Source organism: Oreochromis aureus, linkage group 3, assembly GCF_013358895.1.
Source record: "Oreochromis aureus strain Israel breed Guangdong linkage group 3, ZZ_aureus, whole genome shotgun sequence".
Lineage (NCBI taxonomy): Eukaryota > Metazoa > Chordata > Actinopteri > Cichliformes > Cichlidae > Oreochromis > Oreochromis aureus.
In genome coordinates, this window is record NC_052944.1 from 101,958,050 (window position 1) to 102,018,997 (window position 60,948).

Consider the following 60,948-nt stretch of genomic DNA (forward strand, 5'->3'; position numbering starts at 1 on the left):
ACACACACACACACACACACGACAAAGGACTGAAAGGAAAAAGGAAACTCGTGACATCGACTGCTTTGCTCTGTGACAATGATCAACATGAGTTACAAAAAAAAAAAATCTGTTGTGTGTGAAGGGATTACAGTAGCATGGTGGTCTTGCTGGGCAGCAACAGCCTGTCAGGTCCAAACCCAAATGAAGTGAGGCTGAACGTGATAAACGCCACCTGCCATCCTGGATTCAACTCGTCGACTCGTGAGAACAACATTTGTCTTCTGAAGCTGTCGGCTCCTGTGAATTTCACAGACTATATTCAGCCAATCTGCTTAGCCTCAGAAAACAGCACTTTCAACAATGAGACCAGCAGCTGGGCTATCGGTTTTGGTGGCATTGGTAAAACATAAAATATTTATTTGATTTTACAGCATTGTGTTGGAGTCTTTAGAAAAGTCTGATGTTTAAATTCTCTCCAAATAGAGGTATTCAGCTTTAACCTGCAGGAGGCAAAAGTATCAATAGTGGGAAACAATGTGTGCAAAGCCAGATTTCCATGGATCCCAGACAGCATCATCTGTACTAGAGAGACAGATTCATGTTGGGTGAGCACAACTTTATTTATTATAATCTGTTGTTGACTGTCACTGAGATAATCTCACTTTTAGTCACACTTTGGTTTACTTGTTTTACTGTAGTTGTCTATAAATAATAATATTCATGTTTTATCAAAGGTTGTTTTTTTTTGGTTTTTTAAACCCTCTAATTTATTTGATGAAACTGATTCCTTTAAAAGAGCTGTCTGAAACTTTCTGTCTGTGGAATCGTCACTTTCATTTGTACCAAAGCAGCTGAAATGGATTCACAGTGGTTCATGTTTCCTAACTGGACAGACTGATATCCATGACGTTTTACTGACTGTGTTATACTGTGATGATCAACTGCTCCCTTAATTTATTTGAGCAGTTTGTAACAAAACTACCAACAAAGATGAAAAAGGTCGACCTCTAAGAGTTACACATCCGTCCTAATAACTTTCATCACTGTCTTTCCACAGGATAAACTTGGAGCGCCACTCATGACTCAGAGTAAATCAGTCTGGCTCCAGAGTGGAGTTTTCAGTGTGCCTGGATGCACTGCATCTCCTTCAGTCTACACTCCTGTGTCCCAGTACCAGAAATGGATCAGCGACACAGTTACAGGGACACCACCAGGCTTTGTTACCTTCACCTCCCCAGACGGTTCATTACAAACCACTGCTCCTCCCACCGCTCCTCCAACTGCTCCCCTCACTATCCCTCCCACCACTCTTACTGCCCCTCCCACTTCCCCGACATGTGTGGGTGTGTTTTGCAGTGATGAAAACCTGACCCACTTCACTCACTTCACCTCACTGTGTGTTCTCGTTGTGTTGCTCCATGTGTTTGCTGGAACTGTTGGAAAGTAGATCAACACATTTACTCAAGTACAAACATGAAGAACTTTACCTGACATGTTACTTTACAATTTTAAGAACCTTTTATTCAACCATATTTATGGACATCAGGGGGGTTTGTTTTTTTAGCATAGTTAGTATTTTTATTTGATTTTTTTTTCTCTATACATCTGTCTGTTTTTGCTTTACTGTAACAACAATAAGGCTCTCAGAATGTAAATGAATAAAAGGTTTAGAATTTGAACTATAAACCACTAAACAAATATTTGACCTTTGGCCCTAAAGTTTGTTTCTTGGGTTCTCTTTTTCCTAAAAGCGCGTGCTTCAGGAAAGTGAGCAGAAACAGAAATTTCAATGCATTTCACTGATTCTGGAGACTGGAAACTGCTTTGCAAACTGCAAAGCTAAGCCTAACTTTTATGCTGATTGTAGCTGTTAGCTAAAAAGCTCATTTAGCGTAGTTTGCCCTAGTTCAGCTTTGACAAAGTTGTCATCTTGTACCCTCTCAGAGCCCTGCATACTGGCAGAGACCCCTACAGTAGGGAAACATGCAAATGAATGTCCAAACCATTGTATTTTAGCCTTATTTATGTCTTACACAGCATCCCGACTCTTTAGCTAACTTAATAATGTTAGGTAAAGTGAATAGTGTTAGGGTTCAAATATTAAGGAGGGATACAGGAGGAATTCCAAATAACAACACTGGTCCGGCCGGGTTAAGTCAAACGATGATTTTAATGAACACGCGTGGGGAGATGTACACTGCAAAACATCAGCTGTGGATCTCCGCCCCAAAACTACACAGGAATGGTTTTATATCATCAGGGTATGTTTACTGACGCCCCCTCATACATCATCCGATACAATACATGCATACGTCAAATCAAAACCACAATGACTTTTAACACAGTTTGAAAAGAACATTTTCTCCATCTCCATCCCAGGTGTCTTCCTGTCGCCGCCGGACGCCCATTTATCTCAGAACATCAGGCACAGTTCTGCAACAAACTGTTCTTTTGCAGGCACAATTTTGCAGTTGCAAGCTTGTACAAAATATTATTTGAACCTTCACCTACCCTGAGTCTTACTGCTGTGTAAGTGTGTGTATGTGTGTTTGCCGACCTTAAATGCTCTCTGGTTAGTTTCACTTTCACAAGCACGCTCAAAAGCCTGCGCTTCCTGTCTACTTTGGCACAGATTGTACTCAGAGTTAGGCCTTTTCTCTTATACTGCAATGTAATCTGCATATAAACATTTAAGATTATAAAAAGCATTCAAAAGCATTTAAGATTATAAATTCAACTCAACATTTTAAAGTGGTTATCACTGCACCTGTAATAAAAGTTAATATGATGCCAGTATGTTTAAACATCTGAATGCAATATCAATACTGTAGATTATGTTATTAATGCAATGGTAATGATGATGATTATGAACAATAGCAGCAAAATATTTCCCTCCTATCCACACTCCCTCTCTTGGTGACTCTCTTTAGAGGGTCACCACACTTTACTTGTGTCATTGCTCTGACCCTCTCTAGCAGTCTTCTGGCAACAACCTCATATCATCTAGGTGGTCCAGTAATAAAATGCCAGCTCCCACTTGAGAACACTCATGCTTGAGTGGTTTGTGCTCCTCTTCTGGCTCCCTCTCTCGTGGAAATCTTCTCCTGTAAAGGATAGAAAACACCTTCTCCCTACTACGCTTCCCTAACTTATGTTCATCAATTTTTCTCTTTATTCAAACTTGGGTCAAGCTATCATGTTTGAGACTCCCTACTCAAAAGCATGAACCTAATTATGTTTTTGACTTATTGACTTTTATTCATATATATTCTTCAACGTTACTCATCTCAGTACACAGCATTTTAACACTCTTAAAGCGCTGCTTTCACGTCCCTGCATATGTTTCCTGTTGCTCGCTCTATTCTCCCTTATCTGATTATCAACATCCTGTACACAAAACTCTCGCTGCTGCAAGTAACTCTGACCTAAAGTCACCTTTCACAATAGATCACAAGAAAATCATTATAAGCGCCTATTCTACTAAAAGATCAAAGAGAAAACAACCATTTTAATCAATTAAGTTTAAGCATATAAGCAATTACTCATGCGTAAATTTTATCATAGCTAAAAGCTGCCTAGAAACAACTCCTGTGTGTTAACACTAACTTCAATTTAAAACTCACATTTCCTGTGTTATAACCTGTTCTTGATATAGCATTTTTGTTTCATTTTGCTCCTCTTAATGGTACATTCGAATTATACTTTATCAGACTTAACCAAAATATATATGCTTTCCTCCCTTTGCTCCTGCTTTAAAGCAAGAAACCTTGGTCACTTCGACAAGCGTTCGTTATTCTGTAACTGCATTTTATATGATAAGTCTAGCAACCTCCTATGTCACTCATAAGTATTACTGTTGTTTCAGTTATTGTCCTCTATAAACTTTAGTTAGCTGTTATTTCGGTATTTTACATGTCACACAGTTTCATTACAAGCGAAACTCCTATTCAGTTCCTCTTTTCTGTCACTTGCAACTAGACAGGCTCAAATTCAGTTAGAAGCTAAATGAATTTCAGGCCTTTGGCCTGGAATCAATACTGTCATGTGTGTTTATGGATTCTATATGTCTGTAAGCGTGTGCGGCCTTCTACGCTCTAAGTCTCCTTGCACAATAGATTGCCTGGACATACCGCCAGCCAAAGCTTCTGACCTTCAATTAATAAACTGAGCCACAATTCTTTTATAGGCACAAATGCAATGTGTATAAAAATCATTTCTATGTAGATAATCTTCAATGTTATTCATTTAGGTCAGCGACACTTTTAACATCCTCTTAAGAAACTCTCTGCCCTACCCTAGAAATAAATCTATGTAATATCTGGTTTTTGTAAGCCTTATTCTAGAAATCAAAAAGAAATAAAACATTTTCTACTCCTAAAATCTTCACTAGTTTAGTGTCCCGCAATTTCCCTTTAAGTTTGGTGTACAGCTTCTTATGAACACCGGCATTTTATCTTCTAAACAGGATTCAGTTCATTTTAATCCTTTAACTTAAACATGAAAATAACAATTTCTGCCTCATAAGTCATAAAATGATCCTAAAACTCATTTCAAATTAACCCTTAAATCCCCCCTTTTTTTTACACATCTCATGTGTCAAAACTCAAACTGCTTCACCCGAGCTTAGGAAATTAAAAGAAAAAGGTTAGTCATATCATCTCTCAAAACACCTCAGCAATCCTCCTCTCAGGTATATCTGCTCCGGGCCTGCAAACCTGTTTAAGGAATGAAATCAATTTAATCATCATGTCAAATCTTTTCGAACTCCTGGCTCCATCCAGAGCCTGCATCTGTAAAACAGACTGTTTTACAACACAAACTCGGGAACACAAACAGAGCACAGAGAGAAGACACAGGTAGGGATAATAAGACACGAGAACCCAACCTAAAGAATTAATACAAAATCAGAATGAACTAGAAAATAATAACAATAATAATAAACTCAAAGTGCTGGGTCACAGACCCAGGATCATGACAGTCTCAGCTTCTTTCTGACATTTCCAGCAGGTGTCATTGTCAGCTAGATTCAACCTGACTAGCTTTCTTGGGGTCCAGTAGCTTCTGTGGAGTAACTTGTTTTGGATAAGCTGAGATTGTGCTTCACATGAGCAAGCATACCACAAAGAAACCAGCATCATCCAACTATCCCCTGAAATCTGAATTCCTAGATCCTTCTCCCAGCACAACCTCAGTCCCTCCAAATGGGGCGAATGTACCTCTCTGAAGATCCCATAGAATTTGGACGCTCTGATTTTTTTATTGATACCAGGAGCTGCGAACAACTCCTGAATACTAGATGGAGGGTCTGGGTTAGTGTTCAGAATGGCTTTAATACAGTGTCTGACTTAAAAAAACCCCTCCAAAGTTCCCTTTGATCAAGATTCAATTCTTGTCTGATTTCAGCAAATGATTTCATGCCAGTTTGACCAAATAAATCCCCAAACTGGTTGATACCTGCCCTAACCCATATTTCCCACTTGAACGATTTCTTACCAATTAATAGTTTCTTATTGTACCAGATAGAGGCTCTAGAGGTAAGATAGGGCCTGGTGTTGATAAATTGGTGAACTCTAAGCCAGGTTTCGTGTATAAAAGCCAACACTGGATCTTTAAACGGTACTGGTCTACTCCTCTGAGTGAAAAAGGCCTCTAGAGGTGTAGGAGCCACTAGACTTTCCTCAATCGCCACCCATGTCGGCTTCTCCCGACATGGGTGAGAGTTATTTATCTTAACGGAGAAAGATAAAATGCATAATGATACCAGACCATCTTGGATAAAGACAACCCGCCACTATGTTTGGCAGCATATAATTTGGACTGATTAAAGGATGGCTTTTTGCCTACCCACACAAAACCCTCCACACGTGTATTATAAAGCTTTAGCAGGTTATGTGGGACTGCTATAGGTAACATACAAAGAAAGTACTGGAGCTTTGGAGCAATAATCATCTTCACCAGGTTAATTCTGCCCAAAAGGGACTGATTCATTTTGACCCATTTGTGCAAAAGAGGGCGAATGTTTTGGATCACTGGAGAGATATTTGTTTGCATTATCTTATCCAAACCAGGTGTCAATTTAATCCCCAAGTAGGTCAAACCCTCGGGCATCCACTTGAATTGCCATGAGCTCCTAATGGCTGGAGGACACATTTTAGAAATAGGCATAGCTTCGGACTTAGACCAATTTATGGTGTAGCCAGAGATTACAGAGAAGGAATCAATAATTGAGGAGATTGCAGGAACAGCCTGTTCTGGGTTACTTGCAATCGAAAGAATGTCATCTGCGTACAAAAATATTTTATGTTCTTTTTGACCCATATCCACCCCTTTGATGTGCTTACATTCAAGTAATGCAATAGCCAGAGGCTCCAGAAACAGGGCGAAAATGAGAGGTGATAAAGGTGAACCTTGTCTAGTGCCCTAACTTAGCGAGAAGGAGGGTGACATTATCCCATTGGTAGAAACTGTAGCCACTGGATCTGTGTACACTAACTGAATCCTGCCTGAAAATGGGACCAAAACCAAATCTCTTCAACGTATAAAACAGAAAGGCATACTCAACTTTATCAAAGGCCTTCTCTGCATCTAAGGAGAAGGCGACAACAGGATCAAAGGCTACGTTCACACCGCAGGCGAAAGCGCATCAAATCCGACTTTTTTGACCGTGTGCGGCCCATATCCGATCTTGGTATGACAGTGTGAACGGCACAAATCCGATATTTTCAAATCCGATCCAGGTCACTTTCGTATGTGGTACTGAATCTGATACATATCTGATGTTTTAGAAAGCAACTGCTGTGTGAATGGTCATGTCGCATTAAATCCGTCTTTTAATTCACTGACACAAGACAGACGTCAATTATCACACCGGAGAAGACAAACGAGCCTTGAACCGTTCACACTAGAGCACGTTTGCTGTCACATTTTATTTGTAGTGTGAACAACCACACCAAAAAAATCGGATTTGATGAAAAAAATCGGAATTGAGCATTAAGACCTGCAGTGTGAATGTAGCCCAAGTTATTCCTGCTCTTCCAGAATATATGCAATATTCTACGTAAATTATCTGCAGAACATCTATTTTTCACGAAACCAACCTGATTGCTGTGCACCAAGCTAGGAAGTACCTTCTCAAGCCTCGAAGCAAGTTTCTTGGAGATAGTCTTTTCATCCATGTTGATTAATGAGATTGGGCGACAGTTCCCACGATAGTGAGGGTCCTTCCCTTTTTTGTGTAATAACGTGATCACTGCTGATCGCATACTAGGTGGTAATCTCCCCTTCTGAATCGCATCTTGATACACCGACAGTAGTCTTGGAGCTAATTCATCCACAAACGCCTTGTAAAAATCTGAAGGAAACCCATCATTGCCTGGAGATGTGCCCAATCTAAGACCACCAAATGCCTGCTTAACTTCAGCTAATGTGACTTTTTCTTCTAATACAGTTCTTTGGTCTTCGGACAGACTAGGAGTTTTAATAGAAGAAAAGAATCAGAATCAGAAAGGGTTTTATTGCCAAATGTTGAGCAGGTTTACAACATTAGGAAATTGCTGCGGTACTTAGTGCAAAACATTCTGTCAGACAACGCTTAAATAAACATAAAAATAAGAATTAAAAGTGCTAAGTATATAGATATATACATGAATGCAGGTGGTGATCAGTGCAAAAATGGAACAGATGCAGAGAACACAGTGTAGGGTCATGTGTTAGTGGTGCGAACAGTCATATGGTTATTGTTCATGAGTCCAACAGCAGAGGGGAAGAAACTGTTCTTATGGCGAGAGGTTCTGGTGCGAATGAACCGCTCCTGCCTGAGGGGAGCAGGTCAAACAGACTGTGTCCAGGGTGAGAAGGGTCAGCTCTGATCCAAGCTGCATGCCCCAGTGTCCTGGAGGCATACAAGTCTTGCAGTCTGCAGCCAATCACCTTCTCAGCAGAGTGCACAACACGCTGCAGTCTCTGTTTGTCCCTGATGGTGGCTCCAGCGTACCACACGGTGATGGAGGAGGTGAAATCTGACAAGCTCTGTTCCTCTACTAATCCATTGGAGGTATATAGCTCTTGATAGAATTTAGTAAAAGCATTATTAAGTTCCTTTTTACTGGTGGTCAGCTTATTATTATTATTATCCAAAATAGATGGAATAAGGTTGCCAGATTTGAATCTTATTGAAGCTGCATTGTGCCCTCAAATTCTTACTTATTGAGCTAGCTTAAGCCTCCTCATCCTCCAAACGGGAGATTCTTGTCTCTGCTTCATCCACCCTAACACCTAGACCATTCACCGCTTCCTTAAGAGACTTAATTCCCCCTTTCACCGCATTCATGTCTTGCGCTACCTGCTCAAGAAGTCAAGAAGAGATCTTATAGAAGTCGTCGCGTGAAATAATGATTCTTCTGACTCATTCCACAGAATTTGCCAGGTCCAGACCCACAATAAATCAAACTAATGGCTCTAACTTATTTTTTAATGAGGTTTAGGGGGGCGTGCGCAGCTCCGACTTAAGCTGCCATCCTGGGCCGGCGTACCACGTGACTCCAGGTGGTATCAATATTAATGTTCTGTAAATATATGTAAAACCAACAGAAGAGCAAAAAATTTAGTGTTTCTAGAAAGATATTTGAGCTCATAGCTGCTCACAGACTGTATTTACAAGAGACAAACTGCAATACCTAACTGATAAGTACATCTACAGTATATATCAAATATATTATGTATTCAAATATATTCAGAGATGTTTGAAAGCCTTTCCAGGTGAGTTTGATCCAGGAGGGTCTGAAGCCAGAGTCAGACAGAGACTGTGCAGAGACTGTAGAAGGACAGAGCAGCAGCAGAGCAGTCCAGATACTCTGATGATCCTCTGTCAGTCACTGCTGGATGAAGCTCTCCTCTCCACCTCCCAGTAATATGGCCCAGTCAGAGCGTCTCTACACACAAGCTGCTGCTGGTTCAACCTCTCTGGGTCATCAGGACACAGCTCATCCTCTCTCAGCACGCACACCATGCTGTTTACCATCACTAGCTCCACCTGCAGAGAGAAGGAGGAAGAGCAGAGGAGATAAACAAGTGTTTCCAGAGACACATCCAGTATAAAGAGCAGCAGGGACTCCAGTGCTGGGACTGTACTAGGACTCATTGTTGGTTCACTTTTTCTAATCTTTGGATTTTTATTGAAGTTGATGAAAATGTTTTTCACTCCTAGTTTTAGTTTGGACTTTCATTCATTAGAAGAAGCTTGGTGTGTCCACTCTGAGCTCTGTAGGAACCCCAACAACAAGCCCAACAATCCAGATGGACGGTTCCAGCTGTTAACTGGAGGAATTCCATCCAAACATCTGCTCTCACTAAATTCTTCCTCACCTACAGATTGTGTTCTTCACTGCTTTAAACTTGGAAATGAATGCAGTCATTGGTCTGCATGCTGCTTTGTTCAGAGAGCTGATTGGCTGTTGACAGTGTTTGATCAGAGCGTGTCAGCTTTTACTATGGTATCTATAAAGGTCAGAAACAGGAAGTGTTTGTGTCCAATCCTGAAGCCTGTCACCATTCTCCTCTCACAGCTTCACTGAGAAGCTGCAGCTTTACAGGAAACACTGGATCTTTGTTTCATGCTGACTGTGTTTAGTACAATACTGCTGACAGCACCACCCACTCACTCCATCACTCTACTGACCTCAGAGTCTCCAGTCTGCAGTCTGGACTCTGCTGAAGATCAGACAGCTGCTTCACATCTGGATCCTTCAGGTAGTTTCTGCTCAGGTCCAGCTCTCTCAGATGGGAGGGGTTGGACTTCAGTGCTGCTGCCAGATAATCACAGCTGATCTTTGACAAACCACAGCTCATCAATCTGTATGAAGAATGAAAGATGTAAGTTTATTAGACAAAGTGTCTGCTTGAAATAATTCAGTGTTTCAAAATCTGTTCAGAGCTGAAAAAGGTTCATAATGGAATGTACAAGTTTAGAAAATGGAAACTTCAAACAGCTGAAGCCAACAGGAAGCAGCTTCAAACAGGAAACTGTGCAGTTTTCAGACTATATGCCCCGATGCAGTCAGTCTGAGTTTGGAGATTTGAATCTCTGTTCTGTGATAAGTCCTTGAATCATTTCTTCCATGTATTGGACATGTGTTGTGGCTCCATTAGGGGAGCTTCTAAATGTGATGTGATGGCCCCTCTGGGTCTGTCAGATCACAGCACTGAAGAGAGCTCAAACTGAACACACAGTTGTTCCAGTCTGGACCAAAGACTCTATACTGGAACTGAGGGACTGCTTTGACTGCACCCACTGGGACTTTTTAATGTACAAATTACACCCTTTAATAGAAACCTATTGGTCAGCATCTTATTAACCTGCTATTAGCCTCATTACACAGAAAACTGATAGAAACTAACAGAGTTCATAAAGAATAAAGAGAAATGTGCTGATTTAAAGCCTTTGAAGTGCTTCAGATGATCTCTGTCCACTTCTGTCCACTCATTCATTCATGTAAGCTTCTAATGCAGCTTTGATCTTCACAGTCTGCTTCATGAAACTCATTCTAACCCTGAACGTCAGAGTGTTCCTCCTTCTCTTTCCCATCATTCATGCTGGCAGTGGAGGAGATTTGGATGTTGGACTGTGTTTTGGATGATGTGTGTATGTTTGTGTTGGACTGCTGTCTGTAAAGCAAACGCACATTTTGGTTTGGATTTCAGTGTCACACAGACTTTAAGGTGGAATGAAGAGTTGGAGAGTTTCACAGTGAATTATCCAGTGGAGGATTTTTCTTCTTCTTTGAAGGTTTGAAATGTGAACATTGTTCTGCTACAGTCAATGGACTAAACCAGATCAGAAGAAAACAGACTTTACCATGAAGATCCTCAGTGTGGATCAGTATAATATCAGCCTGATGTCTGCAGTTTAGTGTCAGCACAACTTTTACATCATATTCATCTCAGCACAACTAAAACATGGTGACTGACCTCAGAGTTTCAAGTCTAAATCCTGGACTCTCCAGAAAACCACACAGCTGTTTCACTCCTGAATCCTGCAGCTTGTTGTTGTAGCTCAGGTCCAGCTCTCTCAGATGGGAGGGGTTGGACTTCAGCGCTGCTGCCAGATAATCACAGCTGATCTCTGACAAACCAAAGCTCCTCAATCTGTATAAAGAATGAAAGACGTAAGTTTATTAGACAAAGTGTGAGCTTGAAATCCTTCAGTGTTTCATCATCTGTTCAGAGCTGAAGAAGGTTCAGAATGTGATGTTTAGAAAATGGAAACTCCAAAAAGCTGAAGCCAACAGGAAGCAGCTTCAAACAAACACAACAAGAGAAAAAAAACTCTGAATCTTTCACATTAAAGTTGTACATTTATCATAAAAACATGAAAAACACTTGAAAAAGTTGTGTTTTTCATTCAAGGAACCACATGGCTTCACTTTTAAAGGTGAACTTGGAAAGAAATGGACATATTTGAAGTCCAACAACACTTTTTTTTCCACTCACATTATTAAAGCAGACAAACTACAAGCTCATTTTCATTCCAACAAGTCATCTTCTGACCTGGACTAACAACACTGGTCTCTATGTGCAGCTGGCTGTGAGACCAGTGCTCAGGGACCGTCTACAAGCTGCAACACTGAAAGAACATCCCACACAAATCTGCTTACAGCACTTTCACACAAACATCTACTGTCATTATTTTCACCAAACTCTGTGGATCCTTTATTGGGAATTCAAATGTGATTCAAATGGTCAGACAAAAGAGGGTTATGAGGAAATATGATGAAATGTTGTGCATTGGCCGGAAGTTGAATCATTTTCCTCAGAAACCAAACAAAATGATTGACAAACATGTTTTTACAAACTCAGTGTTGGACTTTGATCAGCAGGATAACCCTGATGTTTAAAGTCAGCCATATTTGGATATTTGCCACAATAATCAAACCAAGTGGTTATGAAGAAACTCCATCATATTATTGTTTAACATGTCCCAGGCTTCCTCTGGGATCATTTCAACTTGTAGAACTGCAGCATTTTCTAATGATTAGAATCTAAAGTCAGAATATGATCCACTCACTTCTACATCAACAAATATTTAAACATCAAACTGCATCAGATTATTGTTGATCATCAGAAATCCTTGGGCTCAGCTCCACAGTGATTTCCAGTTTCTTTACTGTAAATGCAACATGTACAGCAGGTCCTGAGAAACATTAGCAGCATGACAGCTGAATGTCAGCTTCTTCTTCTCATTCTTCATCATTAATCTTTGTTTTCATTCATGTCCTCATCACATTTACTTTTGAACACTATTACAGTTCAGTCACAGATTCACTCAAACACATGATCATGATTCATACAGATGTGACGAGCACACATCTGTTAGCTGTTCTTTCTTTCATGGTTCAGCTTGTACACTGATCTACAGTTTACACTGATTAGAAACACTAAAGCTTTCAAATGTCCGGGGAAGAGGACTATTGGACTTCAGTCTGATGGTTTTCCTCCTCCTGAGGTCAGCAAGAGCTTATACAAAAACTGGAATCCCAGTTTAACATTAGTGAGTATTACCCAGCATGCCATGCAGCAGTGTCAGTTTGTAAATGTACAATAATTCCTGCTCCAAACTGTTTCTGTTTCACAGATTGCTTTGTGCTGTGACCTTTGACCTGCTAAAGAGAGTCAGCTGTGGATTATTCATTGTTGTGTCTGATACTTAGAACTGTGAGGAAGAACGCTACACAGTTAATCAGGGTCCCCTCTCTCTGAATCAGGAAAGGTGGGCAGGCCACACGTTGAATATCACTGTTTGAAATGTGAACATTGTTCTGCTACAGTCACTGGACTAACCCAGAGAAGAAAACAGACTTTACCATGAAGATCCTCAGTGTGGATCAGTATAATATCAGCCTGATGTCTGCAGTTTAGTGTCAGCACAACTTTCACATCATATTCATCTCAGCACAACTAAAACATGCTGACTGACCTCAGAGTTTCAAGTCCACATGCTGGACTGTCCAGAAAACCACACAGATGCTTCACTCCTGAATCCTGCAGGTAGTTTCTGCTCAGGTCCAGCTGTCTCATACGGGAGGGGTTGGACTTAAGCGCTGCTGACAGGTAATCACAGCTGATCTCTGATAAACCACAGCTCACCAAACTGTATAAAGAATGAAAGATGTAAGTTTATTAGACAAAGTGTGTGTTTGAAATCCTTCAGTGTTTCATAATCTGTTCAGAGCTGAAGAAGGTTCAGAATGTGATGTTTAGAAAATGGAAACTCCAAAAAGCTGAAGCCAACAGGAAGCAGCTTCAAACAAACACAACAAGAGAAAAAACTCTGAAATTTCACATTAAAGTTGTACATTTATTATAAAAACATGAAAAACACTTGAAAAGGTTGTGTTTTTCATTCAAGGAACCACATGGCTTCACTTTTAAAGGTGAACTTGGAAAGAAATGGACATATTTGAAGTCCAACACCTTTTTCCACTCACATTATTAAAGCAGACAAACTACGAGCTCATTTTCATTCCAACAGGTCATCTTCTGACCTGGACTAACAACACTGGTCTCTATGTGAAGCTGGCTGTGAGACCAGTGCTCAGGGACCGTCTACAAAGTGCAACACTGAAAGAACATTTCAGCTGCACATAGAGACCAGTGTTGTTAGTCCATGTGGGATTAATCCAGTCACACAAGATGACAATAATCACAGAGGTACCCTGGGTAATGATGAAGTGAGTGAGTGTGTGAGTTCGTTCTTCAACAGTCAATGCCGCCTGAACAACGTGTGAACTTTGGACCCAGACTTGTAACACAATTCACCGATGCGTCACCCGCGCAGGCCTTGAGGACGCAGGGACTCGCTCCGTCTGGTCCAGCAGACTTGCCTGAGTGAAGTCTCCTCATTTGCCTCTGAACCTGGTCTTGAGTGAAAGTGATGGGTGGGGGACGGGTGTCAGGATTCTCACCGGAGGCAACAGTGCTATGTGGAGAGAGAGGCAGGCACTGTGGTGTGGCTCTGGGTTCCAGGCTAACTACAGGTGAGGTTGTAGGGGTGTGACCAGTCGCTGCCACGTCGAATCTTTGAAAAACAAATTCAACTCATTAGCTGTATCCTCACCTACTTCAGCTCCCCTGCTGTTGGTTGGCCTGAATCCAGTGATGGTCTTCATGCCACTCCACACCTCTCTCATGTTGTTCTGCTGTAGTTTCCACTCAGGCTTAACCTTAGCCTTTCTTATCTTGTCCTTTAGCAACACCTGGACCCTTCTCACCTAGGGATGGGTACCAGTATCTGGTGCCATTATGGCACCGGTTCTGACATAAACGGTAGTAACCAGACCGAAAAGCAGTGCACATTTCGGTGCTTTATTTCGGTGCTTTTTTTTTACTGAGATGTCATACACTTTGGATTCTAGCCAATCATTTTACCTTTCCAAGGATAGTAGGCGGGCCCAGGTACGTACGTTCTTTTAGAGCAGAGCTACAGATTAAAAATGCCCAAGGCGAAGCGGTCAAAAGTCTGGCTGTACTTCACAGCAAAAGATGCAAACTCAGCAGCCTGCAACAAGTGCTTTAAGCTGATACTGTGATACTGTGCAAAGGAGGTAACACCTCGAATCTGACGACGAACCTGGCGATGCATGGCATTTTTTTAAAAGCCAAGAAATGCACCGTATTTGATAGACCTCACACTGGCACATCTACTGCGGGTGTGGTACCTGTTATCGGACCCGGAGTTAGCAACATCCCCCAAGAACCCGAAGAGGAGAGTCCTGGCCCCTAGCCCTGTCAGCGTAGCAGAAATGATGATGGATGATGATGATGGCAGCAGCAGCCGTTCTCCTCTGGGTGAGCAGCTTAATGTCGTTCGTGTGTAATTTACGTTGAGTAGGCTAACCACGTTATTAAATTAATGCATGTAAGGAGAACTAGCAAACACCATCATAGTTACATGCGGCTGTCTTCTTCTTTGATGGCAGATACTCCCTTCACCCTGGCCTAACAAATGCATGTAATAGTAAGAAACGCACTGTCTTGGTGAAATAAAGCGTTTTTGTGCAACTTCATAAAGATGGCTGTAACTTTTGATAGGAGACTCAGACACACATATTTATGACTTTATCTTATAGAATTCAGCATCCCTGTGCTGGGCAAATAGGTTTTGCAGCTGTTTGAGCTAAGATTTTCTGAAAGCCCTCTTCTTGTCGTTGAGGAGGGCTTTGATGTCCTTAGTCACCCACGGCTTGTTATTTGGGAAACAATGGACAGTCTCAGCTGGAACAATGGAGTTGGTGCAGAAAGTTATGTAGTCTGTGATACACTCAGTAAGCCCGTTGATGTCCTCAGCGTGAGGCTCACAGAGTGTTTCCCAGTCGGTCACCTCGAAACAGTCCTGTAGTTCCGCTAAGGCCTCCTCTGACCACCTCCTAATGCTCCTCGTGGTCACAGGTTCCCTCCTCACAATTGGCACATAGCAGGGCGTGAGGTGAATCAGGTTATGATCTGACCTTCCAACTGGGGGGAGGGAAGAGGAGCTGTACGCACCCTTAGCATTAGCATACAGTAGGTCTAGGATTCTCTCACACCTGGTGGGACAGGCAACATACTGTGTGAATGTTGGTAGTGTATTGTCCAGTGTGACAAGGTTGAAGTCACCCGAGATCACAATGAAGGCACTCGGGTCCTGAGTCTGTAACCGGGCTATGGCCGAGTGGATAGTGTCACATACAGCTGTGGGGTTAACAGAGGGAGGGACGTAAACAGCCACCAAGATGACATGAGTAAATTCCCTGGGCAAATAATACGGCCTGAGTCCAACAGCACACAGTTCAATGTCCGGCAACAAATCCTTTCTTTAATTGTTATGTGGGCAGGGTTACACCAATGGTTGCTAACAAAAACAGCAAGCCCACCTCCTTTCCGCTTACTGCTAGCGATGCTGTCCCTGTCCGCCCAAACAGTGTGGAAGCCTTCCACTGATGCGTTATCGTCAGGAATGTCCTGGTGCATCCGTGATTCAGTGAAACACATCAAGCTACACTCCGGTATTCCCTCTGACTCCGTACCAGTGCTGAGAGCTTATCGATTTTATTTATTAACAATCGCACATTTCCAATTACGATAGACTGCAGACACTATACCTCCTCTTCACTTCGAGCCGCTGCTGTCTCACTGTCTCCTTCTTTCTTCTCTTCTGTCCTTGACCTCTGCATCTCCAATGTGTTTTTCTCCAAATTTCAGCTGGTACATCTGCGGGTCTGGCCGGCGAGCCGGCCGGCATCAGGGCGATCAGCTGATCTCGGGAGTAAACAGTCCGTGCAGTATGTAGGAGTTGTGCCGCAACCCTGCTCCTCGATAAAAGTAACAGTTCTGCGGCCACCAGCAGAACAAAAACGCTCTCAATCCACATGATTGAGGGAAAGATAATAAACGGATGAAAGTACAGTAAGGAAAAAAAGAATAAGTAATGAAAAAACAAGCTAAACTAACGAGAAAAAGCAGGAGCAACTGTAACAGGCTGCATGTTGGTCGGCGCATGCACACTAAAGACCTGCTTAGGGGTTTTGGGTTCCTTTTTTATACTTGTACATAACTACATTTCCAATAAGACTTATCATTTCCCTTTTCCCTGTCAGGGAAATGTTTTGTTGCAGCTATGGTAGTCATTTCTGTGAATACCAATGTGTCCAGTCTATGTGTCCTGTGTCCAGTCCTTGTACTAAGCTGGGCTTGTTCTATTTAATTGATGTCTCTCTCTCTCTCTCTCTATATATATATATATATATATATATATATATATATATATATATATATATATACATACATACATACATACATAAGGGTGCAACAATACTCGTATCGATATTGAACCGTTCGACACAGTGCTTTCGGTTCGGTACACATATGTATCGAACAATACAAAACGTTTAATTTATTTTATCAACTTTTCTTCTGACGATGCTGTCTGTGTTGAGCGCTCAGTGGATCTGCGTTCGACTACTCCGCCTAGGCTGCACTGTCGAGTGCAGATCCACTGAGCGCAGCACAAGCTAGCAAGACAGAAGCTAAGCTCGTTGCAACATGGCAATTGAGCCTCCCCCACCCTCATTCAGATCTGGCGTTTGGAACTATCTTGGTTTTCATGTGAAGCATGACCCTGAAGGTAAGCGCGTCATGGACAAAAGTAAAACAGTATGTCGGATGTGCCACGCAATGCTCAATTGGTGGGAACTAGTGCGTTAGCGCAGTTAGCTTGTTAACGTGTTGACACTGTCCAGCCCCACGCACGGGGCGATCCGTGGTAACGGAGATTTGCCGCGTTATGGCGTTAATGTCATTTTAACGAGATCAACGCTGACAGCACTAGTGGGAACACAACGAATATGACTGCACATTTACACCGACATCATCCTAGTGCAAAGACAAGTGGAAGCAGACAAAAACAACAAGCACACATGCTATAAACTTTACCCGAGTCATTTAGACAGCCGTTAGCACATGATTCTCCTTATGGGGACCTGATATGTTTAATATGCTGCTGAGAATATATCCAAGAAGAAGGGTATAGTATAGCTTTTATTTTGGAAAGAGCCATTTCTCTGTAATAAACTCTCTTTTCCAAAGATGAGTGATTTCTCGATCAGATAGATTTATTTTTTTAATTATTTTGTTGTTTCAGCAACATTAAATTTAAAAACTGTACTTTTGAGTTAAAATATATATTTATAATTTTAATAAATGACAAATTAAAAAGGCATGAACACTTTTTTGTATCAAAAAAATATTGAACCGTGACACCAAAGTATCGAACCGAACCGAACCGTGAATTTTGTGTATCGTTGCACTCCTAATATATATATGTACACACACATATACACAGAGGGTGGGCCATTTATATGGATACACCATAATAAAATGGGAATGGTTGGTGATATTAAAGTCCTGTTTGTGGCACATTAGTATATGTGAGGGGGAAAACTCCTCAAGATGGGTGGTGACCATGGTGGCCATTTAGAAGTCGGCCATCTTGGATACAACTTTTGTTTTTTCAATAGGAAGAGGGCCATGTGACACATCAAACTTATTGGTAATGTCACAAGAAAAACAATGGTGTGCTTGGTTTCAACGTAACTTTATTCTTTCATGAGTTATTTACAAGTTTCTCTTTGTTCACAGCCATTGACTTGTCGAAGAGGTTAACACGTGAGGAGCAGATCGAAATTGTGTTGATATCTGGTGAACGCAGTAACTGGGTCATTGCAGCAGATTTCAATGCAAGACACCCTACGAGACCACCCATCTCCCATGCTACAGTTAGCAAACTGCTTGCTAAGTTTCATGAAACTGGTTCAGTGTTGGATTTGCCAAAATGTGGATGCAAGAAAACTGTCACTAATGAAGAAACATTATGGTCAAAATGTGGTCATAAATATTTTGTAATTGTAAATCAGGATTTGTATGTGTAAAAAGATTTGTGTGTGTGTAAAAAAGATTTTTATGTGTAAAAAAAACCCTGCAAGTCACAAGTACGAATTTTGACCCTATTTTTCTTCCTTTCATCTGATTGGTCAATGTCATGTCAATCACAAATGTAACAATCCAATCAGAGAACAGATGGGTTTAGCTGTCGGAGGGGCGCTTTTTTTGAACTGCAGGTCTTTGAAGGGAATAAATGCCCTTTTACATGCCAACCCAGCGTTTTCCTTCATCACCACGAAGGACAACAGTCTGTAGTCGTCCGAGTTTGGTGATTTTTGTGTCACAGGTCTACTGTTTAATACAGCGCTGCGGACCGCGGGGGGGGGGTCAGTGTTTTGGAAATGACAGTCTTCATTACAAAGCTTTCTTCGTTATGAATTAGCATACACGTTTTTATTGAACATTTGAAGAACTAGCAAAAAAACCCAGAAACTCTTGTAGAGGACATAAAGTCAGAGACAGAAACGACAAGGAGCAGGTGCATCTAGTACAGGTAGAGCTGCTGCAAAAACCCACAGAGCTCAGCAGCCAGTGCAACAAATTCTGGATCCTTTGTTTTTATTAGCAGCACATCCTGCGTCCGATGTGAAAGGACCTTTATGCTGCGCACTGTGACTCACAGCAATGGTCCCGGGTCAGCCCTGACTTTGTGTTAAACTAATCCTAAAGTAATAATGGTATTTCTAACCACTGACATACCACAACTTTATCCTTTCAACAGCTGCGGACCTAGCTGCTATCGGACATTTATATAGAGATCCTCTAGCTTCAAACTGTATTACCCTTCAAGGACCTGCAGTTCAAAAAAGTGCCCCTCCGACAGCCAAACCCATCTGTTCTCTGATTGGATTATTACATTTGTGATTGACATGACATTGACCAATCAGATGACAGGAAGAAAAATAGGGTCAAAATTCGTACTTGTAACTTGCAGGGGGGGGGTTTGGCTAAGTCCACACACAAATCTTTTTTACACATACAAATCTTTTTTACGCACGCACAAATTCTTTTTACACATACAAATCTTTTTTACACACACACACACACACACACACACACACACACATCTTTTTTACACACACACAAATTCTTTTTACACATACAAATCCTGATTTACAAGTACAAAATATTTACGACCACATTTTGAGCCCATAAAACATCAGTGGCTGTCCTAGCTTCATTCAGCAAGAGCCCACAGCGTAGCACTTGCTGCATGTCACTGGAGAGTGGCATTAGTCGAACATCCCTTCGGCGGATATTAGCTACTCACAAATGGCACCCTTACAAACTCCAGCTACTGCAGTATCTCAACGAGGATGACCCAGATCGGCGCACAGAATTTGCAGAATGGGCAAAACAAAAATTGGAACAGGACCCTCAGTTCACGCAGAAGATTTTATTCAGTGATGAGGCAAACTTTTATGTGAATGGTGAAGTTAACAAACAAAACCACGGCTATTGGTATGACACTAACCCACATTGGATGGATCTCTCCAAGACTGTTGGAACAACAAAAGTGATGGTTTGGTGTGGTATATGGGGTACAACGATAGTGGGTCCATTCTTCATCAATGGAAACCTCAAGGCCACTGGATATTTGAAATTGCTACATGATGATGTGTTTCCCTCTTAATGCACTGAAGCTGGCACGTTCCCTGAGTTTTTCCAGCAAGATGGTGCACCACCACATTATGGATGCCAGGTCCGAGCATTCCTAGATGAACAGTTTCCTGGAAAGTGGATTGGTCGTCATGGGTCAGTTGAATGGCCCCCAAGGTCTCCCGATCTGACCCCCTTAGACTTTTATATTTCGGGTCATCTGAAGGCAATTGTCTATGGTGTGAAGATACGAGATGTGCAGCACCTGAAACTACGGATACTGGATGCCTGTGCTGGCATTTCCCCTGCAGTGTTGCTATTAACGTGTGAAGAGTGGGAGAAGAGGGTTGCATTGACAATCCAACACAACGGGATCCCCCGTAGCTGGTTACCAAGATTACGTGAAGTACCCTCAGAAGGTCTGCTAGATGATGTTAATGCACCACTACGGACGATACCTACAACCACGATTACCGACACTAACAAGCTGATCTACAATACGGCAGCAGTGATCAGTGAGATGCTTGGCTACAAGTTGAACAAGGGGCAGTACCCTCCATGGAGAAGGAGGCTAGAGGGCAAGATCAAAGTAGCATGGAGGGAGGTTAGCCAACTAACGGAGTTGCAGAAAGGTACGACAAAGAAGGTGCATAAGAAATACAGCAAGCTGTCCATACCTGAGGCCCTGGAAACTGCCAAGCAAAGACTCACAGCCTTGGCCACTCGCTTGAGGAGGTACACCAGAGAGATAGAAGGCAGGAGAATAAACCAGCTGTTCTCCTCAGAACCAGCAAAGGTGTACTCTCAGTGGCAAGGGAACAATAAGAGAACAGCACCACCAAGGCTGGAGACGGAGCAATACTGGAAGAGCATATGGGAGAAGGACGCAACCCATAACGGCAATGCTCAGTGGCTAGTGGATCTGAGGGCAGACCATAGCGACCTCCCTGAACAGGGTCCAGTGACCATCACAGTGGCAGATATCCAAGAAAGGGTCTCCAGTATGAAGAGTTGGACAGCACCAGGGCCCGACAGTTCACGCCTACTGGCTGAAGAAGCTGACTGCACTCCACGAGCGTCTGGCAGCACAAATGAACCAGCTGCTAGTTAACGAGAGACACCCGGAATGGCTAACCAAAGGTCGGACGGTCCTGATCCCCAAGGACCCCAAGAAGGGACCGGTCCCATCCAACTACCAACCAATTACCTGCCTCAGTACTACATGGAAGCTCCTGTCAGGCATCATATCAGCTAAGATGAACAGGCACATGGGTCAATACATGAGCGGGGCACAGAAAGGGATTGGCAAGAATACCAGAGGTGCAAAACACCAGCTACTGGTAGACAGAACAGTCAGCCAAGACTGCAAGACCAGACTGACCAACCTGTGCACTGCCTGGATTGATTACAAGAAGGCCTATGACTCAATGCCCCACAGCTGGATACTGGAATGCCTAGAATTGTACAAGATCGACAGGACCCTGAGAGCCTTCATCAGGAACTCAATGGGGATGTGGCGTACAACACTAGAGGCCAACTCCAAGCCCATAGGACAAGTCACCATCAAGTGCGGGATCTACCAAGGAGATGCTCTGTCCCCACTGCTGTTCTGCATAGGCCTGAACCCCCTCAGTGAGATCATTAACAAGACTGGCTACGGATACCGACTACAAAACGGAGCAGTTGTCAGCCACCTCCTGTACATGGATGACATCAAGCTGTATACTAAGAGTGAACGAGACATCGATTCACTGATCCACACTACCAGGCTATACAGCAATGACATCGGGATGTCGTTCGGACTGGAGAAGTGTAGTCGGATGGTAACAAAGAGACGGAAGGTAGTCAGAACTGAGGGGATTGAACTACCAGAAGGCAACATTGCAGACATAGAGGACAGTTACAAGTACCTGGGGATCCCGCAGGCGAATGGGAACCATGAAGAGGCCGCTAGGAAAGCTGCAACCACCAAATACCTGCAGAGGGTCAGGCAAGTCCTGAGGAGTCAGCTGAACGGTAAGAACAAGATCCGGGCCATCAACACCTACGCCCTGCCCGTGATCAGGTACCCTGCTGGGGTAATAGGCTGGCCAAAGGAGGAGATAGAAGCCACTGACATCAAGACAAGAAAGCTCCTTACCATGCATGGAGGGTTTCACCCCAAGTCCAGCACCCTGAGGCTGTATGCTAAGCGGAAGGAAGGGGGCCGGGGACTGGTGAGTGTCAGCACCACAGTCCAGGATGAGACAATGAACTTCCAAGAATACATTGGAAAGATGAGTGAATACCTCAGGCAGCAGAAACCCAAGAAAGAGGAGGGAGACGAGGAACCATCATGGAAGGACAGGCCCCTGCACGGTATGTACCTACCAGTGGCTGGACAAAGCTGGACTGAAAGACAGCACAGAGGCACTAATCATGGCAGCACAAGAACAAGCTCTGAGTACAAGATCCATAGAGGCTGGGGTCTACCACACCAGGCAAGACCCCAGGTGCAGGCTGTGTAAAGATGCCCCAGAGACAATCCAGCACATAACAGCAGGGTGCAAGATGCTAGCAGGCAAGGCATACATGGAACGCCATAACCAAGTGGCCGGTATAGTGTACAGGAACATCTGTGCCGAGTATAACCTGGAAGTCCCAAGGTCAAAATGGGAGATGCCCCCAAGGGTGATGGAGAATGACCGAGCTAAGATCCTGTGGGACTTCCAGATACAGACGGACAAAATGGTGGTGGCTAACCAACCGGACATAGTGGTGGTAGACAAACAGAAGAAGACGGCCGTAGTGATCGATGTAGCGGTTCTGAATGACAGCAATATCAGGAAGAAGGAACACGAGAAGCTGGAGAAATACCAAGGGCTCAGAGAAGAGCTCGAGAGGATGTGGAGGGTGAAGGTAACGGTGGTCCCCGTGGTAATCGGAGCACTAGGTGCGGTGACTCCCAAGCTAGGCGAGTGGCTCCAGCAGATCCCGGGAACAACATCGGAGATCTCTGTCCAGAAGAGCGCAGTCCTGGGAACAGCTAAGATACTGCATGAGGACCCTCAAGCTCCCAGGCCTCTGGTAGAGGACCCGAGCTTGAAGGATAAACCGCCCGCAGGGGCGTGCTGGGTGTTTTTTTTTATATATATATATTTATTACACATACACATACACATACATATATATACATACATATTGAGAAATCTGAACAAGAAAAAAACATAAATCGGACATAAATCAGAGTCTGATATATGAACAAACAGCTCTGTAAAAGTGAATACAGACAGCAAACTGAAGCTTTGATTGATGGAAGTGCTGCAGACGTGAAGACGTATTCTCAGTAATTTTCAGAAATCAGACTTTAAAAATATGTGCTCTAAATTACAGATAATTTAATACAAATGAAGAACAAAACAAGTTACTAAACAAACAAACTATGAACCAGTATCTCTCTACACAGGTAAACATTATGACTGAAAGAAATTTAAATCATAAGTTTCCTGAAATATGGATATGGACATTATTAAATAGTATAGAATATGCATTTTAATTAATGCCCAGTAGTAGGGCTGCACGATTTTGCATAAAATGAGAATCACGATTTTTTTGCTTAGAATTGAGATCACGATTCTCTCACGATTTTCTTTTCCAATATAAATATTTATTGCACTTATTAACTGCACATCAACTTCGTAACAGTTGAAACTGAACATAAAAACAATAAATAAACAAAAACAATAAATGCCTCACATTTTGTGGTTGCCGCAAAATGTTGTACTGCTTGAAATTCCGTCTCCACCGTTGCTCGACACTGCGTGTATAGAGCAGGTAGTGCAACAATAGAAAAATAGTTGTGGGACGGCACTGTGTAGCGTTTGTCTAGGGTGTTGATCATTTTCCTAAATCCCTCGTTTTGCACAGTGTTGATATATCTTTGGTCAGGTGATGAGTAATAGCCTCCGTAATTTCTTTGTGCCTGTGGGAGTTCGACGTGTATCCGGTTGTTCAGTGATGACGTGACGAATCCTACTTCCGGGCCTAAAGTAGTCTGCGTTTAATATGGGTTTTGTGTTGTTAACATGTTTAATGTTTTGTATTTTCTTCTATTTAATCTCAAAAAGCTGATAAAACAGTCAGTGATCACTGTTGACCTCCCTCGGCTTTTATTACCGCTAATCATTTATTTAAGCTCAGTTTTTAAAACCTTACATGTAACTACAGCACAGCCCATGCAGCAGTATATGAATGACTAACCTTGTATTGTGGATGGATTATCTCACTTGTTCTCCTGGCTGAAGTTTAGTCCTTTTACAGCATCCTGCCATGATTACATTTGTTCCTGACCACCGAGAACACTCACGTTAACTTTTATCGAGTGGAAAAAAGTTAGCTTGTTTATATTATGCTAACATAGCTGTGTCGCTAGCGGTCACGTAGCACATCATTATATACCAGCTAGCCAAATTTCAGTAACCCTACAAATGTCACTGCTGTTTAGTTTTCTGTCTTCATTTATGTTGGAAGTGATAGCAGAGCTGTGCGTTTGAATTTGTTTCCAAAACCCCGCAGTCAGGACATGCTATATTGTATTTAGATAGAAGCTAGTGAGCTAACGTCCTGCTAACTTCTAACGCCGTTAAATGTCATAAATTCCATTTTTCATGGATGCCTGGATGTTAAACTCAATTGTTACACCTGGTAGAGCAGAACACTGATCATTTTATTAAAGATGAAAGACTTCAGACAGTTTTTCAACTCTCAGTAATGCCATGGTGATCGTTTGATATATGGACCTGCAGCGGAGTTTAGGCCCAGACACGGCCAGTGACGTCAGACTGAACAACCGGATAGGGAAGCGCTGTATAAGGTTCCCGTTATTGATGTTTGGGGGGTTGACCAGGACGGATTTTCTCCTGTCACTTTCTCGTCATCCCTGACGTGGTCTCCGTTGTTTTTTCCCTGCCAATTTGAGCATCACGGCACAGCTTCTGTATCACGTGGTATAAGGCTCCGCCCTTGTCATTTGTTGAGCAGGAAGAGTGAGCGCTTGTTTTCATGCAGATTACGTCCCAGATCAAAATGCGGTACAATCGTCGTCGTCTTTTTTTTTTTTTTTTTAAATCGTTGTCATTTGGAAATGAGATCGCACGTAAGTATGAATCGAGATCGCGATTTTCTAACAATTAATCGTGCAGCCCTACCCAGTAGACACCAAACCACGTAATTTGGACACGGTTTTCTTCCCATGCATGAAACAAGGAAAGAGACCACCCACTGAAGTGACCAGAACCAGGAAACTGGGGAAACTTGGCAAAAAAAACACATGGATATTGCATCAAGGTCATCTGATCAATCTAGCACATCGGGAGGAGCCAATGTGTCAGCACTGGGAACCCCACAGTGTTGGTAAGAAGATAATTACTGGCCACAGATTGAAACTTTACACCAAAAATGTCGATAAAAGTGGCGACAATAAATATCCAACCAGTCAATGTGGAAAAAGAGCTCGATGTGATCAGTGCTCACAAACTCCTTTAACCTCCTAAGACCCGAACTCTTCCACGACATGCATTTTTAATTTCTCTTTGATATTTGGGCATATTGGGGCCCAATGAATGTAAAAACAAAGAATTCCCAGATTTTTTTTTTTACCTTATTTTTGTTTTTAAGAAAAATGAGAGCCACAAATGAGGATATTCATTTAAAATTTTGATAGAACAGTAGCAGTATAATGTCCTCGTAAGTGGATATCAGGCCTATGTAGAGCAAAATTGAGTATTTTGGTCAAAATAACAAAAAATGTGATGTCCACATATGTGGACGGCAGGTCCTAGGAGGTTAAATTCAATATTTGGATTGTAGCAAAATCTGAATGATGTATTTGTGTACCTGGCACTATTATTCTGAACACACCTGCCATTGATGGGACACTGACCCTTTTCTACTCTGGGAGTGAGAAATGAGAAGTTGGTTTTATGGTTGATACTCGGGCTTTGAATATCGTTCTGGCCTTCCAACCTATCTCTGACCGTCTGGCTGTCCTCACAATCAACAGCACCATCAGAACCCACATCATTGTTTTCTGGATCAATTGGGAATCAGTAACACTGTGAGTAGAACCACTGAGAAGAGCAGGCCTCTTGTTAGCCATATTGACTGCTGTGGAACAAATGGCCTGCTCATCGGTGTATCACACAAAATATGACACAGAAAACATGAACCGAACAATAGGTCTCTTTTACCCTAAATATGTGACTGTAAAAAATCTTTAGACAGTAATTAAGAATCTAATAAGCCATCCAAATATAAATAAAAGGTCACTTGCCAATTCTAAAAAGCTCAGTTGTTTATAGAATAATATCATTCAGACTTTAAATGATCAACAGTGGGAATGTTTGGATCCTGACCTGAGAGTTTCAAGTCTACAATGTGGACTCTGCAGTGCAGCAGACAGAAACTTCACTCCTGAATCCTGCAGGTCATTGTTACTCAGGTCCAGATCTTTCAGACAAGAGGACTGAGAGTTGAGAACTGGGGACAGAGCATCACAGCTTCTCTCTGAGAGGTTACAGCCACTCAGTCTGAAAAAACAACCAAACAAATAAATAAATCAGTCAAATGAAACACGTTTTTAAATGCCAGCTTGCAATACAATCGATGTTTAAATAAATAGCTTAATTAAAACACAACTGTCCTTCTATATCAGCACTTGCTCCACCTGCTCCACCTTCTGATTCAGAAGACATGAAAACAACTGTAAATCTAGTAGAAACATAATTTGTAACTCATAATTGGAAATGTAATCTTCTCTGATCCATTTGTACATTTTAGAGCCTGATACTGAAATATAGCAGTGGACAGCACAGACATTCACAGCAGCAAAGATTACAGAATACAACTCTGTTCAGTAAATATTACACTCATGCTGTCAAAAAATTAATAACTTTACCCACTTGGATCCTTATCATTCAGGATTGTGAAACGATTCTCTACTCAGAGAATACTGGTGATTTTAGATAAGAGATGATTTGGAAGATGATGAAGGGGAAGAGTTTTCAGAACTTGAGGACTTTTGTCTTCACAGTATAGGACAGAGAAGGCAGGAAGGGAGGGAGCAGTGAGAAGAATGACACACAGGAAATGGTCTTTGGGAGACTCAAACCCAGGCCCTGGAGTCACGACGCTAACCTTCAGTACATGGGTCACCTGCTCAGCCAGGTGTGCTATAGCAGCAGTCAGCAGTCTGTGAGTTAATTTGAAGACAAATGATGAGAATGGCTATAACTCAGGGACAAAACAAAAAAACAACTTATCATCAGCCAACAAGGGGGAAAAACGGTGAGCTTGAATGGTCTTCTTGACCAAGGAGTGAGCCACCCTGCATGGCTATCAATGTTGTGCAACCAATGCCATCATAAAGGACAACTATCATTGTACAGGCCATCCAAGCCCATTTTTACCTTTTCATTCCAGATACCACCTTAAAAATCATCTAGATTAGGAAATGTTGATCTGAATCGTGTTGTAGATCCAATCACAACAAAAAGACAGCTGTTGTGTGTCCAAGGTGAAAAGAAAGAATATATACATGCCACAGTCCACAAAATAGATATGCAACACACAGAGGAAAACTCTGCCCATCATTTGTTTTATAGACTGTTAGGAAAACATTATTGTTTCAATGTTGCAGAACTACAGACTGACATGGATCTGTTTAACTTCTAATTAAGCTCAATAAAGTCACCATTGACAGTGATGAGAAGGTTTGCTTTAGACTGTGGTGAGGTTTATCCTCAAAGGCTGACAAACAGGCACCGTGCTGGCAATAAATGGCAGGAAGTCTGACTTGGGTTTTTGTTGTTGTTATTATTTGTTTGTTTTTTTTAAAATCAAGATTAAATTTTATAGCAACCACAACAGAGATGACCAAGAAAGGTGTGCTTAAAGGAGAAGTAGCTAAAACAGCTGATTTCAGATTCAAGATGAACTGAGGTGCTACACCAAAGTCTGTACCAACATTTTGACAACAGTGTGAAAGAAAAACTGGAAGAAAATCAGGTTCAGTGAGGGACAAACATCTGCTGCAACAAGTTTGGAGTGAGGGGAGAGAACAGGCCAAAAACAACAAAGAAACAACCAACACACTGTGGAAGGCCGAGGCAGAGTTTAGTCATCAATTCAATTCAACAATGGAGCATGAACACATGGAAAGTGGAGAGAGGTGGGTGAAGAAGTAATGCTCAGTACATCCTGGGAAGTGTCCAAAAAAGCTTAAAAAGTGTAACTAAGGATGTTTCTATGGCTGCAATGATTCACTGAGTAATTCAAAGAACTTGTTATAAAATATTCTCAATGCAAATACTTTGTTTAATGCAGGAGCCACCACGCATGTAAAAGCCAGTGTTTCACCAACATTCGGGACTAAAAATAGACCTGCAGTAGAAATGTATCTAGGAGCATGCATGTGAATATAAAGTATTACAACATTAGGCACATGGAGCCCCCATTGTTTAAACAAAGACTGATGACACAACAGCAGCAGTGATGATGATGTAATAGTTTATGGTGGATTCAGCGTCTCGAGTACACGGAGTTCTTGAGCCATCAAAGTGATTACAGTTCCAAAACTTTAGGATACAAATTCATACAAAGATAGAAAGCCTGATGAAAGGAATTACTGACACAGGTGGATGTTAAAATTCCAGTATCAAAGCTCAGGAATCAGCAGCTCCCACCTCGTTTTCTTTCAACAATTATTTTTAGCTGCTGTGTATTTGTGTTTCTGCAGACCTCAGACATCCTGCTGCTCTGGAGAACTGAAGCTCTAAAGGGCTCAGCCTTTATCTCCAAGAAACAAAGCTGATCATAGAGACCCAGCAGGTCAGATGATCTGTGGACAGCCCAGCATCTTTAACTAAGTGTGAGAGGTGGGCAGTCTTTGGATGCCTTTACTGTCTGATAGTGATGTTTAAACGATGGCTCAGAGCAGGATTGTGATGATTATTTTGCTTTTCTTCAATTATTATGTTTAGCTTCTGCTTCACAGATATTCTCTGAAATGTTTCCACTGTTGGACAAACTTTCACAGTTTCTTCATAAAGGAGATCTCCTATGGAGTCCATCTGTGCACACACAGTACTACCAAACTCATCTCATACTGAACACACACACTTTGTGGGAATCATCAGTACTTTGACTGGTTAGCTTCAGGTTAGCCATTTAGCATTTCTCCAGTCTGAGTCACAGAGTGTCACATGACGTGACAGAAGCTGATTGGTCAGCTGCAGTGATAGTGGTGGAGCAGCATTAATGATGATGCTGTGGAACAGGGGTGTCCAAACTACGGCCCGCAAGTAATTTTATAAATAGAATAGAAAATGGCCCGCACTTCAACTTTTGCTTGAGTGTATTGCACTTCTTAGTTTTAACACCAGGGGGAGCTACTGTTGATCAAGGCAGTTGCTCCACCAAAAAGGACAATCACAGAAGAAATTTACCCCAAGTTACTAAACATGGCAGAACCAAAGAAGCGAAAGGTAGAAAGTGAGTGCAGAAAATTTCAGACACGGTGGGAGACTGAATATTTCTTCAAAGAATTCACGGGGAAGTGCGTCTGTTTGATCTGCACTGAAACTGTGGCAGTTATGAAAGAGTATAATGTACGACGTCATTATGAAACCAAACATCAGGCCTATGTATCCTACACTGGTGCTGAGCCAGAGCAGAAATTAAAGCAAATGGTAGCTATCCTGCAGGGTCAGCAACAGTATTTTTTTCGTGCTCAAATTGTCCAGAAAAAGGCTCCAATAGCAGCTATGAGGTCGCCCAACTCATCACAAGACATGGCAAGCCTTTTTCAGATGGAGACCTCATAAAACGCTGCCTCGTTAAAGTCACCGAAATAATGTGCCCGGAAAAAGTGCAGGACTTCAACAACGTCAGCATGTCCAGAAATACAGTTGTGCCACGCACTGAAGACTGTCAGCCAACATTAAACTGCAACTGTCTGATAAAGCTGTGCTTTTGATTTTTACTCCATCGCATGTGATCCGAGCACTGATACCACAGACACCGCACAGCTGCTAATTTTTTTTGCGGGGAGTGGACGAGAGCACGAGCGCTTTAGGGGAGTAAAAAATATCTTCCACAGTACCCGTGTGTTAATGTGCAGGTACACATGCTTCAAATATCAGTAATGCGCATCAATTCTGTCACTACCCTGCTTTTGCGCACCACTTTCTTATATGCGTTTTTCTTGTTAACACACAGAGTACACACCGCTGTGCACAGCGCACGCACACGCAAAGTCAGCTGATCTCATCTGATGCAGATCTGCTCCTTGATCAAGTGACATTTGTCCGGATTTCTGGCACGAGTGGCGTACGCTCAGCACCGCAGCTGGATGGCCCGATTTACATACCCAGCGCAGCTGATACTCACCAGAATAATTTACTAAAATTATATGCACTCCTGTTATTAAGTCCAGTTCAGTCTATTAATGTTGATAACCGTTTCAAACGAACGTTAATAGGTGTGTTGCTAAGCCTAATAACTTAAATAACAAGCTTGAAATTTAGCCGTCCCATTTTCTGCTTTGTTTTTTCGCTGTACTGTAAATCTTCTGTCCAAGAAGAAATCTGAGGCTGTTCTGAGAATGAGCTACCAAAGCTTTTTCTGAATAAATCAATAAAGATCCATTTATGGAAAGCTGTGATGAAGGCAGTTTTGTCTTTAATTATATTCAACAATATAACACATTTGACCACTTTTGATTTTTCTAACTTTAATACACTAAAGTTAAGGCTATATACCTAATGTCATGGTTGTTATAGAGTGGACTCAGGCGGAGAGCTCAGCTGTCTGTCGCTCAGCCACACCATTAAGTAGCCCTGCCCAAGATGGTAGATGATTGGCAGCAGCTGGTGAATTAAGATAAGATAAGATAAGATAACCTTTATTAGTCCCACACGTGGGAAATTTGTTTTGTCACAGCAGGAAGTGGACAGTGCAAAAGTTGTGAAGGAAAAATTAGAATAAAATAAAATAAGAATAAATACAGTACACAACTGTACAGAATAGAATAAAATAAAATACTATATACAGTAGAATAAAATAGAATAAAATATACAATAAGATAAAAATAGAATACAAATGCTATATACAACTGAGTAAAAATACAATTGATTGAACTGATTGCAGATGAGGCAGCTCCAGGCGACAGCACTTCCGGGTCGGAGGTAGCCTGTTGCTAGGTTACCCTCCGTATATACCACACCGGAGCCGGAGGGGAAGACAGAGCAAGAGGGGAGACACACATACACACGCACGCAAATATATACACCGGCAGGTCGACCGGTCAGGGCACCGTCAGATCCTGACACCTAATTTCTAGTAAGTGGCCCAGCCCCTCCTATATTTTTATGTATGTGGCCCTCAGTGAAAACAGTTTGGACACCCCTGCTGTAGAATAACAGGAACAGGGGATATCAGACTGTTAGTGGGTTTAGTCATTCCTGCTGCTCTGTTTGTCTTTCTTATTGAAGTGACCTGCTGAGAGCTCACACTGTTCTCTGTAGAAATGATGTCAGTCTGACTCGTCACATGTTTGGAGGCATGCTTGATGTTTGTACTTCTGGAAACTCTCAATATCAAATATGGAATATGTAAAGGAGACACGCTTCAGTCTTTATGAACCTGTTTCTGTACCTGCCACCATCATTCTACATGTTTGTACATCAGCTTATGAAATCCTGTCTGCTGTTAAAGTCTTTATTTATTACTCTTCACCTGCTTCACTGTCACTGTGTGGGCGGTGCTTAGGCAGCTCCGCCCACACAGACACAGCTCCTCTCTGGAGCTGAACTTCTCCTTCATCTCCACCTCTTTTCTTCATCTCCTCCATCCCTCTTTTCTCTTCTTCAGTGTTCTGCAGCCACAGAGCCTCTCACAGCCGTTAACACACCCATAGGTGACCAGCTAGCATTACCCAGCATGCCGTGCAGCAGTGTCAGTTTGTAAATGTGCAATAATACCTGCTCCAAACTGTTTCAGTTTCACAGATTGCTGTGTGCCATGACCTTTGACCTGCTAAAGAGAATCAGCTGTGGATTATTCATTGTTGTATCTGATACTTAGAACTGTGAGGAAGAATGCTACACAGTTAATCAGGGTCCCCTCTCTCTGAATTACGAAAGGTTGGCAGGCCGCTCAGCACTCTGTGGAGGGCCACGGGCCATACGTTGAGTATCACTGATTGAAATGTAAACATTGTTCTGCTATAGTCACTGGAATAAACCAGAGAAGAAGAAAACAGACTTCACCATGAAGATCCTCAGTGTGGATCAGTTTAGTGTCAGCACAACTTTCACATCATGTTCATCTCAGCACAACTAAAACATGGTGACTGACCCCAGAGTTTCAAGTCCACATCCTGGACTCTCCAGAAAACCACACAGCTGCTTCACTCCTGAATCCTGCAGCTTGTTGTTGTCACTCAGGTCCAGCTCTCTCAGATGGGAGGGGTTGGACTTCAGCGCTGCTGCCAGATAATCACAGCTGATCTCTGACAAACCACAGCTCCTCAATCTGTACAAGGTATGAAAGATGGAAGTTTATTAGACAAAGCGTGTGCTTGAAATCATTCAGTGTTTCATAATCTGTTCAGAGCTGCAAATACTGAGTCTTTGCATTAACGTGATGTAATTCTCAATAAAAGCATTTGAAACTTATGAAGTGCTTGTAATTATACTTCAATACATCACAGAAAAAAAATGACACAAAGATCTAAAAACACTGAAGCAGCAAACTTTGTGAAAACTAATATTTGTGTCATTCTCAAAACTTTGGCCACAACTGTACTTGTAAAATGACTGTATAGTTGTGAACTGAGTTTTGTGTGCTAGAGTGCTGTCATGGTCCTCCATCTTCAAAATGTATTACCCTTCCAGGACCTGAAGCCCAGTAAAGCACCACTCTGACAGCCAAAACCATCTGTTCTCTGACTGGATTGGTCAATGTCATGTCAATCACAAATCTAACAATCAGCTGAAAAGAAGAAAAATTATGTAAAAATTGATTCTTGCAAGTTGAAACTCACACGAGCGAGTGAGCAAATGAGTGAGTGAGTCATGTGCCTATCTCCCCACCAACCTCTCTGTGTACATTAGTGATGTTCGATTCGTGAACGAATCGTTCAATACTTGAGAATCACTTTACTGACTCGTGAATCAGGATTCACAAGCGCAACTGACTCACTGACTCATCCCTGTTGCTGTTAGCAAACTAATTTCATTAGTAGAAATATATGTAGCTTATAATTAAAATTGTGGGGAAAAAAACAACAGCCAGTTTATTAACAAAAACATTTCTGCTCTGAACTGGAAGAAAAAACCCTGAGTAGAAGCTCACATCAAGACAATAGCTCCTCGGTTCACAGTAGCATCGCTCAGCTAGCATGCTAACAGCACATTTGAGCTACTCACCCCCTCCCTTGCTGTGCTGAATCATAGCATAAGCGAATCACTCAGGACTCACTGGCTGTGTCCCAATTCAGGGTCTGCACGCTTGAAGTACGCATTTCAAGTGCGAATACGTCACCGCCACGCGACGACGGCTGTCCCAATTCAAAGTGTACTTCAAATACATACTCCAAATGCGCCGTCGATTTCCCCAAATATCAAGCGTGGTCCGATCCGTGCACGCTTCAGTGGCCCCATATATATCCCACAATCCATAGCGGCGGTGGGTGTGGATAATTTTGCCGCAAAATACGGCAGAAGGGAGCGGCCAAGAGTGAACTGTCAAAAGTAAGTACTGAATATTATGTCACTTATTTATGTGCGAATGTTTAAGAACATTAAAACATTACTGTTGGCCACATGTCAGCAAAGTTATGTGACATTAGCGATGTTTGTACTTTCAGCGGTAACTTGGTTTTAGTCAAGTCAAGTCAAGTTGGCTTTATTTATTTAAAGCCTTTACTTTAAAATATATATATAGTCGACCTTAATCTTACAGAGAATGTGATGATTTTATGGATAATTAAAGTCAGTCATATATCCACAAACACAACAAGCTGAAAGTCAGTGATGCTGCTCGGTTTGCAGTCCTGAATATGACGGCACAAGCAGGATTCACTGCACTGTTAATGTTAGCTATGTTATATTGCTGCCTCTGTTCGGTGGTGTCGAGCCAAACGGACTTCAACGTGTGTTTGAACGAGCTGACGGTTCACTCGTTAAGCTGAAAGAAAGATGCTTTAATCACAGGAGTCACACATGTGTCCACTGGACCATCTGGGAACTCTTCTTGTTTAGCACTCGTAATAACACAAACACTAAATCCTCCTTCTCTTGTGCTGTTTTGTAGCAGTGTGTACACCTGAGACTGTCACCTGTCTGTCTGTCCTGCACTCTCTCTCTGTTTCTTTCTCTCTGATTGTGGAATAAAAGTATGAACATGTATTTTTATAAGTTACACTTGTGTTTGAATCCTGCAGCTTATCACACATTTGATTTCCATGTGTGACAACTGCAAGTGTCCAGAGTGAGGACAGACTGAGGGACCCACTGCTGCACATCATCTGTGAGGCTTTGCACCCCTGATGATCCACCAGGACAAACTCAGCAGTGTGTGAGGAAGAGGAGGAGGAAGAGCCAGCAGCAGCTGACAGATGGAGAGAATAGACAGACTGTTCCCTGTTTGTGAAGGACTGCTAGGAAAGTTTAAAATAACTAATTGTCTGTCCTGAATCAGTCTTATTAGGTAATGTTCAAATAATGTGATCATCCCAGTGTTTTCAGTGTGGGAGAAAGTACTCAGGGCCTTCAAGTTACACACTATGAAAGGCAGCAACAAGTTTAATGTTCAGAAACCTAAAGTATGTATCAGCAGCAGAATGGAGCTAAAAATAAATGTTTGTTTCAGTTCTATGAAGCTTTGAGTATTTTGGATTAGTAGCACTGCTGTGTTTGTTGCATCATATTGCTGTAATTGTTTATATGCTTTATATATTCTGAGGTAAGTTGATCTATAGTGTTACATCATATTCTATAAGGATGTTATGTGTTTGTATAGTTTCGGCCCAGTTTGACCCATTTAGCAGAAGTCAGCCTGTTTAAGGCTCTGATATCTATTCTGTATGACTTAAAGCAGTTATGACATGGTCTGATTTTCTCACCCAATAAAGGAATATTTCATATATCAGTCTACTCTTCATTCTATCAGAAACAGTTATCACAGCTCATACAATTTCTTTTTACACATATATGTAAGCATTGAGCCAAATTTAGTAATGCCAACATATTAAACGAACAATGTTTGTCTCTTATATATAATACATCTGTATATACACTGTCAGAGATACTTGTCTTTGAGTGACGATTTAAGGTGATAGGAAATATAAATAACTGCTACTTGCATCTTTGACCCAGAGTTCAAGCTTATATATATTTATATACATATATATATATATATATATATATATATATATATATATATATATATATAATCTGACAATACATATAATATTGTCCATATTATATTAACATTACCACAGTGAGATGACTTTAGTCTCATGAACAACATTAGCTAATTGTTATTTACTAACTAATCTTGAAATGACTGTTCAGTACAGAAATGAAGCCCAACTATCATGTTTTACAGTCCTGTGGTCTCAACTAATCAGTGATGTCATGACAAAATGAATGACCAACAAAACACTTTTTCTCCTTCATTTCTGTCACACAAAGCTGTATGTAACGTTTCTCGCGGTTAGTATCATGGTTGCTAGGCAACCTGAACAGCGTGACGAAGGCTAGACTGTCCCATTTCACAAGCCTCTCACTTCCGCACTTCCCATACTTGTAGTACGCACCGTACGTAGTACGCGTAGTGTGCGTACTTCAAGCGTGCAGACCCTGAATTGGGACACAGCCACTAACCCCCTCCCTCCTGGATCACAGCTTCTTCTTCTTCTTGGTTGGCAACCATTGTTAAGGCGCATTACCGCCCCCTGGCTCACAGCTCAGTGGACATTTAGATGAGAAAATATATAATTGACACATTTAAGGAAAATACCAATAAAATAAAATAAAAATAAATAAATGTTCCCTTTAGAATTTTTTTTGCTCTTTTTTGCTCTTAAAAAAATAGTTGTTTTCTTTTACAATCATTCATCTTAGCAGTAGGATTTACATTAAAAGAGAAACAAATTATGTTTCAGTGAAAATATACATTTTTGCACTCTCTGGTCAACTGACTCAGTGACTCAAATGACTCAAGAAACCTGATTCACTTTGGTGAGTGACTCATTAAAACTCGATTCAGTAAAAAGAATCGAATTTACCATCACTAGCGTACATTCCCTTTTTAACCCTTTGTGAAACAATAAAGATATAAATCTGAGTATTAATCTATGTTAGTGCAAATACCTCTAATAGGTTGCCTGGGCCTTTCCAAGTAATATCTTCACTTGGAGTCTGCGGTCCAGGCTTCTAAAACCATCCTACTTTAACAAGAACTACAATCTAGAGGGGAGCTGCACTAACAGGTGTGACTGATAACATTTTACCTGCAAGCCTACTCATGTTTATTTGTATCAAGACAAGCAGGGGAAACACCTGGACATCAAGTCTGTCAAGGCTGCCTGAGTTCCCTCACCCACATCAGCTCCAGAACTCTGCATTATCTACTGAGTCAGACTAAGAGGATCAGGGATCAGAAGTTCTACAAAGAGCCGAACAAGACTTCCTGTATGGAGGTTTGTGGGCCTACCGATCGACAGTGTCAGCACAACTAAAACATGCTGACTGACCTCAGAGTTTCAAATCGACATCGCGGATTCTCCAGAAGAACACACAGCTGCTTCACTCCTGAATCCTGCAGCTTGTTGTAGTCTCCACTCAGGTCCAGTACTTTGGGATACGAGGGGTTGGACTTCAGCGCTGATGCCAGATAATCACAGCTGATCTCTGACAAACCACAGCTCCTGAATCTGTACAAAGAATGAAAGATGTAAGTTTATTAGACAAAGTGTGAGCTTGAAATCATTCAGTGTTTCATCATCTGTTCAGAGCTGAAGAAGGTTCAGAATGTAGAAGTTTAGAAAATGGAAACTCCAAACAGCTGAAGCCAACAGGAAGCAGCTTCAAACAAACAAGAGAAAAAAACTCTGAATGTTTCACATCAAAGTCGTAAACTTCTAACAAGAGTATTTTAAAGACAGCATAACTGATGATCACCTTCTGTTCAGTAAAAAAATAAATAAATAAAAGGCCTCAGCCTTTATCTCCAAGAAACAAAGGTGATCATGGAGACCCAGCAGGTCAGCTGATCCGTGGACAGCACCAGCATCTTTAACCAAGTCTGAGAGGTGAGCACTAGGGCTGGGTATCATCACAGATTTCCTGATTGGATTTGATTTGATTGAATTTTGCCTCAGACAGTCAGAAATATTATAATTCTGATCGTTTATCAGTACTGACACTTGTGTCTCACAAGTGTCAGTACTGTACAGTACATCAGAGGTGTGAGCATCACAGCAGATGCCTTGTGCCTTGTATGTCTAATTATTGAAGAAGGAAAAGAAGTCAAGCATTCAAATCCAGCTGGCGAGGGTCCATCACACATTTGTGCCCAGGGCACTGTAAGCTGAGCATCCAGCCGTGGCCACATGGACCATCATGGATTTAGTGTGAACAATAAACTAGGCAGTGATGTTTCCACATCTGATCCACAACATAATGACATTAAAATGATGTGATTACATGGAACTGGCAGATCCTGTTCAGGCTTCAGTCTGCAGTCATGTCAGCCATCATGTCCCACCTTCACTGGAGGCCATCTTTGGATTTACTGGCAAATTCTACTCTGATTGGCTGGCCTGGAATCCCTGTTATCCATAATGCAAAGGGTGTCAGACATGGGCAGAAAAAGGCTGAGATTTTTTACAAAGTGAAAACAGTTGTTGTGTTTTTAATAACGTTGAGCCAAAGTGAGAAAAAAAGGAACTTTACGGAAGGAATAAATGTGATGAATGAGTCATTACATCTACACCTGAATCACAACGCTCACAACACTCCAGCAGGCGCAGCCATCGGCCATCAGCTGTGCAACACTCACACAAATATATCAACTGTGTTTAATATTTAGGCACGTAGATCATTTATGTGCTTCAGCTCGTCTTACATTTTACCGCCAACATGTGTCAAAAGGAGCAGCTTTTACTTTGAAGGCCAGCTGTGTTTGTTTACTGTTTTCATTGTTGGATAATGAAACAAGTGATGCTTCAATGCGCTGAATTGTGTTACACAAAAATGAGCAAAGTTTTCATGTTGTTCAGGCAGAATCGAGCGTTGAAGAATGAATTCACACGTCAATAAACATTTTCATCAGCACAAGCAGGACAATGAAAGCAGGAAATACTCCAAAACTGCCATTTCTCATTCTACAACTTCAACAACTGCACATGAACTATACTTCATACACAGACCTAGAGTCTCTGATCCCTCTTACATCCTACTTGACAGCCAATAGAAATAAAGAAAAGTCCAGACTGACAGTCTCTGTGGGGTTAGGCAGTGAACTGCTCACGCTGCGTTCAAGTGCATCACAAACTATTGGAACTGGATCCAACTTCGTGAAGCAGATTTCTTCTCAGGTGCTGTTTGGAACATTTCTCATTTCCTCATGAACTGTATTAAACTCTAAATGAACTGAGAACTATTTCTACATTTCAAACTATGGATTCATTTTCCCATTCACTTCTGTATGTTAGTGTATAAATGAATGTTAGACTGGGCTCCATGGAAACACTTGGACTGGTCTCAGCTGCCTTCTTTTATGTAGTCATTTCTCTTCTCCAGCTTCTGTTTGAAATCCTCTCACAGAGCCTGAATCCAGCTTTGTCGTCATGTTTGGTCCTGTGTTAGGCTGCTCTGTGTTCCTCTGCTTTAACACACACCTCACCACAGCAGCTGTGTGGGTTGTCTCTGTAGCAGCCAGATCAGCTTCTGACACCATGAACATCATCACAGCTCCTAACTTCACCTTTATTAGCTTTGCTCAAAGTCTCTGCACCCTGTTTTTTTATCTGCTAACATTAGATCTTCAACAGTCCCATTCACATCCCTCACACACTCTACAGCCTCATCAGTACGGACTTCATGTTCACTGGCTGATGGAGCACAACATGAACCTGTGGAGGCTGAAACACTGTCCTGTCAAACATCTCCCCATCACCACTCCACTTCTGTCAGCCTTTAAATGAACCCTGCTCAAGTCTGTCACTTCTATTTGGAGCCAAAAGGAAAAACTGTTGTTCAGCCGTTTGGAAAGACAACACTTCTTCACATTTGTCTTCAGATACATCCTGAACATTTATGAACTAATGAAAGTTTCAAACATCAAAGTGCTGAAATATAGAAATATTGAAAAATAACAACAGCTGCAGTCAGTGAACTCACCTCAGAGTCTCCAGTCGAAAGTTTGGACTCTCCAGTCCAGCACACAGAAGCTTCACTGCTGAATCCTGCAGGTTGTTTCCACTCATGTCCAGCTCTGTCAGATGGGAGGGGTTGGATTTCAGAGCTGAGGCCACAACTTCACAGTAAGTCTCTGAGAGATCACACTGAGTCAGTCTGTGATTATAGAAAATATAAAATGTGTTATTATAAAAGCAGAAAATCTGCATTATAAACACAGACTGAATGTATATGAAGACAAAATAGAGTGAGGTCAAAATCTGATGAATCTGCTCTTCACATCTGTGCTTCAGCTCCTCTTACTGTGTTTGACACAATGATTCAGTCTCTCTCAGACCTGCAGACTTAATGAGAATCTTTGTTTGGCTTTAATCTGCAGATGAAGGAGGAAGATGGCGTCACATTTAGGCTTCCATGATGTCCACAGTCTGTCAGTGAGATCTGATCCAGAGTCAGATTGAAGACACACATTTGGACTGTTTCCTGTTTTGAATCTGACTCCAGAACATTTTGAATGAGTTCAGCTCAGTGAAGAGTTCCAGCTGGAAAGATGATCTGTGTTTGCTACCTGCTGTCAGGTACGACTGTTCACATCCACACGCAGGAAAAACCTGCTGACTGTTACCAAACGGAGCAGAAATCTCATCACTGGACAATAATGATGAATGAACTCAGAGCTGCTGATATCAGATCTGATTTCAGGGGAACTAAACACAGAAATGATTGGCTCATTTTAGCGTTCTGAGCCATTATCTGCTGGTGTGTCGCTAGTTGGCAGAAAAAGATTTGGATTCCTGTTCAGGGCTTCAGTGTTTATGACTCCAGATCGAGGTGACAGCAAGTCAAAATGATGTTACCTGTCTGTGTCCAGCAGCAGCCTGTAGTCACTTTGAATATTGTTATAAACTGACATGGATCAGTTTGTCTTTGATTGGTTTGTAAATGTCACCGTTTCCATCGAACCTGAGTGACGGTACAAAGACAGAGGGGAGAGAAAGGAGAGAGAGGATGGAGACAGCAAAGAGAGAGCGAACACAAACAGGTGAGAGTGGACAGGTAACCAAGGTCAGCAACCAATCAGAAAGCTTCTGTTTGACCCACAGTTGCTGGTGATGACTGCACATAACCAAGCAGTGTGTTACTCTGATATCAAATATGGATCCTGCTCTTATAATGATCATCAGATGATATTATTGTGTTATTTTGTAGCTGAATATTATGTTTGTGTGATTATTAGTGAAACAAGCAGTGAGGAGGATGGAGAGAGAGAGAGGACAGAGGGTGAAGTTAGAAACACTAAAAGGATTTTTCACGGATTTCATGGATGATTTGAGTGATTTCCAGCAGGACACTTAAACATGTCAGTGGACGTCCTAAAGAACATATTCACTGATACGAAATGTGTCATTGAACAGGATTAATTTCAGTGGAAACATGGTGGAAACAGCTGTGACTGCATGGATGTGACACACTTCAAATCTGTTCTCCACTCTTGGATTTGGGATCCATGGAGGTGCTCTGTGCTGAGTCTGTACAATAAAGGATGGTGTGGAAGGCTGCAGCGTACAGGCACAAACACTTTGTGGTCACAACCTAAACCTCCCACCGTCTATAAAGCACTGATGACATCATGACGTTTGGCTGTCAGGAAGTTAGCTTGGGGATGTAAACAGCATCCAAAAACACAGCAGTGAATTCCATCAGCAGAAAATAGGGCCGACATTCCAGCAGCAACAACTAAACATTGAACAATCAGCTCTGTGATTAATGAGGTCATGAAGTCAGACATTGGTCATTAGGAGCAGCAGCAGGAATGAGAGTGGATCCATGTGCTGCTGTGACATCAGCGTTAGCTCACATATTTGACACATGTTCAGTCCAGATGTCAGCAGTGTCTTCTCACTCAGTTTGTCCCACTGTTGGCAGTAAGAGAGCACAGCTGGTTCACCTCTGAGCCCTCACTCTGAACCACATAGAGGCAGTCATAGCCTGTTTGGTGCCCTGGGCGAACACTCCCTCTGCAACCCCCCCGACACACACACACAAAACATATTAAGGGTTAAGGACAACACACATGCTACGGCAAGGGGGAGCCAGGACAACAGGTCAGGGGGAAGATATCGGTTTTATATTTCTATCTATCTATCTATCTATCTATATACACACACTGCTGAAAAAAAAAATGAAGGGAACACTTAAACAACACAATGTAACTCCAAGTCAATCACACTTCTGTGAAATCAATGGTCACTTGTGAATGTTGGCGGTGATTTCACTCTAGTGGAAGCATGAGACTGAGTCTACAACCCACACAAGTGGCTCAGGTAAGGCAGCTCATCCAGGATGGCACATGAATGCGAGCTGTGGCAAGAAAGGTTTGCTGTCTGTCAGCGTAGTGTCCACAGCATGGAGGTGCTACCAGGAGACAGGCCAGTACATCAGGAGATGTGGAGGAGGCCGTAGGAGGGCAACAACCCAGCAGCAGGACCTACCTCCACCTTGGTGCAAGGAGGAACAGGAGGAGCACTGGCAGAGCCCTGCAAAATGACCTCCAGCAGGCCACAAATGTGCATGTGTCTGCTCAAATGGTCAGAAACAGACTCCATGAGGGTGGCATGAGGGCTCAATGTCCACAGGTGGGGCTGTGCTTACAGCCCAACACCGTGCAGGATGTTTGGCATTTGCCAGAGAACACCAAGACTGGCAAGTTCACCACTGGTGCCCTGTGCTCTTCACAGATGAAAGCAGGTTCACACTGAGCACACAACATCGTCCAGTATGACCGGTTTGGCAGTAGGTCAGTAATGGTGTGGGATGGCATTTCTTTGGTGGGCCGCACAGCCCTCCATGTGCTCGCCAGAGGTAGCCTGACTGCCATTAGGTACAGAGATGAGATTATCAGAACTCTTGTGAGACCATATGCTGGTGCGGTTGGCCCTAGGTTCCTCCAAATGCAAGACAATGCTACACCTCATGTGGCTGGAGTGTGTCAGCAGTTCCTGCAAGACGAAGGCATTAATGCTATGGACTAGTCCGCCCATTCCCCAGACCTGAATCCAACTGAGCACATCTGGGACATCATGTCTCGCTCCATCCACCAACGCCATGTTGCACCACAGACTGTCCAGGAGTTGGCAGATGCTTTAGCTCAGGTCTGGGAGGAGAACCCTCAGGAGACCATTTTCCTTTTTTTCTTAACTGAGCACCAGATGGCTTTGACCATTTCTTGTCCATCTTCCATTGGTGTTAATTTTGCACTGTCAACACCCATCCCCCAACACGAGAATCACCATAACATAACCTAACAGACCCACACCTTAGTGCACAGATTCATATAACCCAGGAAAAATCATTACTACATAATGGACTTGGATTGACAACATTATGAATGAAATGTGTTTGGAAGCAGCCCACGCCTCCTCACCTTTTGACAGGTTGTGTGTGAGACTTCAGCACAGCAGCAGCAGCAGCAGCAGGCGCACCGAGAATTTAGAAAACACATCGGTGCAAATTTGAAATCTATATCATGATGTCTGGTGTTTTTGTGTTTGTTGGTTTGTATTTATTTTGTTTTATTTTGCGAGCTGGTTATTAGATGCTGCTCCAGCCAGCCAGAGAATCCCCCGCAGTCCCGCCCTCTCCTCCCTGTGCGGCAAGCAGCAGGCGCACCTCGCAAACGGAGGGCACCCTTACTCCCCACAAATAGGCAATAGAAAACTGATTGGTGCCCATGCAATCACAAAAATGTGCTGGCAAGATGTCGGAGCAGCATGGGTGCGATCAACTTTTTTTTTGCCGATTCCCACGATGCCGCCCTGGGCAACGGCCCATGTCGCCCATGTCAAAAACCGCCAATGGACCCACAGCACTCTCACTCAGAGACATCAGTACATCACATTTTAAATCACACTAAACCAGAGTCTTCCTCAGCACCTTCATCCTCACTCACCATGTTTATGCGTCTGACTTTATTTCCTCATTAATCTCACACACACACTACAATAAGAGCCCATAGTTGTTCACTAGCTGATAAATTGCCTAAAGAAGAAACAGAAACAGAGCAATGGTGGAGTCAGAAAAACCATCACGGATCAAAGAGCACAGCGGAGAAGCTCAGACGGTGACGGCTCTGGATATTTGTTACTGTTTTTAACATTAGATTTCACTTCACTACAAAGAAGCTCTTCATAGATTCTTATTTCTGTCTCTCTCTAACAGCAAAGTCTGAATGACCAACAACAGCAGCAGCAGATTTAAAATACTGCCCCCTAATGACACAACACGGGTACTACATGTAGATGTGAATCTACAACAGACAGCGTACGACTACCAATGCAGGATCATGCTAAGTGCACACACACATTTCCTGATATACACAAAATATAGTTTTTTTTTTAAATGGGAAACTAATGAGAGTCGTTTGGTACTGTCTATATCTGAAGAACTAAACTACTAATCTACACTAATTAATGATGTTAATGATCACATCTGGACTCACCGAGCCTTTCTGCAGTTCCTCACAGCTGGAATCAGTCTTTGTCGTCCCCGCTCTGATGTGTTGTACTTCATCATGTCCAACTCATCCAAAACCTCCTCTGACATCTGCAGCATGAAGGCCAGAGCTGAGCACTGGATCTCAGAGAGTTCCTCTGATCTGTTCTCTGACTTCAGAAACTCTTGGATCTCCTGAAATAATGAGAGGTGGTTCATCTCCATCAGACAGTGGAAGATGTTGATGCTTCTGTCAGGGGAGATTTCATCACTGTTCATCTCCTTCAGGTTGTTTATGATTCTCTGGGTGGTTTCTGGACTGATCTCTGTCTGACCCAGCAGACCTCCTAAGAGTCTCTGGTTGGACTCCAGACAGAGGCCATGAAGGAAGCGAACAAACAGGTCCAGATGGCCGTTTTGACTTTGGAGGGATTTCTTTATGGTTCTCATCAAGAAATCATCTGAAAATGAATTGTAATAGTAAGGATCAAGAAGGTTATTTTCCAGAAAATGCTTAAGCACTTTTGTCTTCCTGTTCCTGTGACAGTGGAACATGTAGACTGCAGCCAGAAACTCCTGAACACTCAGATGAACAAAGCAGTAGACTGGTTTCTGGAAGATCACACACTCTCTTTTGAAGATCTCTGTACAAACTCCTGAGTACACCGAGGCCTCCGTGACATCCAGACCACACTGCTCCAGGTCTTCTTGGTAGAACATGATGTTTCCTTTCTCCAGATGTTCAAACGCCAGCCTCCCCAGCTTCAGAAGAACTTCCCTGTCAGCCTCCGTCAGCTCCTGTGGACTCGTCTCATGTCCCTCATGGTACTTGTTCTTCTTCCTCTTTGTCTGAACCAGCAGGAAGTGTGAGTACATGTCAGTCAGGGTCTTGGGCAGCTCTCCTCTCTGCTCTGTAGTCAACATGTGCTCCAGAACTGTAGCAGTGATCCAGCAGAAGACTGGGATACTACACATGATGTGGAGGCTCCTGGATGTCTTCATGTGGGAGATGATTCTGCTGGACAGCTCTTCATCACTGAATCTCCTCCTGAAGTACTCCTCCTTCTGGGCATCAGTGAAGCCTCGCACTTCTGTTACCCTGTCAACACATGTAGGAGGGATCTGATTGGCTGCTGCAGGTCGGGAAGTTATCCAGACGAGAGCCGAGGGAAGCAGATCCCCCTGGATGAGGTTTGTCAGCAGCTCACTGACTGATGACTTCTGTGTGACATCAGACACCAGCTTCCTGTTGGTGAAATCCAATGAAAGTCTGCTTTCATCCAGGCCGTCAAAGATGAACAAAAGTTGAGAGACAGCCAGCTTCTCTGCTGTGACCTTCTGTAATGTTGGATGGAAAACATGGATCAGCTCCAGAAGACTGTACTGCTCATCTCTGATCAGGTTCAGCTCCCTGAATGAAAGCAGAACCACCACACTGACATGTTGGTTCTCCAAGCCCTCTGCCCAGTCCAGAGTGAACTTCTGCACTGAGAAGGTTTTTCCAACACCAGCCACGCCGTTGGTCAGAACCACTCTGATGGGTCTCTGTTGGTCAGGTAAGACTTTAAAGATGTCCTGGCACCTGATTGGAGTGTCATGGAGGGCGTCCATCTTGGAAGCTGTCTCCAGCTGCCTCACCTCATGTTGGGTATGAACCTCTTCACTCTGTCCCTCTGTGATGTAGAGCTCAGTGTAGATCCTGTTGAGGAGGGTTCTACTTCCTGTTTCATCACTTCCTTCAGTCACACGTTCACATCTCCTCCTCAGACTGATCTTATGTTCATGTAAAACCTCCTGCAGACCAACATCTGCTGAAAGAACGAAAAACAGAAAGAAAACTCTTCAATGTCTGAACAACAACAAGAAGTCCAGTTTTCAGAAACGAGTCCATTAGCAGACAGATGTTCAGTCTTACTTTGTACACAGCTGCTCTGACTGGCTGTCTGCAGTCCAGCTTTGGTTCTGGATCTTTCTCCACACTGGGGACAGGCGGAGTCTCCTGATGAAGCAGACTGGTCCCAGTATGAGGAGATGCACTGTCTGCAGAACCAGTGTCCACAGCTGGTAGAGACTGGATCCTTCAGGACGACCTGACACAAAGCACAGCAGGACAGCTGCTCCTCCTCACAAACACCACTCCTCTTCCTCTCTCTGTGAACACATTTCTTTATCACCAAAACCATTTACTGTTAATGAAAAAGATCCAGATTCGACCAAACTGCAGTTCCTCGCAGTTCCTTTGATTTCATCAACACTAATGAGCTGGGGAGGTTAGAGCTCTGGGAAATATTATATATTAATGGACATTCATGAACTGTGGAAACTTTCATGGACAATTTATAACCAATAGAAAAGTCCTGTGTGTGTGTTCATGTTGCTTAATGTGCTTCAGTGCAGTTAGACTAAACTGAACTCAGCTAGCTTTGTTAGCTGTTTGATTCTCTCCTACACTCTTTTATACTGCATGTCAATACAGTCGGATTTAAACTAAAGCTGTTCTCATGGACATATTTTTCTGTTCCTCTTGTCAGTCAACAGAATAACTAATACTGATTGTAATGAGGCCCATAAATTGCAGGGGAAACCACTGACAGTTTAAGCTTATTCTAAGAGTATGAAGTTTGTGGATTTTACATGATTACGATAATTTGGGTTAATGATTAAAACTATAAAGTTATGACCAGTTTTGGGCAAGTTACTTTGAAAAAGTAATTAATTATAGTTATTAGTTACTTCTTCAAAAAAGTAACTGAGTTAGTAAATGAGTTACAAGATTCTAAAAGTAATTAGTTACTTGAAAAGTAACTATTGCGTTACTGGAACATGTTTAACCCTCTGGGGTCCAGGGTATAATTGGCCATTTTTGACTACTTTTGATTTGACCTCTATATTTTACCTTTAAAAACTATTTACTTTGTCTTGTTTGGTATCATTCTTTTCAGCACAACCTCACGTGTCTGAATTTACAGTTATGTTTTCATTTTGACATACTGTTTTAAAACAATTGATCTAAAAATGAGACCAAAAACATAAAATCAGAGTAGAAAGTTATAGTTTTTACTGTAACAACCACAAACATGTTTACTGAATCATATTTCATAACTTTAAATGCAAATATAAATTGTTAATTTTAAAATCATATGCACAAGTTTTGCAAACAAAGTTATTTGCAGCCATTTACCTTTTACCTTTTTCTTTTGGTAAACATTTCAAACTAACAATCATCTGTTCTGCATTCAATAAGATGCCACACAAATTATTTGTGCCACTCCAAAAAAATCATTTCTGTCCACTACAAAGGAGAACATCACAGCCGGATACCTGCAGGTCTGACAGCAGCAGGTGTATCACTGCTGTTTCTACCTGGAGACAGCAGTCGCCTCATTGTTCTGACACACAACACAAAACTATCCACAACACTACACACTAACTACACAAGACAACACATTAACTACACACTCCAAACACGCTAAATGTCACAAATCTCTCACATCTCAAAACTCGCTCTCTCTCTCTTCCTCTCTCTCCTAAAACTTCCCCCTCTTCCTAAACAACCAAATGTGATGTCACCATATCATTTTTTGATTGGTCGACATGGTGCATTTTTCCACCAACACAAACAGCCTGTTTTTTGTTTTTTTTTGTGTGTTTTGCTCATAAGCAGAGAGTGCTTGCTAGCGCTGTCCTTAGACAGTAAACGTGATGAAACTATTCAGGAAAAAACACCGCGTATATATTGTTTATCATGACTCTGGTTTTACGTGGCCCATTAACACAATTTAAAAACTGGTATAAATCACCTTGTTGCTTTGTCTTTAAGTGGTCATGTGATTGGCTTACCATGACTACTTTATTCTTCCTCAGTCAAACAGCAGCACTCATGCGATTGTTTTGCCCCCTGAGCTCCAGGTGTTGTGCTAGACAGTGACCGTGATTACCGTCCGCGGGAGCGTGCAGCTGCTTAAAGCTGTAGCGTCCAGATTACTTACAGCTACTTCCGTGCAACTGATATAAGATGCGGTAAGCTGAACACAGCTTCAACCGTCTGTTTGTTGAAAAATAGTAACGCGACCGCATTTTCTTGTTAGTAACAGTAACGGCGTTGTAACGATAGGAATAATAATTGGTTAGATTAGGCGTTACTGAAAAAAGTAACGCCGTTATTCCCATCACTGGTTATGACTCACTGGCTTAGAGCTGTATTATATTGGAAGGAATATTTACAGATCGGCAAATTAAGAATATTGGAATAAGTTCATAGTTTGACTTCTTGTACTCAAAATGTATGCTTTTAATTTGATAGTCTGGCAGAGACAGGAAGTGAGGAGAGTGAAGCCACACAGTTGTTTGACCTCTCCATCCCTCTGCATCCGTTTGAACTGTGAGTCTTTAATAATTGTGGATTCAGGTATCCTGAACCCCTCTTTGGACATTTGTAAGTAAATATTTTAAAACTCTATCAAAGACTCCTGATGTGGATGTTTGGAGAAGGAAAAGAGGGACAAAGTGGAGCATTAAGCTGAGGCTTCATTCACTGCAAACCTACACTTATGTTTTCTTATTTCTAGTGTTTGCATGTTAACAGCTGAAATAAAGCTGCCTCTTTGAGTTCATCCTGTTATGTTTGGGTCCAATCCTGCCTGCAACACAGCGCTACAGGACAAAGTCTAAGATTTTTATCTTTTTAATGAATCTTTGGTCACATATATCCAGGAAAACACAAACATGTAAAGGAGCTCCTCAAAGTTCTTTGACCTCGTTGGTCCAGGTTCAGCACTGAAGAGTGGAGATTTATCTTTGGACCAGTCACTCCTCACAGACGGACAGCTGGATCCTGCAGACTGTGACCTCTGACCTCTGCAGACACAAACATGATGACAGTCACTGAAGCAGCTGTGATCACACAGACTGCAGATAATGCAGCTGTTTCCTGTCAGTAAGTCCTCTTAGATTAGAGTACAGCTTTTAACAGGAAAACAAATGTCCCTGAATGCAACAGTGAGAAACCGTCTGCCTCTGTGGCTGTGATAGCTGCCGTTAGGAGCGTTTATGTGTTTGCGGTTAGACGAGGAGATGTTACCATCATGGACATGTTAACAAATCCTGCAGCACCACGTGGCACAAACAGTTTGTGTTCCTGTCATCTGTAAGCAACAGGAAGTTCATTAATAAAGGCGGGATGGAGATGTGACTGTGATGATTCATGTTCTCCTTCATCCAGCTGTTACACACACATCTGGGCTCACACAACGAGCCTTTTTCTAATAAAGCAGCTGCTCTCTACACTTTTCTGAAGAGGAGCTGCACAAACCTTTGTTTGCTTTCTAGAGCAGCGTATCATCCTCACAGAGCACAGCTGGCACGCTGGTTTCTGTTAGCTTAGCCACCAGGCTAAAGTCAAACTACCCACTGCTAGCAGCTGTTTCTATCATAGTTTAGGATCCAGATGTGTGAGGTCTAAATTTACACCTGTGATTAAAATAAATAGTTAAAAAACAGCCAATTCTGTCCAAATGTGTCTTAAAACCAGATAAAATGACAGTTACACCTGAGCCTGTGTGTCCTTTGAGACACTGCTCTCCTGCAGAGATGCATTTTAGAAACCAGGAAACATCAAAATCATTCAAATCAAAGAGTTCATCTTACGAACAGCTCACCTCTCTGCAGCAGACAGAGGCTGGACTTTAAAATCAATGCCTCGATCATTGGACCCATCACTCTGTAAGGACACAGAGCTGGGTGGAGGTGCAGGTTGGTTCCTGTGAATAATGATGGAGCAGTGATGTGAGTGCTGAGCTGTGACATGGAGAAGAGTCATGGACAGTTAGAGATGGTCATCTCACCTCTGAGCTTTGGTCTGGCTCTCATGTTCCCCACACAGAGTGCTTTTAGAGGAGGGACTCCTCCTCTCTGTCCTCACACTGATCCATGCTGCTCAATTCACATCAGCTCACACACACTTTCTACCTTCACCTGCAGAGGAAACACAAATCATTCATGTGCACATCAACTGAAATCCTCCTTTCCATCATGTTGCTGTCCAAATATCAGCTGCTTCTTTGCTGCTTCATCTCAGTGTCAGCTGAGAGAATGACAAACCCACTATGTGTCAACATTTGATGGATGATGACACAGAAATGTGAAATGATATTGACCTAAATCTGTCCTGATGATAATGAGAAGCTGTGATGAGTTGTGACTGTCTGAAGTGTTACCAGGATGATGAAACACTGGGACTCAGCTCAGCCCTGAAATCTTTGCTATTTTCACTTGATAACAGCAGCTGTTTAAAGTTACTGAGTGTATTTGACAGTAAAGTGAATGTAAATGTGAGACACTGTGTGCTCACAGCTAAAGGCTGCTGTCAGCTGTGTTAGAGTGTCTTTCACACAATGATCCTTTAATGATTTCACAGCTGCAACTACATTTTCTGAAGAAAATCCACAGATGGCTGAAAGTGAAGCATCACTTCCTGTATGAGGAGCCAACAGTCTGTTTAGAATAGAATAGAATAGAATAGAATAGAATAGAATGCCTTTATTGTCACTATACAGTTGTACAATGAGATACAGAGAATCTCCTACTCAGTGCAAACATGCTGGGGGGGGGGTTACAGTTCTGCAGCGCTATATACATATGGACAGTATTAACAGACGGAAAAAAAAATATATAAAATGTACAAATATACAAGCCGGATTTTAAAAAAAGTAATATGTAATAAATAGTGTTGTGTATATACAGTTGGGTTATCGCACATAGAATTGGTATTGCACAGTGGTGGTTCATAGAGGAAATGGGAAGAAAAAAAAAAAAAATTGGGGGTGGGTGGGGGGTGGCTGTGTTATCGGTGCATGTGTGAGTTCAGGGTGGTTAGCGCTTTGGGGAAGAAACTGTTTTTGAGTCTGTGGGTTTTAGTGTTGATGCACCTGTAGCGCTTCCCTGAGGGAAGCAGGCTGAACATGTTGAAACCAGGGTGGGAGCTGTCCTTGATAATGTTTGCTGCTCTGCTGAGGCAGTGGGAGGAATAAATGTCCATCAGGGAGGGGAGAGGGCAGCCGATGATCTTTTGTGCTGTCTTGACCACACTCTGAAGCCTCACTCTATCTGCCTTGGTGCAGCTGCCGTACCATACCGTGATGCAGTAGGTTAGCAGGCTCTCAATGGACGAGCGGTAGAAGGTCAGCAGCAGGTTGGAGTCCAGCTTGTACTTCCTGAGGACTCTCAGGAAGTGCAGCCGCTGTTGGGCCTTCTTGACGACCGCTGAGATGTTGTCTGTCCAGGAGATCTCAGCAGAGATGAGGACACCAAGGAACCGGAAAGTGTGGACCCTCTCCACACACTCCCCGTTGATGTAGAGGGGGGCCAAGTCGGTGTTGTGTCTCCTGAAGTCAACAATGAGCTCTTTGGTTTTCTTAGTGTTCAGTGTCAGTTTGTTTTCTGAACACCATGCTGCCAACTTCAGGACTTCCTCTCTGTACTCTGCCTCGTCTCCCTTTGAGATGAGTCCGACTACCGTGGTGTCATCAGCAAACTTGATGATGAGAGTGTTGTTGTGGGTCGGACTGCAGTCGTGGGTGTAGAGAGAATACAGGAGGGGGCTCAGCACACAGCCCTGTGGGGAGCCGGTGCTCAGTGTGCGAGTGGAGGAGAGATGAGGGCCGAGTCTCACAGTCTGGGGCCGGTTTGTGAGAAAGTCTTTTATCCAGGCACATGTGAGAGGAGGGAGGCCAAGAGTGACCAGTTTGGTGATGAGGATGTCCGGGATGATTGTATCAAAGGCTGAGCTGTAGTCCACGAAGAGCATTCGGACGTAGCTCTGCCGCTGCTCTAGGTGACTCAGCACAGCGTGGAGGGCTGTGGCGATGGCGTCTTCTGTGGATCTGTTTGCGCGGTATGCAAACTGGTGGGGGTCGAATTCTGGGGGGAGGTAATCCTTGATGTGTTGAAGGACTAGTCTCTCAAAGCATTTCATGATTACCGGTGTGAGGGCCACAGGGTGGTAATCATTCAGGCTGGTGATGGGAGACTTCTTCGGCACTGGGATGATTGTGGCTGATTTTAGACAGGATGGGATGGCTGCCTGATCCAGTGAGAGGTTGAAGAGTCTGGTGAAGATGAGGGTGAGCTGGTGTGCGCATGCTCTTAGTACCTTGCCAGGTACTCTGTCTGGACCGGCCGCCTTCCTGGGGTTCACTGCCAGGAGCACACGTCTGACATCATGCTCCATTATAGTGAGTGGAGCTGTGCAGGAACCAGGTGAGGGTGAGGATGGGAGCAGGGCTGAGGCAGATGAGTGCTGCTGTTGTGGTGTTTCAAAGCGGGTGAAGAAGCTGTTTATTTCCTCTGCCAGCTGCACACTCGGATTTTCTGTTTTCGCAGTGCTGCCTCTGTGGTTGATGATGTCTTGCATTCCCTGCCACACCTCCCGTGTGTTGTTGCTGGACAGGTGGGACTCGACGTTCCTTTTGTGGTCTGAATTGACTTTTTTAATCCCCCTTTTCAGGTCCGCTCGAGCAGCCCTGTACAGAGCTCTGTCACCTGACCTGAAGGCGGCATCGCGGGCTTTGAGGAGTGAGCGGACCTCGCTGGTCATCCAGGGTTTTTGGTTTGGGAAAACCCGAATGCTTTTGTCCACTGTCACATTTGCAGTACAGAACTTGATGTAGTCCAGTACTGATCCTGTGAAAGTTTCTAGGTCCTGGTGTTCAAATATGTCCCAGTCTGTCTCTGTGAAGCAGTCTTGTAGTTTGTGGAGAGCATTTTCAGGCCAGGTTGTAACAGTCCTTGTGGTGGGCCTGGCACTGCGTCTGAGGGGGGTGTAGGCTGGGGAGAGCAGGAGGGAGAGATGGTCGGACTGACTGAGGTGGGGGAGGGGTATGGCTCTATATGCATGCTTGATGTTGGAGTAAACATGATCTAGAGTGTTTTCTCCTCTGGTGGGACATTTGACATGCTGATAGAACTTTGGGAGTACAGTCTTTATGTTGGCCTTATTAAAGTCGCCTGCAATTATGTGAACACCGTCCGGGTGGGCCCGCTGCTGTTCGTTAATGGTGTTCAGCAGGATAGAGAGCGCCGTGTTTACGTTGGCATCGGGTGGAATGTACACAGCCGTGATGATCACTACTGTTAGCTCTCTCGGTAGAAAAAAAGGCCAGCATCTTACCGACATGTACTCGAGGTTCGGGGAGCAGTGACTGTTTATAATTGTCCCGTTGTTGCACCAGCTTTCATGCACGTAAATACAGAGCCCCCCCTCCTGCTCTTACCGGAGTCCTTTGTCCTGTCCCAGCGGAGCAGAGTGCGGCCTGCTAGCTGCACGCTAGCATCAGGTATTCCCGGGTGAAGCCAGGTTTCGGTGATGATCAGGGCACAGCAGTCACGCACATAGCGATTTCCCACTAGTTGTAATTCCAGGTCATCCGTTTTTTGCACGAGGAATCTGGCGTTGGAGAGATAGAGGCTCGGCAGAGGTGGCTTGTGTGGTTTGTTTTTTAGCCTCAGCATAATGCCGGACCTACGGCCCCGCTTTTGCTTCCTTTCCCTCCGTCTGCGCCGCCGCCTAGTCCCGATAACAATCCACGGGGAGGCCGGTGGTCTCGCTATGTGATCTGGGATGTTGTGCGTGCGAAGACAGTCCAGTGAAACAGATGTCTGACGCTGGTCACCGATGTCTATGAGGCTCTGGCGGGTGTAGCAAACACCTGTCATGTCATGTCTAAGTTACAGCTGAAATAAATAATCATTTACAAAGTCTGCTGCTCTCTCTGTAACCATCTGACCATCAACTAACTCTGCTGCTCTCATTCACACAGTGCTCAAATACATTTTTAACTTGTGTTAAAAATACATTTTTAACTCTTAGCATTAGCTTAGTTTTAGCATGCTGTCTGACTAGCTTAGCGTCAGAGCTCTGCAGGTGTCTCATGCGTAAATATTAATCACAGTGACAGTAAAGGAGGTGAGAAAAACACTGCATCTGAGCTGTGACGTCACCATGTACACTGCGTCCTCTGTGGACTCTGAGTGAACTCACAAAGTACAAACTATAAGTACACAAACGTAGCTCAGAGTGGCGGGACACACTTGGCCTCGTTCCAGCTGTGAGTCCGTTACCGTGAACTATGGAGCGACAGATTTGTGCTGTTTGCGCTGGAACTAAGCTGCACACAGCTGATGTTAGCCAGGAAAACATTACACACTGACTTTAATGGAGAGACCGAAAATACAAACACACAGTTTGTTGTGTGAAGAAATCAAACATGAGCTGAACAAACAGTAAAGTTCCTAAAGACAAACTGTTAAAGGAGGAAACAAAACAAACTTACAGTTTCTTCACACACCAACAACAAGCTCCACTCCACACCTAGACACTAAACACAGACACACAGGTGAGCTGCTTCCTGGAAGGAGGAGGGACTCCACCTGAAACTCAGCACAGGTGGGAGGGGCTCAGCTGTGTGTGTTAATTTGTTAACTTTAAAAATATGCCCAGTGATGGGAATAACGGCGTTACAAGTAACGGCGTTACTAACGGCGTAATCTAACTAACTACTATTCCTATCGTTACAACGCCGTTACTGTTACTAACAAGAAAATGCGGTCGCGTTACTATTTTTCAACAAACAGACGGTTGAAGCTGTGTTCAGCTTACCGCATCTTATATCAGTTGCACGGAAGTAGCTGTAAGTAATCTGGACGCTACAGCTTTAAGCAGCTGCGCGCTCCCGCGGACGGTAATCACTTTCTGGTAGACAATCGCTTTTTGGCACAACACCTGGCGCTAAGGGGGCAAAACAATCGCGTGAGTGCTGCTGTTTGACTGAGGAGGAATAAAGTAGTCGTTGTAAGCCAATCACATGACCACTTAAAGACAAAGCAACAAGGTGATATATACCAGTTTATAAATTGTGTTGATAGGCCACGTAAAACCAGAGTCATGATAAACAATATATACGCGACGTTTTTTCCTCAATAGTTTCTTCACGTTTACGCTAGCAAGCACTCTCTGCTTATGAGCAAAAACCAACAAACAAACAAACAAACAAACAAAAAAAACAGGCTGTTCGTGTTGGTGAAAAAATGCACCATGTCGACCAATCAAAAAATGATATGGTGACATCACATTTGGTTGTTTAGGGAGAGAGGGAAGTTTTAGGAGTGACGGCGAGAGATAGAGAGAAAGACAGCAGTAAAGAGAGCGAGTTTTGAGATGTGAGAGATTTGTGACGTTTAGCGTGTTTAGGGTGTGTAGTTAATGTGTTGTCTTGTGTAGTTAGTGTGTAGTTAGTGTTGTGTAGTTAGTGTGTAGTGTTGTGGATAGTTTTGTGTTGTGTGTCAGAACAATGAGGCGACTGCTGTCTCCAGGTAGAAACAGCAGTGATACACCTGCTGCTGTCAGACCTGCAGGTATCCGGCTGTGATGTTCTCCTTTATAGTGGACAGAAATTATTTTTCGGAGTGGCACAAATAATTTGTGTGGCATCTTATTGAATGCAGAACAGCTGATTGTTCTGTAAATAGTTTGAAATGGTTATTTAAAGAGGGGTAAAAGGTAAATGGCTGCAAATAACTTTGTTTGCAAAACTTGTGCATATGATTTTAAAATTAACAATTTATATTTGCATTTAAAGTTATGAAATATGATTCAGTAAACATGTTTGTGGTTGTTACAGTAAAAAATATATAACTTCTACTGGGATTTTATGTTTTTTGTCTGATTTTAGATCAATTGTGTTAATACAGTATGTCAACATGAAAACATAACTGTAAATTCAGACACGTGAGGTTGTGCTGAAAAGAATGATACCAAACAAGACAAAGTAAATAGTTTTTAAAGGTAAAATATAGAGCTCAAATCAAAAGTAGTCAAAAATGGCCAATTATACCCTGGACCCCAGAGGGTTAAACATTTTTTCAAAGTAATGCAATAGTTACTTTTCAAGTAATTAATTACTTTTAGAATCCTGTAACTCAGTTACTAACTCGGTTACTTTTTTGAAGAAGCAACTAGTAACTATAATTAATTACTTTTTCAAAGTAACTTCCCCAACACTGAATATGCCATCTGACTGCTCAGACTGAGTCAGAGTAAAGTTCACATGCTGACGTGTGGAGACATGAAACCTTGTTGTAGCTGCAGGTGTGAACACACTGATCCCAGATCAGCTCTGCTGTATTTGTAACATGAACATTTCTGCTGCAAAGCTTCAAATGTTCAGCATGTTTCTCTGTTTCCAGGCTATAGATCCAGACACACTTTCTACCTTCACCTGTGCAGTAAAGACTGAGAGCAGAGCTGAAACCAACCGTCCAATCAGTGAGCAGCATCAACACCTGAGCTTCATTCAGACTCTGTTATTGAAGATGTTGTTGGTACAAAGTTCATCTGGTACTCACATGAATCCTGTCATCAAAGATTTATTTCACTGAATGTTTCGTCAAAGCTCATTTCAACCTGTTGAAGTCATGAATGAAAGTGCAGACTGAGAGTGGATCACATGATGTTTACGGTGTGTCATGTGACATGTTCAGTATTGTCACACATGTGTAGATTGTCCCTGATATCATAACTGCTCAAACACTGATGATTATATTTGAAGAATTATTACTGATGGCAGCAAAGTTTGAATGGAGCTCTCTGTCTGTGCTGATTTGTCGCCCTCTGGAGGGCAAAACACAAACTGCATGATGTCACTGTAACCGCCACAGTGACAGGAAGTGTCACTTCTCCACCGTGAGGCCGCCCTCAGACCCACAGGAGTTCTGACCTTTGACCTCCTGACCCTCACCATTTTAGTCTCTTTGCATATTTAAATGCAACTCCATCCAAACCATAGCAGAGCAAAAGAAGCTGGAAGCTGTTCTATGAATGATGTTCATACCAGAGTTTCTGTTTCCAGCTGAGACGTGTTAAACGCTGCTGCTGTGCTACATTTGTCATTTCCTGCTTTCACTACCATCCATGTCAAAGCTCTGAAGTCATCTTATCACTTTAATGCAGTAAAACAGGAGCTGTAAGTCTGACATTTATTTACTGTCATCCCAAACACACACAGCTGGATTAGCACCCAGACAAAGGTCTGAAAATCAGCATTTGTTTATTATTATTATTATTATCATATATCCTGTTTATGTGGATGCACTTTTCTATCTGTCAGTGCTGAAGAAGACGTCACTGATCACGTGACTCTGAGGGATGTTTCCAGCACCTCGCTGAATCTGAGCCATGAAGATTTAAGGCTTTGCTCTGAAGGCAAAGCAGGTCTGAGCCTGTGTTAGCAAGCTGTACTTAATAAAGTGGCAGTAAGTGTGTCAAGGACTCAGTCAGTAATGATAAGAGCCAGCAGGGGGCAGCACAGAGAGGTGAGGCGCTGTCAGAGAAGCAGGCTGACATCAGACTGGTCATATTCCATCATCTATACCTGGAATAATCACCAAACACACGGCAGAGCAGAAACATGTGGAAACATCTGGAGCTCAGTCTGAGTTTGATCCCTCAGAGGTTTACCTTAATCCTGCTCCTCTGCTTCCTGTTTACAGCGCACACATCATGCTGTGTACTGAGAGTCATGTGTGGTCAAAGCGAAGCCCTGGTACTCTGACAGAGAGCTAGCACAGTTATCCTAATGTGTGACATCACTTCTAACCAGAGAGCATTCAGCTTTCACAGCAGCCAACATCCTGTCACACTGAGCACGTGCAAACACAGCTCTCAGCTTCCATCACTCACAACCTCCAGCCCTCCACTTAAAAGCCCAGAACAAACCTTGTGACCAACACAGCGCAGACAGAGGTGATGTTCACGCTCTGTTTCTGGGTGGGAAACTCACCTGTGGTTGTGGCTGTTCCTCCCCTACAATCTCTGATGTCACAGCTGCTAAATTAGACTGAACTGAAGCCAGACTCAAACAGAAACAGCCACAAAGACTGAGAGAGAGAGACCGCTGCTCCATCTCTGGACCCAAAGATATGTTCCACAACCACAATGCAAATCCAGGGAGAAGGAGGACATGTTTGTGGGAGCCTGGGATTCTGGACGGCCTGCGTGGCCTTGCTGTGATGTCATGGACCTTCAGAGGAAGCAGAGGCTGTATTTAAACACACCTGCTGACTTCATGTGTTCTGCTCTGACAGCTGCCATGTGTCACAGCATGGATAATAAAGCCATCAAACTTCACTCAGCTCCAATAACAACATCAGTGTTTGATGTCCAGAGGATTCATCAGCTTTAACCATGATAGAAGCAGGAAGTTAAGATGAAGATGAACCATGTTAAGACTGAAGGACAAAGCTGAAACATACAGATGTGTACAGATGTGTGGAAAACTAAGCAGCAGCCATGTTTGGAGGCTCACTGAAGTCCTCCCAGCTGACAATAGAAAAGTCTGATTTTTACTGTGAAAGCCACAAACATGTTTAATGAATCATTTTTACAACTGTTATAAACTGTTCATGTCCAAAATCTTTTCAAACACCAAATCTAAATACAAGCTTTACATGAAATGAAGCAAACGCAAACTCAGGTATGATCTGTACAAATACTTTAAGTGTTTCCACAACAATCAGGTACATATACAATAGGAAAAGATTTCAAGACAGAGCTTATTGTTCTCTGAACTTCCTTGTTCACTGAACGGCAGGTAAAGTGCATCTTTTTGTTTGTTTGCTTTTGTGTGTTTGTGTTTTCTCTAATGGGCCTCAGATGACTGTTTGCTTAATTTTGGGTCTCAAAGAATCTTTTTGTTATTATTCTGCCTGTACTCTCCACCCCTCTTCTTCTATTGCTCAGGTTGAAGCAGAATTTGCCCGTCTTACATCTGTTGACCTGAAAGGGTTCCTTTTTGCTGTGCTAGGTTCGTGGAGCTGTACAAAATCAAGAGCGGCATAGGAGGGCTAACTAGGCTCATAAGATGCTTCGGTGATGATGTAAGTGTTCAACTGCGAAATCTAATCCTTTGTTTAAGTTTTAGGTTATGCAGTTCAACTGATGAACTCATTGAAAGAAAGCTGATAAGTAAAGTCTGTCATCATATTTCACAACTGGACATTTAGTGTGGTAACTTTTACAGAATCTGTGTATATTGATGGTAGGTTGGATATCATATTCTACTTGAATGTCCTGATAAGCCTGATTCAAAATCTCCAATGATAATCATATATTGATGGAATTATGTATCAAAAAGCTGTGAATTTGGAGCTGTCTACATGCTTCATAAACACTGTTTAAAAAGTGTTTTTGTTTTCTTTTTGACTTCTTTGACCAGAGCCCTACACAAAGGAAGAGGACAGAGGACCTCATTTTCTAAAGGAAGATCCCTCACACACTTTCAAGACTGTGAAGGTTAGCATTGTTTCTTTTAGTAAATTTAATAATGGCAGCACCACAGTGGATTTTAAATGAAACATGTGGCATCTATGAAACAATAGATGCCACATGATAACATGTGTACTTTTTCCTCACCAAATGTATTATTACAAGATCTTTGACACTGGATTTGGTCTGGGTTTCAGAGAAACTAACTGGCAAGCTAGCATTGATATTATTAGTGTCTTGTGTTTATTCATGTCTTCACCAGGGTCTTTGACATTTCGCTGCTGTACTGTTCACTTCAGCTTTACGTTTCATTTCTCACATTGTATATTGTAATGGCAGAGATATTAGGATATTTAAGGGGCTGCAGTGGCTGCTACAGCTGTGGGGGGCAATACTTTGGTGAAATGTCCTGGACCCTGGAAAAGAGACTGTGTAGACTGGGTAAGCAATTAAAGGTTACTGGCCCAGAGTCATTGGCCAGCTGGGTAAAGGTGGATGTTGATATTCAGTGCCAATTATGCAACCTGTTCAGCCATGTCTATATGCTCTTTTTTCATGCTGTTAATATAGGGGGAAAAATAAACTTTGTTACACCCCAGCCCAGGGAAACCCGGCGTGCAACATAAGGAAAATAAAAATAAGGAGAACTGCCCCCACACTCCCTGCTCTCAAGGAAGACGAACCAAAAAGACAACTGTCACGGATTTCACAACAGCCAGTCAGTTTATTAAGGCCCAAAAGGTAGCGGGCGTCAGGGTGAGCATGGCCAAAACAACAAACCAAAAACTCTAGAAATGAAATGCAGCTGGCTTACCTTCACAGAAAACCCCAAAAGAAAATTACAGGTGTCTTACCTGCCTCTCTAACCAAAAACAGGAGAAAAGGTTCCCAAAGAAAAATGGCTTCTCACCCCTACAGCTACCGAGTGAAATTAAATATTGACAACTAGTGATGGGACGTTCTGTATCGAGGCTTCGAAGCGTGTGTCGAGTAATGGAGGGGGCGTTTCCGCGAAGCGCGTATCGAGGCTTGCTTCATTTATGGGAGGAGCTGAAAATGATGACGTCCGAAGCCTCGCTGCCCGGCTGTACCACGTGACTGGTTCATGAAGCGGTTCGAACTTTTCCGCGAGCTATGACAGCGATATAAACCCCTCAGACTTCATTCAAAATTTGGGTGTTTGATGGAGAGTTACGATTAGTGAGAGTTTGGAGACAGTTTGGAGAAAGTTTGGAGGTTTATGAGAGTGAGGAGAGAAAGTCAGGAGAGGATGGAGCCAGCTAAGAAGAGGAGGATGTCCTCCCCTGTGTGGGAACATTTTGATTTTATTCCCCCAACAAGGTATGTACATTTCTACAGAAGATGTATTTTCATAATACTGATGGTGCAATACAATTTATGTTGAGCTGTCTTTACTTTTGTACAAGGTGAAGTGTTTGCTATGTGCCAGGGAGCTGGGATATAACAACAACACCTCATCCATGCTCAGGCACTACAGAGCTTTGCATGAGAATAAGGGGAACACTCATTGTGGAGCAAGACCAGGTGAGCCATCAAATGCCATGATAATATAGCATGCCGTAATGTTACTAAATGATAGAACAATATTATACAACTGTAATA

The 60,948-nt window shown here is 42.7% G+C and overlaps 1 protein-coding gene across 1 annotated transcript; it reads right to left on the reverse strand.

Moving 5' to 3' along the window:
- Nucleotides 1-12,388: 12,388 nt before the first annotated feature.
- Nucleotides 12,389-46,790, reverse strand: LOC116324239 (NACHT, LRR and PYD domains-containing protein 12-like). Its single transcript, XM_039603414.1, has 8 exons — nt 45,925-46,790; nt 44,017-45,817; nt 39,501-39,674; nt 36,851-37,030; nt 32,446-32,622; nt 26,445-26,618; nt 12,953-13,126; nt 12,389-12,476 (listed from the first exon to the last, which is right to left on the reverse strand). The coding sequence occupies exons 1-8, from the start codon at nt 46,190-46,192 to the stop codon at nt 12,389-12,391; spliced, it is 3,036 nt and encodes a 1,011-aa protein (XP_039459348.1). The 5' UTR covers nt 46,193-46,790.
- Nucleotides 46,791-60,948: the final 14,158 nt, after the last annotated feature.

Excerpts from the sequence above, each read along its gene's own strand:
- LOC116324239 (XM_039603414.1), bottom strand. The coding sequence starts at position 46,192 with ATGGTTTTGGTGATAAAGAAATGTGTTCACAGAGAGAGGAAGAGGAGT. Across the intron at positions 45,818-45,924 it reads TCAGAGCAGCTGTGTACAAA|ATGTTGGTCTGCAGGAGGTT; the intron begins GTAAGACTGAAC and ends TTCTTTCAGCAG. Across the intron at positions 37,031-39,500 it reads TTTCGACTGGAGACTCTGAG|ATTCAGGAGCTGTGGTTTGT; the intron begins GTGAGTTCACTG and ends TTCTTTGTACAG.